Here is a 72,089-nt window from a genome sequence, read left to right as displayed (position 1 = left end):
GGGAGAGAGAGAGAGAGAGAGAGAGAGGGACAGAGAGAGAGAGAGAGAGAGAGAGAGAGAGAGAGAGAGAGAGGGGGAGAGAGAGAGAGAAAGAGAGAGGGAGAGAGAGACAACAAGAGAGGGAGAGAGAGAGAGAGAGAGAGAGGGGAGGAGAAAGAGAGAGGGAGAGAGAGACAACAAGAGAGGGAGAGAGAGAGGAGAGAGAGGGAGAGTGAGAGAGAGAAAAATATCCTCAGTGTACAACATAAAACACCCAATCATGCATGCACAGCAGAATTAGACCGATACCCTCTATTTATCAAAATCCAGAAAAGAGCTGTTAAATTCTACAACAACCTTAAAGTTAAAGCAAGTGATTAACAAATCTTCCATAAGAAAGCCATCACCTACAGAGAAATATGTACAGACTCAGTAAGCATAGCCTTGATATTGAGAAAGGCCACCAAAGGCAGGCTTGACTCTGAAGAGAAGACAGGCTATGTGCCCACTGCCCACTAAATGAGGTGAAAACTGAGCTGCCCTTCCTAACTTCCGACCAAATGTATGACCATATTAGAGCCACACAGATTACACAGAGCCACACAGATCACACAGAGCCACACAGATTACACAGAGCCACACAGATTACACAGAGCCACACAGATTACACAGAGCCACACAGATCACACAGAGCCACACAGATTACACAGAGCCACACAGATTACACAGAGCCACACAGATTACACAGAGCCACACAGATTGCACAGAGCCACACAGATTACACAGAGCCACACAGATTACACAGAGCCACACAGATTACACAGAGCCACACAGATTACACAGAGCCACACAGATTACACAGAGCCACACATATTGCACAGAGCCACACAGATTACACAGAGCCACACAGATTACACAGAGCCACACAGATTACACAGAGCCACACAGATCACACAGAGCCACACAGATTACACAGAGCCACACAGATTACACAGAGCCACACAGATTACACAGAGCCACACAGATTACACAGAGCCACACAGATTGCACAGAGCCACAAAGAATTTTAAAACAAATCCAAATTTGATAAACTCCCATATTTATTGGGTGAAATACCACAGTGTGCAATCACAGCAGCAAGATTTGTGACCTGTTGCCACAAGAAAAGGGCAACCAGTGAAGAACAAACACCATTGTAAATACAACCCATATGTATGTTTATTTATTTTCCCTTTTGTATTTTCACATCATTACAACACTGTATATAGACATAATATGACATTTGAAATGTCTTCCAATGCAAATAAAGCCCTTAAATTGAAATGTAATTGAGAGAGAGAGAGATTTATAAAAGGACTAATCACTCTCTAAATGGTAGGTCTGGAGTGTCAGTGTAACGTTTGGAGACTTGTTTGAAAGATGGTGCATGTTATCTGTGGAAGATAATGAGGACTGCTCTAGAAAGAGAGCTCTGAAAAAAGGGAACTCTCTCACCTCACTATATTGTAAAGGTTAGCTGTGTGTGTGTGTGGGTGGGTGTGTGTGTGTGTGTGTGTGTGTGTGTGTGTGTGTTGTGTGGAGGACAAAGAGCGAGAGTGTGAAATCTGTGGTACCTGAAGCAATGAAGTGTGTGTGTGTGTGCATACGTTCCTGTGTGTGTGTGTTTGAGTGAGTGAGTGGGAGTGTGTTTGTCTGACAGGCTGGCCAATACCTTGTCATCTAAAAGGCTTTAAAGAGAATAGAAATAGACATAAATAGTTATAAAAGTACTTCATTTATTTTTTAAACTAAAAAGTAAAAACACTTGGCTGGAGTCAAAAACGGCAGGGTAGTGGCAGGGGCGGCAGGGGTACCTAGTGGTTAGAGTGTTGGACTAGTAACCGAAAGGTTGCAAGTTCAAATCTCTGAGCTGACAAGGTAAAAATCTGTTGTTCTGCCCCTGAACAGGCAGTTAACCCACTGTTCTAAAGAATTTGTTCTTAACTGACTTGCCAAGTTAAATAAATAAAATTAAAAAAATTAAACAACTGGCTTTCCTTCACAATGTCCTCCCACTTCTTAAGTCTCACATGTCCTCTCCTTCTCCAGTCTCACAATGTCCTCTCCTTCTCCAGTCTCACAATGTCCTCTCCTTCTCCAGTCTCACAATGTCCTCTCCCTTCTCCAGTCTCACAAAGCTTGAGACAGTGAGACAAAGGAGGAGACACAACCAATCGCGTAGTTGCCATCAAGCTCACTTGAATTGCATTACTGTTCCACCTTCACCATGCCATAGTCCATACTGACCGAAAAGTCCCACATGACCACTTCCCCTCCAGATTCTGGAATACTGGCAGTGTGGTTAGTGGACTTCTACTGCTGGTCTGCATCCCCAGGAATGGATTAATCACTGGCTGTTGGTTCAGTCTATCCTGGAACCCCAGTCTTGACAAAGAATAGGGGTTAATTCCACTTTTGACACCAATTGTAACAGGCTGGCCGATGCCTTGTCATCTAAAAGGCTTACAAGAGGAACTGAGAAATAAATATCTAGAAAAGTACTTATAAAAAACACATGGCTGGAGAATGAAACAGATGTGTCTCCTTCACAGTGTATGTGGCATAGTAGCCTTCAAGTACTCAGCACTCAAACATAAAGTTGTTGGCATGAATTGACAAGAACAAGATGTGGGAATGTACAGGCTCACTAGTGCCCAACTCCCTCTACCAAGCCTCTTGTGGTATCTTCCAACTACATTATAGCTCCCAAGTCTGCCAGTCTGTCTGCATAGACACAGTTGATGTTCATTGAATCAAGGTGTCTGAAAACATATAGAATCTTAATGACATCTGGATCTGTCTGCCACTGGTGAGAACAAATAAAGGAGAAATCAATTTAGTCCAAGATTATTGACAAGCTGAGTATTACTGCACCGCTTGATGAAAATATATTTACGACAGTGACATGGAGGGCACCGAGGTGAGATTTTATATCACTCTGTGTCCAAATCAAAAAGTACAGACAGATCATCTTTCTATAATGTGGATGTAAATGAGATGGGCATGTGATCACATCTGCGTTATGAAACTAATATTGTGATTATCTGTACATGTCACTGTCAGGTTATTATTATAAAGGGAGAGAGAGGAGAGGAAGACAGCCTGCTTTAATAATAGATAAATATGTGAATCAAACTTTCACCAAATGCTCTCATGGAGGGATTTACAATAATGATAACATCAGACCAAAACCACACCTGTTACACGTCTACAGCAATTGTCTGTTTTTATACACTCTCCTTTTCCAATTGTATAATGATAGAATGCACACCCCATAGCAAACAAACAAACAAACTAACCACACCAATCAACCAACCAACCAACCACACAACTAACCACACTATCCATCCATCCATCCATCCATCCAACCAACCATCTACTAGAACCAACCAAACACACCAACCACACCAACCAACCAACCAACCAAACCAACCAACCAAACAACCACACTAATCACACCAACAACCAACCAACCACACCAACCAACCAACCAACCACACCATCAAACAACACCAACCAACCACAGAGAGAGACCAAATAACAAGAAGGGAATTTACACAATAGCTCTTAGAGACACAGTTCAGTCATTACCCAGAGAGACACAGTTCAGTCATTACCCAGAGACACAGTTAAGTCATTACCCAGAGAGACACAGTTCAGAGACACAGTTCAGTCATTACCCAGAGACACAGTTCAGTCATTACCCAGAGAGACACAGTTCAGTCATTACTCAGAGAGACAGTGTTCAGTCATTACCTAGAGAGACACAGTTCAGTCATTACCCAGAGAGACACAGTTCAGTCATTACCCAGATAGTTCAGTCATTACCCAGAGAGAGAGCAAGAGATTATTTTATTTGAACTCTCGGTGGCAAATTACTAATTTTGATACAGAGGAGGACTGCAGCGGGCTCCCGAGTGGCGCTGTGGTCTAAGGCTGTGCCACTAGAGATTCTGTTTTCGAGGCCAGGCTCTATTGCAGCCGGACGCGACCGGGAGACCCATGGGGCGGTGCACAATGGGCCCAGTGTCGTCTGGATTAGGGGGGGGTTTGGCTGCCAGGGATGTCCTTGTCCCATCGTGCACTAGCGACTCCTGTGGCGGGCCGGGCGCAGTGCATGCTGCCACGGTCGCCAGGTGTACAGTGTTTCCTCCGACACATTGGTGCGGCTGGCTTCCGGGTTAACTGGGCATTGTGTCAAGAAGCAGTGCGGCTTGGTTGGGTTGTGTTTCAGAGGACACATGGCTTTCGACCTTCGCCTCTCCCGACTCTGTACGGGAGTTGTAGCGATGAGACAAGACTGTAACTACCAATTGGATACTACAAATTTGGGTGAGAAAAAGGTGGAAAAAGGAAAAAAGAAAGAAAAGGACTGCAGCATGCCAAAAGCTACTGCTCCAAAAGCTACTGCTCCAAAAGCTACTGCTCCAAAAGCTACTGCTCCAAAAGCTACTGCTCCAAAAGCTCCCACTAACGCCAGACATTTTGCATCATTCTTTTTTTAAAGAAACAAAACATCATCCCTGAACAAGGGAAAGGGGAGATGAGTTGTGCTGTGAGGAAGGCAGATAGCTTGCTTTTTTAATAGGTAAACCCAGACATTTGGGGAAACAACGATATTAGCTATGGTAGCAACAATGCTTCTTTCTTCTCAACACTTTATGTACCAGGGACTGCCACCTAGGGGGATAACCTAACTTTTCCTATGAGGATAACCTAAGTCATGACTGGCTCTTGAAATTGTATTAAAGAGATGCCAGCTCACTAGCTGATAAACTGGCTGGCTAGCAGCAACCAACATACTGGTGGTTGAGAAACACTGGTGCACAAATTATTTGATTTATTGTGTCCCTTTTGGGTAATTGTTCTTGAATATTATCTCAAACACCACAGCATCACAAACAATATTACAACCACCAACATCACATGTTGATGAACTATAATTTCAGGGATAAAGTGGGTCAAAGTGGGTCATAGTTTAAGGAACCTAAGGAATCTCAGTTCATTAATAATCACAGATAGACATTAATATTTAGGTTTAACAGTAACGAGAAGCTATACGCATCAGGAGACAGGTGGAGAACCAATACACCAGCAGCTAATTGTGGTGGACAGCTTGATCTAATGACACTTTGGCCGGGATTCAATCCGAGGCGTTCTGTAAAGCACTGCCGACCATGTTTGCGGAGATCACATTCACGGTAAATGCTGAAATGACCTTTTAATGTCAAGTGCACTGCAAAGGTCCTCGGATTGATGAGCTTTGCCTTCCTCCTCCTGTGGCCGTTGGAGCATGCCGCCCTCCGCAGGAACATCCAACTATCCCTGCGGCCCCCTGCCAGTTGAGAACAAGTTCTCATTTACAACTACGACCTGGCCAAGATAAAGCAAAGCAGTGTGACAAAAAACAACACAGAGTTACACATAGGATAAACAAAAGTACAATCAAAAACACAATAGAAAAATCTATATACAGTGTGTGCAAATGGAGTAAGAAGGTAAGGGAATAAATAGGCCATAGTAGCGAAGTAATTACAATTTAGAAAATGAAAACTGAACTGATAGATGTGTAGATGAAGAAGTGCAAGTGGAAATACTGGTGTGCAAAATAGCAAAAAGTAAATAAAAACAATATGGGGATGAGGTAGGTTGATGGGTGGGCTATTTACAGATGGGCTATGTACAGCTGCAGCGATTGGTAAGCTGCTCAGATACGTAGCTGATGCTTAAAGTTAGTGAGGGATAAGAGTTAGTGCGGAATATATAAGAGATAAGTCGCAACTTCAGCGATTTTTGCAATTTGTTCCAGTCATTGGCAGCAGAGAACTGGAAGGAAAGGAGGCCAAAGTAGGTGTTGGCTTTGGAGAAGACCAGTGAGATATACCTACTGGAGAGCGTGCTACGGGTGGGTGTTGCTATGGTGACCAGTGAGCTGAGATAAGGCGGAGCTTTGCCTAGCAAAGACTTACAGATTACCTGGAGCCAGTGGGTCTGGCGATGATTATGTAGCGAGGGCCAGCCAACGAGAGCATACAGGTCGCATTGGTGGGTGGTATATGGGGCTTTGGTGACAAAACGGATGGCACTGTGATTGAATGCATCCTGTTCTTGAGTAGAGTGTTGGAGGCTATTTTGTAAATGACATCGCCAAAGTCGAGGATCGGTAGGATAGTCAGGTTTACAAGGGTATGTTTGGCAGCATGAGTGAAGGAGGCCTTGTTGCGAAATAGGAAGTCGATTCTAGATTTAATTTTGGATTGGAGATGCTTAATATAAGTCTGGAAAGAGAGTTTACAGTCTTGCCAGACATCTAGGTATTTGTAGTTGTCCACATATTCTAAGAACCATCCAGAGTAGTGATGCTAGTCGGGCAGGTCAGTGCGGGCAGCAATCGGTTGAAGAGCATGCACTTAGTTTCACTAGCGTTTAAGATCAGTTGGAGGCCACTGAAGGAGTGTTGTATGGCATTGAAGCTCGTTTGGAGGTTAGTTAACACAGTGTCCAAAGAAGGGCCAGATGTATACAGAATGGTGTCATCTGCATAGAGGCGGATCAAGGAATCACCCGTAGCAAGAGAGACATCATTGATATATACAGAGAAAAGATTTGACCCGAGAATTGAACCCTGTGGTACCCCATAGAGACTGCCAGAGGTCCGGACGACAGGCCCTCGAATTTGACACACTGAACTCTATCAGAGAAGTAGTTGGTGAACCAGGCAAGGCAGTCATTTGAGAAACCAAGGCTGTTGAGTCTGCCAATAAGAATACGGTGATTGACAGAGTCGAAAGACTTGCCAAGGTCGATGGACACGGCAGTACTGTCTTTTATCAATAGCGGTTATGATATCGTTTAGTACCTTGAGCGTGGCTAAGGTGCACACATGACCAACTCGGAAACCGGATTGCACAGCGGAGTAGGTACGGTGGGATTCGAAATGGTCAGTGATCTGTTTGTTAACTTGGCTTTTGAAGACTTTAGAAAGGCAGGCAGGATGGATATAGGTCTATAACAGTTTGGGTTTAGAGTGTCTCCCTCTTTGAAGAGGGGGATGACTGCGGCAGCTTTCCAATCTTTGGGAATCTCGGACGATATGAAAGAGAGGTTGAACAGACTAGTAATAGGGGTTGCAACAATGGTAGTGGATAATTTTAGGAAGAGAGAGTCCAAATTGTCTAACCCAGATGATTTTTACGGCCAGGTTTAGCAGATCTTTCAGAACATCTGCTATCTGGATTTGGGTGATGGAGAAGCTGAGGAGGCTTGGGCAAGTAGCTGTGGGGGATGCAGAGCTGTTGGCTGGGGTTGGGGTAGCCAGGAGGAAAGCATGGCCAGCCGTAGAGAAATGTTTATTGAAATTCTCAATTATCGTGGATTTATCGGTGGTGACAGTGTTTCCTAGCCTCAGTGCAGTGGGCAGCTGGGAGGAGGTGATCTTATTCTCCATGGACTTTACAGTGTCCCAGAACCTTTTCAAGTTAGAGCAACAGGATGCAAATTTCTGTTTGAAAAAGCTAGCCTTTGCTCTCCTAACTGACTGCGTGTATTGGTTCCTGACTTCCCTGTAAAGTTGTTTATCGCGGGGGCTATTCGATGCTAGTGCAGTACGCCACAGGATGTTTTTGTGCTGGTCGAGGGCAGTCAAGTCTGGAGTGAACCAAGGGCTGTATCTATTCTTAGTTCTACATTTTTTGATAGGGGCATGCTTAGTTAAGATGGTGAGGAAATTACTTTTAAAGAACATCCAGGCATCCTCAACTGACAGGATGAGGTCAATATCCTTCCAGGATACCTGGGCCAGGTTGATTAGAAAGGACTGCACACAGATGTGTTTTAGGGAGCGTTTGATAGTGATGAGGGGTGGTTGTTTGACCGCGGACTCATAATGGATGCAGGCAATGAGGCAGTGATCGCTGAGATCCTGGTTGAAAACCGCAGAGGTGTATTTGGAGGGCAAGTTGGTCAGGATAATATCTATGAGGGTGCCCATGTTTAAAGATTTAGGGTTGTACTTGGTGGGTTCCTTGATGATTTGTGTGAGATTGAGGGCATCTAGCTTGTCGGACAACAGTGGAGATTTGTATAAACCTTGCTATCTGTCTCTTCGACATTTGCAACATTGTTTCCAATATTCAAATTCAATCTCCAGCTGTCCTATAGTAATGGGATTCGGGATGAGACAGACAGGCAGGCAGCTTTTCTCAGCAAGTCGAAATCATGAATCAGATGGCATAATATATGTATATGGATATATTTAAAAAAAAAAAAGGTAAATTGAAAAAAGGTCAACCGAAACGAAGTGAGCTAGTTTTCAGTCTTTCCAGCTTCAGTTTGAAGTGATTGTGTTAGCTGTGTTGTTGGCTAGCTCCTCTGAACAACAGTGTCCTAACGAGAGAGCACATTTTCTATGTCGGGCGAAATCGTGCCTCATTAGCTCATTGTTATGGATGTGTCCAAATAAATATCACTAGAAAACATCTTAAACAAATGCAAATGCAGCTACTGTGGTTATTCTGGCTGCACTGATTGATGTGACTGCAAGTTAGCCGTAGTTGGCTAGCTAGTAAGCAAGGGATAAGAACATTGCCAGCCAGTATGGCAATGGAACATTTAGAACAAACGACTGGGTTGCGTCCATAGATACTGAACAAAAATACTGAACGACTGGGTTGCGTCCATAAATACAGAACAAAAATACTGAACGACTGGGTCGCGTCCATAAATACAGAACAAAGAGATTGAGGGACTGAGTCGCGTCCATAAATACAGAAGAAAAAGACTGAACAACTGGGTCGCGTCCATAAATACAAAACAAAAAGACTGAAGGACTGAGTCGCTTCTCTGGCAACCGAACCGAAAGAACTAACGACCAGCCAGTGTGGGTAGCAATCCTAGATTTGTGTCGAGACTATATCTTGTGGAAGGATGAAATAGTATGAATAAATTCATCAAAATAAAGTTAATTAAAATATGTCAATCATTATTTGAACATGTTGGTAACCTGTTGTATAAAAGTGATAATGCCCTTGACTGCGTCTCGGGGCTAACAACACCTGTGCCAATATATTCTCCCAACACCGGCTTCTAGGGCATTATCACTTAAAGAGAAGTGGTGAAATTATGTTCCAAGAACAGAACATATTGAGAAACAAATATATATACATATACAGTGCCTTGCGAAAGTATTCGGTCCCCTTGAACTTTGCGAACTTTTGCCACATTTCAGGCTTCAAACATAAAGATATAAAACTGCATTTTTTTGTGAAGAATCAACAACAAGTGGGACACAATCATGAAGTGGAACGACATTTATTGGATATTTCAAACTTTTTTAACAAATCAAAAACGGAAAAATTGGGCGTGCAAAATTATTCGGCCCCCTTAAGTTAATACTTTGTAGCGCCACCTTTTGCTGCGATTACAGCTGTAAGTTGCTTGGGGTATGTCTCTATCAGTTTTGCACATCGAGAGACTGACATTTTTTCCCATTCCTCCTTGCAAAACAGCACGAGTTCAGTGAGGTTGGATGGAGAGCATTTGTGAACAGCAGTTTTCAGTTCTTTCCACAGATTCTCGATGGGATTCAGGTCTGGACTTTGACTTGGCCATTCTAAGACCTGGATATGTTTATTTTTTAACCATTCCATTGTAGATTTTGCTTTATGTTTTGGATCATTGTCTTGTTGGAAGACAAATCTCCGTCCCAGTCTCAGGTCTTTTGCAGACTCCATCAGGTTTTCTTCCAGAATGGTCCTGTATTTGGCTCCATCCATCTTCCCATTAATTTTAACCATCTTCCCTGTCCCTGCTGAAGAAAAGCAGGCCCAAACCATGATGCTGCCACCACCATGTTTGACAGTGGGGGTGGTGTGGTCAGGGTGATGAGCTGTGTTGCTTTTATGCCAAACATAACGTTTTGCATTGTTGCCAAAAAGTTCAATTTTGGTTTCATCTGACCAGAGCACCTTCTTCCACATGTTTGGTGTGTCTCCCAGGTGGCGTGTGGCAAACTTTAAACAACACTTTTTATGGATATCTTTAAGAAATGGCTTTCTTCTTGCCACTCTTCCATAAAGGCCAGATTTGTGCAATATACGACTGATTGTTGTCCTATGGACAGAGTCTCCCACCTCAGCTGTAGATCTCTGCAGTTCATCCAGAGTGATCATGGGCCTCTTGGCTACATCTCTGATCAGTCTTCTCCTTGTATGAGCTGAAGGTTTAGAGGGACGGCCAGGTCTTGGTAGATTTGCAGTGGTCTGATACTCCTTCCATTTCAATATTATCGCTTGCACAGTGCTCCTTGGGATGTTTAAAGCTTGGGAAATCTTTTTGTATCCAAATCCGGCTTTAAACTTCTTCACAACAGTATCTCGGACCTGCCTGGTGTGTTCCTTGTTCTTCATGATGCTCTCTGCGCTTTTAACGGACCTCTGAGACTATCACAGTGCAGGTGCATTTATACGGAGACTTGATTACACACAGGTGGATGGTATTTATCATCATTAGTCATTTAAGTCAACATTGGATCATTCAGAGATCCTCACTGAACTTCTGGAGAGAGTTGCTGCACTGAAAGTAAAGGGGCTGAATAATTTTGCACGCCCAATTTTTCAGTTTTTGATTTGTTAAAAAAGTTTGATTCTTCACAATTTTCTTCACAAAAAAATACAGTTATATATCTTTATGTTTGAAGCCTGAAATGTGGCAAAAGGTCGCAAAGTTCAAGGGGGCCGAATACTTTCGCAAGGCACTGTATATTGTAGTTTAACTAGGCAAGTCAGTTAAGAACAAATTGTTGTTTACAATGGCGGCCTACACTGGCCAAACCCGGACAATGCTGGGCCAATAGTGTGCTGCCCTATGGGACTCCCAATCACAGCCGGTTGAGATACAGCCTGGATTCGAACCAGGGTGCTGTAAAGGAGTGCGTAACTGGCTGCAGAAATGGGGAGCAAATGGAGCCCTTTATTGAGGCGAACCAAACACGGTACTAAGAAAACTAAACACACACGGGTTACAATAACCCGGCGCAAACCAGCCTGGAGTACACATACATTTACATATAACAATTCCACACACAGACATGGGGGGAAACAGAGGGTTTTATGCAAGACGAGTAATGAGAGAATGCAAAACAGGTGTGCAGGAAAACAAGACAAAACAAATGGAAAGTTAAAGATGGATCGGCGATGGCTAGAAGACTGGTGACGTCGACTGCCCAAACGCCGCCCGAACAAGGAGAGAGACCGACGTCGGCGGAAGTTGTAACAGGTGCCCGTAGTGATGCCCATAGCACTGAGATGCAGAGCCTTAGACTGCTGCACCACTCAGGAGCCCAACACATTTTTGACAAACAATGAAAAGACAGATGCTCAGATAGATATTCACACTTGGACATCTGCAGTCCTTCCTGCTCTGATTTCTCTCTCCTTTGATGCTATACATACTCCTACGCAGGACTGGTTATCAAGCTGAAACATCTGTTTATGCTTCTCCTCTCGCAAAAAAAATATGTGATTCTCGACAACATGTGTGCTATAAACATGTACAGTATTTGCTATTTTGGATTTCATAAATACCTTTCACACACCCACATTGTCTATTGGCTGATGACTGAAATTCCTTCAGTCCTCTCCAGCCTTCCTCTCTGATCTCCGCTTGCTGACTGGAGACTCTGTCACTGCTCTGTCGTGTGTGTTTGGGTAGAAATTAATGAGCGAAGGTCCACTGTTGCCCAGAGCCCCATTCATCAAGGTGAAGTTCACTGGCCAACAAATCAGGTTCAGGCAGCGTATGTGAGCTCCTGTTGAAGATCTCCCCTCCATTTGTCAGTGCAGAGCAGATGGAGTGTAGTACAGACTGGTGAGTCCCACATGGCCCCCTATTCCCTATATATTGCAGGGCCTTCAGAAAGTATTCACAAATGTTGTTGTGTTACAAAGTTGTGTTAAAATGCATTTAATTGTAATTTTTTTGTCAACGATCTACACAAATTACTCTGTCATGTTTAAGTGGAAGATCGTTTTTTAAAAGAAATTAAAACTAATGAAAAAACACATTGTGATTAGATAAGTATTCACCCCCCTGAGCAACAACTTTGGCAGCGTTTAAAGCGATTACAGCTGTGGGTCTTTTTGGGTTAGCCTGCTAAGAGCTTTGTACACCTGCACTGTACAATATTTGCCCATTATTCTTTTTTAAATTCTTCAAGGTCTGTCATGTTGGTTGTTGATCATTGCTAGACAGTAATGTTAAAGTCTTGCCATAGATTTTCTTTCAGATTTAAGTCAAAACTGTAATTAGGCCACTTTGTGTTTTAGTTTATTTTCCTGCTGAAAGGTGAATTTATCTCCCAGTGTCTGTTGGAAGGCAGACTGAACCATGTTTTTCCTCTAGGATTTTGCCTGTGCTTAGCTACATTCCATTTATTTTTATCCTGAAAATGTCCCCAGTCCTTTCCAATGACAAGCATATCCATAACATGATGCAGACACATTGTATTAAGGACAAAAAGTGAATTCCTTTGCCAGTACTTTAGTGCCTTTTTGGAACATCCTTCTTTTCACTCATTTAAGTTAGTATTTTGGAGTAACTACAATGTCCATTTAATGCATTTTATATTCAGGCTGTCACACAACAAAATGTGGGAAAAAGTCAAGGGGTGTGAAAACTTTCTGAAAGTACTATAGTGCACTACTTTTGACCAGGGCACATAGAGCTCTCTGGTCAAGAGTAGTGCACCAGGGAAAAGGGTGTCATTTGTGACACTAACATGGTCTTCTCGGTGGCTGGATAAGGGCCTGGCTGGGAGTCACTGCCTTCTGCTCTCTCCCCTGAACATGACCTCATCAATACCATTGTGACATTGCTTTACTGGCTACCAGTAATCCTGCAAAGGGAGCACTGTCGCTACCTCACTCTCCAACCAAGGTGCATGAAATGAGGAGCAAACAAACTGAAGTAGAGATATTGAGCAATTCTAGGAGGTCAATGAAAGTAAATAAAAAAACTCCTTTACTATTACAAGTAAAATGTATTTTGGACTTTTTCAGGCCTTCCAGTAATCCTCCCACAGAGTAATACTCTGTACCTGACTAGGAAAAAGCACGGGAACATTAATAAGACAAGATAGCTTATCCTTTTCTGGTTCTTTGGGTTGGTGTCTTTGGAGGCAGTGAGTGGAGTGAGTTCTCTCTCTCTCTCTCTCTCTCTCTCTCTCTCTCTCTCTCTCTCTCTCTCTCTCTCTCTCTCTCTCTCTCTCTCTCCAGTTCAATTTAAGGGCTTTATTGGCATGGGAAACGTATGTTTACATTTCCAAAGCAAGTGAAATAGACAATAAACAAAAGTGAAATAAACAATAAAGAATGAACAGTAGTTGGTAGTGTGCACATAGCCTGTCTTCTCTTGAGAGCCAGGTCTGCCTTTGGCTGCCTTCCTCAATAGCAAGGCTATGCTCACTGAGTCTGTACATAGTCAAAGCTTTCCTTAACTTTGGGTCAGTCATAGTGGTCAGGTATTCTGCCACTGTGTCCTCTCTGTTTAGTGCCAAATAGCATACTAATATGCTGTTTTTTGGTAAATTCTTTCCAATGTGTCAAGTAATTATCTTTTTGATTTCTCATGATTTGGTTGGGTCTAATTGTGTTGCTGTCCTGGGGCTCTGTGGGGTCTGTTTGTGTTTGTGAACAAAGCCCCAGGACCAGCTTGCTTAGGGGACTCTTCTCCAGGTGTATTTCCCTGTAGGTGATGGCTTTGGTATGTTTGGGAATTGCTTCCTTTTAGGTGGTTGTAGAATATGTCTCTTTTCTGGATTTTGATAATTAGCGGGTTTTGGCCTAATTCTGCTCTGCATGCATTATTTGGTGTTTGACATTGTACACAGAGGATATTTTTGCAGAATTGTGCATGCAGAGTCTCAATTTGGTGTTTGTCTGTTTTGTGAATTCTTGGTTGGTGAGCGGACCCCAGACCTAACAACCGCAAAGGGCAATGGGTTCTATAACTGATTCAAGTATTTTTAGCCAGATCACAATTGGTATGTCAAATATTATGCTCCTTTTGATGTCTCTCTCCCTCTTTTTCTCTCTCTATTCTCACAGTAGATTTAATTGTGAAACGCTCATCTGAAGAAGAGGACCAAAGCGCAGCACGTGTTCATGATAATTTATTCAAACTGACACAAAATAACAAAGTGGAACAAAACGAACCAGGTCTGTTTGGTGCAGACACAAAACAGAAAACACCTACCCACAAAACACAGTTGGGAAAAAGCTGCCTAAGTATGATTCTCAATCAGAGACAATGATAGACAGCTGCCTCTGATTGAAAACCACACACGGCCAAACACAAAGAAATAGAAAACATAGAAATAAAGAAACTAGAATGCCCACCCTAGTCACATCCTGGCCTAACCAAAATAGAGAATAAAAGCCTCTCTATGGCCAGGGCGTGACAGATGGGTGTAAGTTATTGATGGTAGGTTGTTGTTTGCATTAGGTTTTATGGTCTGTGTCGGTGAATTGACTGACTGTCTGGATGACTGAATTGGATACTTGTCTCTGACATGTGTCATCTTTATTTCCTGAAACCTGGTTAGGGCCTAGATGGTATTAGCACTTAAAGTGAGTCATTATTTTAAGAGATATATTTATATTTATTGTCGGTTGTTGTGTTCTTATTCACCTAGAGCATGTCTTGAAATATTTGGCATAATGCCAATATGAATGTGAACGACTGTCTCTCTGATAGCATTGTTTGCACCCACTGCCCTTTCTGAAATGAGTCATATGTATCACATGTTGTAATTTGATCATTATAATAGGGTGATGAATCAATTCATATTGTATTGCACTCCATTGTATTGTTTTGCTGAGTAATCTATTGATGTTTTTGTGGAAATTACTGTAGTATTTACTGTTGTGTTTTTGTGGACATTACTGTAGTGTTTTAGTGTACATTACTGTAGTATTTACTGCAGTGTTTTTGTGGACATTACTGTAGTATTTACTGTAGTGTTTTTGTGGACATTACTGTAGTATTTACTGTAGTGTTTTTGTGGACATTACTGTAGTGTTTTTGTGGACATTACTGTAGTATTTACTGTAGTGTTTTTGTGGACATTACTGTAGTATTTACTGTAGTGTTTTTGTGGACATTACTGTAGTATTTACTGTAGTGTTTTTGTGGACATTACTGTAGTATTTACTGTAGTGTTTTTGGGGACATTACTGTAGTATTTACTATAGCGTTTTTGTTTTATCTTTGACATAGAAGTGGAGGATTTCTCCTTGATGTAATCTACTGGTTGGCTTTGTGTTTGTGCCTTTGTTTTGGGGGAAGGGATGGGGTCTGCGCTGGCAGTTGTGGTTGGTCTGTACAGCGTCCACGGTTGGTGATGGTGTTGGGAAAACCTTGGTTGGTGTTGGCGCCAGGTTGGAAATTGTGTCGGAAAACCAGGAGTTGGAGCTCGGTCTGGTGCTGGGACTGTGGGCCTGGGAAAAACATGAACCGGAAATCAGTGCTGGTGCTGGGTTGGGATCTGTAGAGTGGAGGAAGACACCTAAGGGAGCCCTAGACTTAGAGGTCAATGGTGGTACCTCCCTGTGGTCTGCTCGCTCTGGGTTAAGGTGTGATCTTTGGTTTCTCCACACCTCGTCTGGTGCTCTGGTGGTCTGGGACAGATAGTTCAGCACTCCTGCTCTTTTCTTTAACCTGTAGGGAACACATTATATGGCCTATACTTGGCATGTAGGTTTCTCACTTACGGGTGGCTCATTTGGGATATGGGGGAGGGGAATAGGCAGGGTACAGAGCCTTGCATAAGTATTCATCCGCCTATTTTTCCTATTTTGTTGCATTACAACCTGTCATTTAAATGGATATTTATTTGGAGTTTACGTAATGGACATAAAATAGTCCAATTTGGTGAAGTGAAATGAAAAAAAGAACTTGTTTAAAAAAATTCAAAATAACAAAGGTGGTGTGTGCAAATGTATTCATCCCCTTTGCTATGAAGCCCCTAAATACGATCTGGTGCAACCAATTACCTTCAGAAGTCACATAATTAGTTGCACACAGTTTCACATGAATTTGACACCACAACAAACATGCCAAGAGAGGGCCTCCCACAAAAACTCACGGACTAGACAAGGAGGGCACTAATCAGAGGGGAAACATGATCTGTCACATGATCTCAGTATATATACACCTGTTCTGAAAGGCCCCCAGAGTCTGCAACACCACCAAGCAAGCGGCACCATGAAGTCCAAGGAGCTCTCCAAACTGGTAAGGGACAAAGTTGTGGAGAAGTACAGATCAGGTTTGGGTAACGGACTAGACAAGGACTAGACAAGGAGGGCATTAATCAGAGAGGCAGCAAAGAAACAAAAGATAACCCTGAAGGAGCTGCAAAGCTCCACAGCGGAGATGGGAGTATCTGTCTATAGGGCCACTTTAAGCTGTACACTCCACAGAGCTGGGATTTACGGAAGAGTGGCCAGAAAAAAAGCCATTGCTTAAAGAAAAAAATAAGCAAACACGTTTGGTGTTTGCCAAAAGGCATGTGGGAGACTCCCCAAACATATGGAAGAAGGTACTCTGGTCAGATGAAACTAAAATTTAGATTTTTGGCCATCAAGGAAAACGCTATGTCTGGCGCAAACCCAAAACCTCTCATTACCCTGAGACATCATCCCCACAGTGAAGCATGGTGGTGGCAGCATCATGCTTTGGGGATGTTTTTCATTGGCAGGGACTGGGAAACTGGTCAGAATTGAAGGAATGATGGATGGCTCTAAATACAGGGAAATTCTTGAGGGAAACTTCCAGAGATTTGAGACTGGGACGGAGGTTCACTTTCCAACAGGACAATGACCCTAAGCATACTGCTAAAGCAACACTCGAGTGGTTTAAGGGGAAACATGTTAATGTCTTGGAATGGCCTCGTCAAAGTCCAGATGTCAATCCAATTGAGAATCTGTGGTATGGCTTAAAGATTGCTGTACACCAGCGGAACCCATCTAACTTGAAGGAGATGGAGCAGTTTTGCCTTGAAGAATGGGCAAAAATCCCAGTGGCTAGATGTGCCAAGCTTATCGCGAAATACCCCAAGAGACTTGCAGCTGTAATTGCTGCAAAAGGTGGCTCTACAATGTATTGACTTTGGGGGTGTGAATAGTTATGCATGCTCAAGTTTTTTTTTCACAATCTAAAAGAGTTTGCATCCTCAAAGTGGTAGGCATGTTGTGCAAATCAAATTATACAAACCCCCAAAAATCCATTTTAATTCCAGGTTATAAGACAACAAAATAGGAAAAATGCCAAAAGAGATTAATATATTCGCAAGTCACTGTATATACAAATTAAATACTGTATTATTCACTACAGTTAAAAAACTGTGGTGTTCTTCCAGACTGTGTCACGCCCTGACCGTAGAGAGCCTTTTTATGTCTCTATTTGGTTTGGTCAAGGTGTGATTTGGGTTGGGCATTCTATGTTTCACTTTCTATGATTTGGTGTTTCTATGTTTTGGCCGGGTATGGTTCTCAATCAGGGACAGCTGTCTATCGTTGTCTCTGATTGGGAACCATACTTAGGTAGACCTTTTTCCCTCCTTTCTTGGTGGGAAGTTGACTTTGTTTCGGGCACATAGCCTTTAGCTTCACGGTTTGTTTTGTAGTGTTTATTGTTTTGTTCTGCGTCTTTTTCTAAATAAAGGAATATGTATGCTCACCACGCTGCACCTTGGTCCTCCTCCTTCAACAGCCGTGACAGACTGTTGTGTTTTTGTGGACATTACTGCAGTATTTACTTCAGTGTTTTTTGCGGATAATACTGTAGTATTTACTACAGTATTCTACACATTTCTACATTAAATACTACACACATGATCGAGGAGTACTACAGTGTAGTATAGTATTCTACAGTAAATGACAGTTCACAAAATAATTCTATAGTATGTACTTTAGTATTACATGGTAAACTAGTATGTTTTCATAAGGGAATAAATGAATGAATTATATTGATTGATTCTTTTGATTCTCTTTGCTATTCCTTTTTCCAGCATTCTCTCACATGTGAAGGTGTGAGGAAATATAATCTTCATTCCTCTTTATTCCTTCCTCCTCATTTCTCTCTCACTCTGAACAAGCCTGTACAGTGTTTGCAGAAAGCCCCCTTCTAGATTGAATAGAGAGTACAGTGAGTGTTAACCTTAGGTAGATGTGAGGGGCTCTGCAGGGCACATGTCTATAGAGGCGCTCTCTCCTCAAAACAAACATAGATGCCTACAGCTCCTCCTCTATCTAAAGACAATCTTCTGTTTGGATATGAGGGCTGAGTCACATCTCGAAGTCCACTTTTTCCATTCATCATTGAAAGGAGAGTGGTTTATTCTTAAGCAACTGGTGATGGGGAATACAAATGGAAGAAGCTCTGTGAAATATTGAATGTGGACAGACGGTGCACTACTCTCTCCATTAAATTATAGATTGCAAGGACAATTTCTGGTCACAGCCGTCTTCATCAGACATCGTTGAGGAAGCCATCTCATTTGAATGGCTAAGCTTTTATATGTACCTCATTTCAACATGCAAATGATGTACAGAATTCAATATTGTCCAGGCTTCGCTTTGTGCCTATCTTTTCATGCAGGTTGACATTTAATGTTGTGAGTCTGGCCACGGGAACTGAGCACTTTCCACTAGATGGGCAACCTGCAAAATTATAATTGGCTATATATTGTTAAAATTCATGAAAACTACAAATATATTTTTGGTCTTAATTTAAGGTTAGTGTTAGGCAAAAGGTTAGCAGGGTTTAAAATCAGATTTTATGACCTTGTGGCTGTTCCAGCTAATGACTATTTTGCAGAGCTGCCTCCAGTACACGAGTCATCCCAATAAATGTCAACTAATGAAACCGGTTATACACTGCTGCTTCATCACAAGTCAATCAAGGCTGGTAAAGAGCCACACAATCACTCGAAGAACTCAGATCAAACAATGATTTAAATTATGTCAACCCGCCTGGTCTCTACAGCTTTAAAGGCCCAGTGCAGTCAAAAATGTGAATTCCTGTGTTTTATATACACTACATGACCAAAAGTATGTGTATACCTGCTCATCAAAAAACTCATTGCAAAATCATTGGCATTAATATGGAGTTGGTCCCCCCTTTGCTGCTATAACAGCCTCCATTCTTCGAGGAAGGCTTTCCACTAGATATTGGAACATAGCTGCGAGGACTTGCTTCCTTTCAGCCATTAGTGCATTAGTGAGGTCAGGTACTGATGTTTGGCGATTAGGCCTGGCTGTTCCAATTCATCCCAAAGGTGTTCGATGGGGTTGAGGTCAGGGCTTTGTGCAGGCCAGTCAATTTCTTCCACACCTCGCTTTGTGCATGGGGCATTGCCATGCTGAAACAGGAAAGGGCCATCCCCAAACTGTCGCCACAAAGCTGGCAGCACTGAATCGTCTAGAATCTCATTGTATGTTGTAGCATTAAGATTTCCCTTCAGTGGAACTTAGGGGCCTAGCCCGAACCATGAAAAACAGCCCCAGACCATAATTCCTCCTCTACCAAACTTTACAGTTGGCGCTATGCAATTGGGAAGGTATCGTTCTCCTGGCATCCACGAAACCCAGAGTTGTCCGTTGGACTGCCAGATGGTTACACGCTTCAGTACTCGGCTGTCCTGTTTTGTTGAGCTTGTGTGGCCTACCTCTGAGCAGTTGTTGCTCCTAGACGTTTCCACTTCACAGTAGCAGCACTTACAGTTGACCGGGGCAGGGCAGAAATTTGACGAATCGACTTGTTGGAAAAGTGGCATCCCATGATGTTGCCACGCAGAGTTCTACTGCCAATGTTTGTCTTTGGAGATTTGCAATGGCCGTGTGCTCGATTTTATACACCTTTAAGCAACGGTGTGGCTGAAATAGCCAAATCCACTAATTTGAAGGGGTGTCCACATAGCTTTGGTCATGTAGTGTATTTATTTCCACACTATGAGGTTGGATAATGCCTTTTTAGTGTAAGAGCTGTTTAAAAAGACCGCCTGACATTTCAGCCTGTTTTGGTGGGATGGAGTTTTGGCCTGCCTGGTGATATCACTAGGTGGTAAATGAGTTAATAGATCAATAATACCTTTCACACACACAGAACAATAGCAGCAATAGATCATTTTAAAAAGTGCTAATTCAGAAGCATCTGACAGCAGAATTCTGCTCTGGCATATAATGTTCTTATCGCGTTTCAGGTAAGACCCAAATACAGACTGTTGAAGTAACCATGTTTATTACAGCAACAGGGGCAGGCAAACGACAAGTCAAGGCAGGCAGGGGTCGATAATCCAGAGTAGTGGGGCAACGGTACTGGACGTCAAGCAGGCTCAGGGTTAGGGCGGGCAGAAAAGGTCAAAACCGGAAGAATCAATAGGCAGGAACAGAGGGAAAAAACACTGGTAGGCTTGACGAAACAAAACGAACTGGTAACAGACAGAGAAACCAGGTATAAGTACCCAGGGGATAATGGGGAAAATGGGCGACACCCGAGGGAAGTGACAGATCAGGGCGTGACAGTTCTATTGTTTCTCTGACAACTTTAAACGTTGCTGATTGATGTGCTGCTGTGTTGTTTTTTATGCTGTTTTTTATATTAGGGTAACTAGATTTGTTTTCTTTTCTACTAAATGTATTGGTAAGTCATTGTACAGTTGAAGTCGGAAGTTTACATACACTTAGGTTGGAGTCATTAAAAGTCATGGAGTCATTTTTCTAACACTCCCCAAATTTCTTGATAACAAATGATAGTCTTGTCAAGTCGGTTAAGACATCTACTTCGTGCACGACACAAGTCATTTTTCCAACAATTATTTACAGACAGATTATTTTTATGAGTTATAATTCACTGTATCACAATTCCAGTGGGTCAGAAGTTTACATACACTAAATTGACTGGCTTTAGAAGCTTCACTTGAGTCAATTGGAGGTGTACCTGTGGATGTATTTCAAGGCCTAGCTTCAAACTCAGTGCCTCTTTGCTTGACATCATGGGAAAATCAAAAGAAATCAGCCAAGACCTCAGAAATAAATTTGTAGACCTCCACAAGTCTGGTTCATCCTTGGGAGCAATGCCTGAAGGTATCACGTTCATCTGTACAAACAATAGTATGTAAGTATGAACACCATGGGACCACTCAGCCGTCATAGTAACCGGAAGGATGCAAGTTCAAACCCCCGAGCTGATAAGGTACAAATCTGTCGTTCTGCCCCTGAACAGGCAGTTAACCCACTGTTCCAAGGCCGTCATTGAAAATAAGAATTTGTTCTTAACTGACTTGCCTGGTTAAATAAAGGTAAAATAAAATAAAATAAAATACCGCTCAGGAAGGACTCATGTTCTGTCTCCTAGAGATGAACGTACTTTGGTGCAAAAAGTGCAAACCAATCCCAGAACAACAGCAAAGGACCCTGTGAAGACGCTGGAGGAAAAAGGTACAAACGTATCTATATCCACAGTAAAACGAGTCCTATATCGACATAACCTGAAAGGTCGATGAGCAAAGAAGAAGCCACTGCTCCAAAACCGCCATAAAAAAGCCAGACTATGGTTTGCAACTGCACTTGGGGACAAAGATTGTACTTTTTGGAGAAATGTCCTCTGGTCTGATGAAACAAAAATAGAACTGTTTGGCCATAATGACCATCGTTAAAAAGGGGGGGGGGGGCGGAGAACACCAGCTCCAGAGGAGGTTTTGTGTCGGCATTTAAAAAAATGTTTAAAAACCTTACAGACAAACAAACGTGTCGTAGCTTAGGTGCTTTCAAGACACCACATTCCGTAAATCTGAAAGGGGCATAAGAACAAGAGCTCCAAACCTCTCTGCCAATAAGAGCTCGTTTTCAATTTTCCCCTCCCATATGAATCGGACCCCTCCCAGACAGTCCTGGTAAAATGCTTTCTTGAGAAATTGCTCTTTGGTAAGAAGCTATTTTTGTTTCTTTTTGACCATTTTAATTGAAAACACTCACCGTAAGATACTTAATTGTTACCCAGAAATGAATGATATTGAGATTAAAACGTCTGCATTGTACCTTGAACACCAACCTTGTAGGCATGGCCCTAACTTGTGTGCTCTCTGTCACCTCTGGCCACATGGCAAATGGCCAGTTGAGAGGACAAAATGTCTCTCTCTTGCACACAGTATCCAGTAGACTGACTATTGCAATGTCTAATAGGATAATATTACTGCAGCCATGTTTGGTATCTATCTGCATCTCTGATGCTATCCATATGGATGGAAGATGTCTGTGGTTACCCTTAGTTACGCAGAGTGAACTTGACGACACTGTATGCAAGGATCTCTTTTGTCCCCTCAGGAATGCTGTCTCAATCTCTATTCTAGCCAGACCACTTTTCTTAGAGGATGTTGGCTGGTTTAATCTGATTGCATATCTTAATTTTTCTTATCTTTGGTTTGGTCTGTGATTGGTCAAAAACTGATTTTGAAAAACTGATTTTGAATATAAACAAGTCGGAAATGGAATCAAAATATTTTCTTCACTCTCTTGCACCAGTTATCCGCTCTGCAGAAAGGTTGTATGGACATGTCTCGACCTTCTTGACGTTTGTGCTGTTGTCTGTGCCCAATAATGTTTTACCATGTTTTGTGCTGCTACCATGTTGTTCTTCTGCCATGTTGTTCTGCTACCATGTTGACATGTTGTGTTGCTACCATGTTGTTGATATGTTGTGTTGCTACCATGCTGTGTTGTTCTCTTAGGTCTCTCTTTATGTGGTGTTGTAATGTCTTTCTTGCCATGATGTGTATTTTGTCCTATATTTCGATTTTATTTTTAATTCCTGCCCCTGTCCCTGCAGGAAGCCTTTTGTCTTTTGTTCTTAACTGACTTGCCTCGTTAAATAAAGGTTATATAAAATAAATAAAAACATCTCTCTTGTAGGCTGCTCGGCCATCGGCATGAGTCGGCCTGTTATGTTCATTCTTTGCTTTGTAACTGTGAGATCTTCATGCCTAGAATAATGCCGTGTAAAGCTTTTTAAAAAAAATTATTTCAACTTTATTTAACCAGGTAAGCTAGTTGAGAACAAGTTCTCATTTGCAACTGCGACCTGGCCAAGATAAAGCATAGCAGTTCGACACATACAACAATACAGAGTTACACATGGAATGAGTCAATAATACAGTAGGAAAAAAAGAAAACAAAGTCTATATACAGTGAGTGCAAATAAGGTCAAATAAGGGAGTTATGGTAATAAATAGGCCATGGTGGCGAAGTAATTACAATATGGCAATTAAACACTGGAATGGTAGATGTGCAAAAGATGGATGTGCAAGTAGAGATACTGTGGTGAAAAAGGAGCAAAATAAATAAATACAGTATGGGGATGAGGTAGATAGATGGGCTGTATACAGATGGGCTATGAACAGGTGCAGTGGTCTGTGAGCTGCTCTGACAGCTGGTTCTTAAAGCTAGTGAGGGAGATGGGAATCTCCAGCTTCAGTGATTTTTGCAGTTCGTTCCAGTCAGTGGCAGCAGAGAACTGGAAGGAAAGGCGACCAAACGAGGAATTGGCTTTGGGGGTGACCAGTGAGATTTTCCTGCTGGAGCATGTGCGACGAGTGGGTGCTGCTATGGTGACCAGCGAGCTGAGATAGGGCGGGGCTTTACCTAGCAGAGACTTGTAGATAACCTGTAGCCAGTGGGTTTGGCAACGAGTATTAAGTGAGGGCCAGCCAACGAGAGCGTACAGGTCGCAGTGGTGGGTAGTATATGGGGCTTTGGTGACAAAACGGATGGCACTGTGATAGACTACATCCAGTTTGCTGAGTAGAGTGTTGGAGGCTATTTTATAGATAACATAGACAAAGTCAAGGATTGGTGGGATGGTCAGTTTTACGAGGGTATGTTTGGCAGCATGAGTGAAGGAAGCTTTGTTGTGAAATAGGAAGCCGATTCTAGATTTAACTTTTGATTGGAGATGCTTAATGTGAGTCTGAAAGGAGAGTTTGCAGTCTAGCCAAACACCTAGGTATTTGTAGTTATCCACATATTCTAAGTCAGAGCCGTTCAGAGTAGTGATGCAGGATGGGCGGGCAGGTGCGGGCAATGATCAGTTGAATAGCATGCATTTAGTTTTATTTGCATTTAAGAGCAGTTAGAGGCCATGGAAGGAGAGTTGTATGGCATTGAAGCTCGTCTGGAGGTTAGTTAACACAGTGTCCAAAAAGGGCCAGAAGTATACAGAATAGTGTCGTCTGCGTAGAGGTGGATTAGAGAATCATCAGCAGCAGGAGCGACATCATTGATGTATACAGAGAAGAGAGTCGGCCCGAGAATTGAACCCTGTGGCACCCCCATAGAGACGGCCAGAGGTCCGGACAACAGGCCCTCCGATTTGACACACTGAGCTCTATCAGAAAAGTAGTTGGTGAACCAGGCGAGGCAATCATTTGAGAAACCAAGGCTGTTGAGTCTGCCAATAAGAATGTGGTGATTGACAGAGTCGAAAGCCTTGGCCAGGTCGATGAATACAGCTGCACAGTAATGTCTCTTATCAATGGCGGTTATGACATCGTTAAGGACCTTGAGCGTGGCTGAGGTGCACCCATGACCAGCTCGGAAACCAGATTGCATAGCGGAGAAGGTACGATGTGATTCAAAATGGTCAGTAATCTGTTTGTTAACTTGGCTTTCAAAGACCTTAGAGATGCAGGGTAGGATAGATATAGGTCTGTAGCAGTTTGGGTCTAGAGTGTCTCCCCCTTTGAAGAGGGGGATGACCGCGGCAGCTTTCCAATCTTTGGGAATCTCAGATGATGCGAAAGAGAGGTGAACAGGCTGGTAATAGAGGTTGCAACAATTTCGGCAGATAATTTAAGAAAGAGGGTCCAGAATGTCTAGCCCAGCTGATTTGTAGGGGTCCAGATTTTGCAGCTCTTTCAGAACATCAGCTATCTGGATATGGGTGAAGGAGAAATGGTGGGGGCTTGGGCGGGTTGATGTGGAGGGTGCCGGGCAGTTGACCGGGGTAGGGGTAGCCAGGTGGAAAGCATGGCCAGCTGTAGAGAAATGCTTATTGAAATTCAATTATAGTAGATTTGTCAGTTGTAACAGTGTTTCCTAGCCTCAGAGCAGTGGGTAGCTGGGAGTGAGGTGGACTTTACTTTCTCCATGGACTTTACAGTGTCCCAGAACTTTTTTGAGTTTGTACTGCAGGGTACAAATTTCTGTTTTAAAAAAGCTAGCCTTAGCTTTCCTAACTACCTGTGTATATTGGTTCCTAACTTCCCTGAAAAGTTGCGTATCACGGGAGCTATTCGATGCTAATGCAGAATGCCACAGGATGTTTTTGTGCTGGTCAAGGGCAGACATGTCTGGAGTGAACCAAGGGCTATATCTATTCCTGGTTTTACATTTTTTGAATGGGGCATGCCTATTTAAGATGGCGAGGAAGGCACTTTTAAAGAAAAACCAGGCATCCTCTACTGTCGGGATGAGGTCAATGTCGTTCCAGGACACCCCGGCCAGGTCGATTAGAAAGGCCTGCTGGCAGAAGTGTTTTAGGGAGCGTTTGACAGTGATGAGGGGTGGTTGTTTGCTCACAGACCCATTACGGATGCAGGCAATGAGGCAGTGACCGCTAAGATCTTGGTTGAATAGAGCAGTGTATTTGGAGGGGGAGTTAATTAGGATGATATCTATGAGGGTGCCCGTGTTTACGGATTTGGGGTTATATCTGGTAGGTTCATTGATAAATTGTGTGAGATTGAGGGCATCAAGCTTAGATTGTAGGATGGCCGGGGTGTTAAGCATGTCCCAGTTTAGGGACATGCTTAGGGAGGAGCCTCCTCCCACTTAGGGAGGAGGCTTCTAATGTTAACATGCATGAGACCAAGGCTTTTATGGTTGCAGAAGTCAACAAATGAGAGCGCCTGGGGGATGGGAGTGAAGGTAGACACTGCAGGGCCTGGATTAACCTCTACATCACCAGAGGAACAGAGGAAGAGTAGGATAAGGGTACGGCTAAAGGCTAACAGAACTGGACGCCTAGTACATTCAGAACAGGGAGTAAAAGGAGCAGATTTCTGGGGACGGTAGAATATATTCAAGGCATAATGTACAGACAAGGGTATAGTAGGATGTGAATACAGTGGGGGGTAAATCTGTGCATATAGTGATAATGAGAGAGATATTGTCTCTAGAAATAGCATTTAAACCAGGTGATGTCACTGCGTGTGTGTGGGGTGGAACTAAATTGTTAGTTGAGGTGTATTGAGCAGTGCTAGAGGCTCTACAGGGAAATAAAACAATAGTTACAAACCAGAACAGCAATCGACACGGCATGGTGACGTTAGGGAAAGGCATGCGTAGCCGGGTGGTCATAAAAGTCCAGTGTGTGGCTTCAGGCAGCTAGCGGCACGGGGCTAGCAGGCTAACAGAATGGCCTTAGAGGGATGATGTGATGGAGGGAAGTCTGTTGTGGCCCCCTCGTACAGTTACATCAGATCAGCAGGGCTCTGTGTGGTAAACCAGGCCAATTGGCTAAATATGTGTAGTGGCCGAAGAAATATGTCTGAAGGGCCTCTTAAGCCAGCAGTCCAATTTGTTTTAGATAGCTAGCAGGCCGCAGATTAGCGGCTGTGTGTTCAGGGATCGTTAGCTGCTATAATTCCAGGTGGAAAAAAAATATTACAAAATAATCATAATATCTTTAAAAAAATCAAAAAAATCAGTTCAGAGCTTGCGGTAGGAATCCGGAGATATCGAGAAGAATAAGTCCGACTAGGTCTGGTTTGAGTCGCGCTGTAAAGACTGGCGAGAGTTGTCCGGGATAAAGGTAGCTGATGACCACTAGCAAAGGATAGCTGACTGCTAGCTAGTAGCTTCAGAATGTAATTCGATGGGCCTCATAAGCCAAGCTTGTTAATGCGTTGTAACTGTGAGATCTTCATGTCTAGAAGAATTATTTGTAAAGCTTGTTAATGCTTTTTAACTGAAGCATTATGCTTTGTGCTTTAATTCATTTTACAACGTTTATTAAATATTTGTCTTTGACATAGACAATTCTTATTCCTTTCTTGGCTTTTCTATTACTGTAACTCAGCTATAGTATATGTGTATTTGAATCATCTTTATGGAGATATTCAGTTTAATAGATTTTGATCATATTAAATGCATGGTCTTATTATGGGTCACATGTGTGAGATACTGTATATAATAAATATTACCCACCACATCAAAATGACTTTCCCCTGTGGTTAAACCATGTAGTAATTATCTCTTCATGTTGGATTTATAAAATTAGGAAATGTAAGTACGTCAGCAGCCTTTCCTGTAATGGATGAGCAAGTGGCTAGTCTGGGGGCAAAATGGAAATTGAGTTTTTGTATCGTAGCCTCAAGACTCACTCTTGCTGTATTCTGAAAGGGAAGCTAAGCCACCAAAATAAAAACACTGCTCTTAATGAAACAGCCACTAATGCACATTGCCATTGCAAAAGGAAAGAGCAAATTGGCCATTTAATTGAATGAGGTAAATCACTTTCAACTCAAGAGCAGGAAATCCATTAAAGGTCCCTCTGAATACAGCTACAATCATTAGCCCAGGCTTATTTGTGCAGCTTCTCTTCTCTCACACATTAAGTACATTTCCAGTACGGCTTCTGGGTTGAGAAACTTCCTGACCTGAATTCTTGTTGATGTCAAATAAAGATGTTCTTTTTTTGCTGTACTTTTACCCCTTTTTTGTGATATCCAATTGGTAGTTACAGTCTTGTCCCATTGCTGCAACTCCCCTACAGACTCGGGAGAGGCGAAGGTCGAGAGCCATGCGTCCTCCGAAAAATTACCCTGCCAAGCCGCACTGCTTCTTGACACACTACTCGCTTAACCCGGAAGCCAGCCCCACCGACGTGTCAGAGGAAACACAGTCCAGCTGGCGAACAAAGTCATTTTGGAGGCCCCCGAAGTCAGCTTGCAGGCGCCCGGCCCGCCACAAGGAGTTTCTATAGTGCGATGGGACAAGGAAATCCCACCCCGCCAAACCCTCCCCTAATCCGGGCGACGCTGGGCCAATTGTGTGCCGCCTGGTGGGTCTCCCAGTCACGGCTAGGCTGTGGCACAGACTGGGATCCAACCCGGGTCTGTAGTGACACCTCAAGCACTGCAAATGGAGTGACCTTGGACCGCTGTGTCACTCAGGAGGCTAAAGAGGATGTTCTTGACAACAGAAATGTATTATGGTTGAAGGAGGGCAAAGGATTTAAACGTCTACTCTTCAAGTGGATATGGATACTGAAAAGCTATTAGGTTTGAAGAACCTGCTTACACATAAACTTTGCAGTACAGTCACAGGCTGTGTTCCCAATGGCACCCTATTCCCTCTATACGAGTACACTACTTTTGACCAGAGCCTTATGGGGCATGGTTAAAAGTAGTGCACTATATAGGGAATAGGGTGTCATTTAGGATGAAGACACAGTCACACTGTCCCCATGCTAGATCATATTCTCCCTAGGCAAATAAACACTGTCCATTATTTTTATTTTTTTTACTAGGCAAGTCAGTTAAGAACAAATTCTTATTTTCAATGACGGCCTAGGAACAGTGGGTTAACTGCTTGTTCAGGGGCAGAACGACAGATTTGTACCTTGTCAGCTCGGGCAACCTTTCGGTTACTAGTCCAACGCTCTAACCACTAGGCTACCCTGCCGCCCCAATCCAGGGGTGGCATAGCAAGGTAACTAATGGGCTGTTGTGTGTGTCATTAATATGGTATCTTGATTATTGTGACAATGTTAATGATTCAGATTATTAACTATGGATATGTGACTCTCAAATTATGTCATAGGTAAATAAATGCATACTGGTATTTGGGAGGATATATTCTGAAAAAATACAGAGTGTTCCCACTGGTTGTATAGGCTATTACATAAAGCTACTTAAATGTTGTGGCGTTTGATGTATATTGTTGTTATGTTCATTGACATTACATGATTAACATTAGCCAGGTCATGATTTCTCATGTTACCTAATATCATGACACAAAGCCTTTCCCTTTCTGGGTTGGATGCAGTCTACAACACATACCTGGCCATTCATGTGACCCAGGCACCAGTGGGAATATAATGGGCTAATAACTCATGCACTAGCAGTGCAGAGGTTCCTAGTATTTTCATTATGGGCACCCTGAATTATTTTTACAAAATAAATATGTGAAATTGATGAAATGTGAAATAGGGCTCCCTGGGAGGAAATGTTGGGAACCCCTGCCATAACCAATACCCTTCTAATTCACTACAGTCATTTTATAGAACCTAACCAGTTCCAAATGGCAAAAGTGAAATCAATACCGGTACCCTTATCTCTTCTCTCTCCTAACTGGATTTTGTCTTCCACTCTGCCAATTTCTTCTTTCTCTCTTCTTCCTCCCTCCTCATCGCTTCCTGTTTTGCTCTATCCATCACTTTCACTCCATTTCCCCTCAGGTTCCCTAAAGACATTCATAATGAGCTGTACAGTAAACAGCTGGGGTGCAGAATGGGTGGGAAATAGATGTGGGAGGAGGGGAAAGAGAGGTTGATTTCCCAGAATCATCATCCGTCAATAGGCTATCACAATTCATGGTCCCTGTCCAATGCCCAAACACTGATAATCACCCGTGCCTGGAAATCCTCGCCAGCCTACGCACAGGCATTGTGGTTTACGGAAAGCACAGGTATGCAGAACTGATGAATGGCCTGCTACCATATGAGCTGAGTGGTCATAAATATAATTGTGGGAGGACAGGTGGACGTATCAAACTTGGATGCTGAGAGCAATAAAGTAATCAGGGAAGTTGTGCTTATAACTTATTTGGTAATTTCCTGACAGGATTTTGTGCACCATCAAAATGTGAAAATAGCGTAGCCTACCGGATTATTGGATGTTATGGTGGGTGGGAATGTTAAAAAAGAAAAGAGTGTACGTTCGGCTATTGAATAATAGCCTATTCACATTGATGTTCTATTTACTGCAGTTTTGCTACTACGGTGTTGTAGGGGGGACATACATAACAGTGGAAGTACAGGTCATTGTATCAGACATGCAGAGGGCCTAGAAACCTATGCAACATTAGTGGATGATGATGAGGAACAGAGAAATCAGAGGTTATTAGACAGTTTCAAGGAAAACAAAATTACATTTCCAAATAAATTACAAAAGTTCACATTTTCATTTTTCTGTTCCTAAATAAATATAAATCCTTCCTGTTTTGAGTGCAGGAGTTTCTCATCTGCCTGAGCAACTCAGTGAGCCTGAAAAATAAAGACAAAAAGGGATGAAACAGTTCACAACATCATCTTTTTAATATTCTGTGTTGACAGTATGTGTTGCAACAATATTAGAGAACTGAAATACAGAATAACAGTACAACAGTGACTAGTAATGCTTACAGGCTCCTTCTCCTTTCCTCTGCCCCTCTCTCAGTGCTCTCCAGAGTCCATGGAAGCAGCCGGTTCCTCCAGTCTTCTTCCTCCCACCTGTAGCAGTGGAGCCTCAGGATATATGGATTCAATTTGCATAAAGTCCAGTGACGTTCCTTGAGGGCTGTTGTGGTATCGGCTTGAGGGGGGATATACACGGCTGTGACTATATTCAAAGAGAATTATCTTGGGAGATAATACGGTCGGCATTTGATTGTGAGGTATTCTAGGTCGGATGAACAAAAGGACTTGAGTTTGTGTATGTTATCACACCAGGAGTCATTAATCATGAAACATACACCGCCGCCCCTCTTTTTCCAGCTTAGGCATACTCATCACCATAGGGAAGCCCATGGGTTCCTTCTTGTCAAGGTCATTAAGGTAAAAAAAAAAAAAAAACTCTCAATTGAGATCCGGTCATTTAAATATAATTCAGACGGCCCTCTCTGTCATACAGAACTCAACTTTTATCCATACAGTTCGATCACGCAGTACTGCGACATTATACAAGCAAAATTGGAAAGAAAAAAACTAAGGGGCACTTCAGAAGAATGACATGCAAAGGTGTAGGATACTTTACAATAAAATGCAATAGGCCCACTGATTGATCATTTAATAGCCAAAATTGTGCAAAGTATTTTGATCATAAAATAAAATATGTTTTGCAAACAACATTTTTTTCTGCATTTCTATTGTTCTTCATTTAAAGCGCCAACCAATTGTGGTTGGGCTGGAACAAAAGCCTACACACTCTCTCCGGTGTTTAGCTCTACTGCCGTTTTGCAGAGGGATTGTCATCTCTCTTGGAGACATAGCATAGGCCTATTGTTTTTTTTATAAACACATTTTCTCTAGAACAAGGCAAAACAGATTTATGTTATAGAACACGACTGTAAAGAGAGAGATATGCAGATTAGAAATATGCTGAGCAAACGGATTAGGTGCGTTGATTGAAGGTTGGTGAAGGGGGAACGTCAAATTCAAATCGAGAAGATAATCTGTACTCCGGCTCACATTTAAACAAAGCATCGTCCAGAAACATAGCCATACATGTTTTGTTTTTTAAATCATGATTGGTATTTTTAAAACCAAACGAATGACCCACTATCTACCCGGTTTTAATCGGTGGGCCGAGGTATCTCCAAAATGAACGCTTCGCAAATACTGAAATACATGAAGTATGTTTCCACAATCGCAGCAATTGGTCAGTATGGCAAATGTATGGGCGGGGTCATTTACGTCAAATGGCATTACGAGTCTTTCATTGGTTAAATCCTTTAAAGGACCCTGCTGTTACTGGTCAAAATATGTTGCGCTGCCATTGGTTTATATTACAAACACCGACAGTTTTGAAAACTGCATTTTACTTCAGAAAGCACGCTAACAAAAACGCAAGGCATCAGTCGTTGCTCTTGCTACATTTTTCTTCAAAGAGGTAAATCAAGTTACTACATCGAATTCTGGAGCGACCCTGTGTGTTTGTTAATTTATTTTTCATGCATGGTACGTTTAAAGTATATTTCAATGTTTTGTTGCATGCATCTCTAGCCAAGGGATCCACTGTTTGCGTTCAATCGAAACCCAGATGGCTAGTAGGTAGCCAAATATTGATTTACTTGCAGACGTGTGTTGATTAAATAATTTACAAAACAGCCGTGGCATTTAGGGTCCAGTTGATTATGTTATCTAGCTGGTGTAAGATGTGCGATTCGTTTGATCAGTGTTCATTGTTTGTTTCATGTGACTTTTTTACCTCTTCTAACATTAGAGCCCGCACATTGTTACAATGATGCAAGGGGACGACGGTGCCCAGCTCCAGTGCAGTGTCGTGGTGGAGCGCCTGAACTCCTCTGGCCAGGCCACCAAACGCCAAGTCATCCGGAAGGCAGCTGTTCTTCTCGGTCGCAACGAGTTCCAGGAGATAATCCTGCGCGTGCACAACGGCAAAGTGCCCGAAAGTTACACGCTCAAAGAGTTCCAGCTTTTTACCCGGTTTGCTAAGGATGGCAAGTGCACCGTCAAACTGCTCCCCGAAAACGTCCAAGTGCTCATCTCTGACTGCCCGCCCCACCTACTAAACATTTTCCTGAAGACCTTGAGTATCAAACACCAGGCCTGGCAGACTAGCAAACCTATGACAGACCGAGAGAAGCTGAAAGCCTGTCTGCCCCGCAGCTTCGAGACCATCAGCCCATTACAGCAGAAGGATGTACAGAAGGCCAATGAGCTGAGGAGCAAAGTGAATGCACCAGTGCTCTCTAAAGGTCTGGTAGTGAGGACTGGTAATAAGATGACTGAAGGACCACAGGGACAGCAGGTTAAGAGACAAAGGACGGACTGTGACTCTAGCCCAGTGAGTTGAGTTCATATCCTCAGTGACTTTGTCATTGCTCCCCAAGCTGATATTCAACCTGGTTTGCACTTAACAACCCTGGTAGTGGGAATGCATTGCATGCCGTTCAGCCTAGTCTGTTTATCACTGATTTGGTTTCGTTAGACATAAGATTGGTTTGATGTCCAACATTTTGTTAGTTGTTAGGCTAGTCCTTGAAGTTGTTCTTATGCTCCGTCTTCAGTTGAAGGCACTCCACCCAAGCAAAAAGCCCACCCTGTCTCTACCGGCGGCACGGAAGTTGAACAAAGAACAAGCCGCTGTCCTCAGCGCTGTGTTGAGTGGGAAGAATGTTTTCTTCACTGGCAGTGCAGGTATCTACCTTCCATTCCAAGCTGAAGTCATTACTTTCATTGTATGAGTTTGATTCATACATTCAGGACCCCCACAGTGTTTTGGGCTATTCAAGACTGTTCTGTCTTTTTGTTCAGGCACAGGGAAGTCCTTCCTGTTGAAGAGGATTGTGGGCTCTCTGCCGCCCAAAAGCACTTACGCCACGGCCAGCACGGGCGTGGCGGCGTGTCACATCGGGGGGACCACGCTACACAACTTTGCTGGTTAGTCACCACACCACCGAATAGGAGCGAGCTGTCTGACTAGAAATGGCAGTCTCAACTCTAACAGTTGTTTAAATTTACACATTGTGATAGTCCCCGTAGTTAGCTTCACAAAATGGTTTACTGCCGGTTACCAGAACTGTACTGGGAGCCTTTAGTGGAGGGTTGGCTGAACACCCTCATCTCGCTATCTTTCACCTTCTCTATTTCCTTGTTTCATTCCCACCTTTTCCAAATTCTCTTGAACCTCGTCTTACCCCATTCTTGTCTCTGTCTCAGGTATCGGGTCAGGCTCAGCCCCTCTGGAGCAGTGTATAGAGCTGGCCCAGAGGCCCGGGGTCCTGCAGCACTGGACTAGCTGTCGCCACCTCATCATCGACGAGATCTCCATGGTTGAGGCCCAGTTTTTCGACAAGCTGGAGGCCATAGCCAGGTACTAGAATCACCACCCACTCGCACCCTATAGAATTTAGTGTTGTATTATATAATTAAGTTGCCAGTCCCATTTGTTTCAATACACAATTGTAAGAATTATGTACACGTTTCTATTCGAGTTCATTGTGTGTAATTCTGCTATGATTTCTTCCCTTGACATGTCGTTGCTCCAGGTGTCTGAGGAGGTCCACAGAGCCGTTTGGAGGAATCCATCTGATAGTGTGTGGAGACTTCCTCCAGCTGCCCCCGGTCTCCAAGGAAAAGGACAAGGCCACGTTCTGCTTCCAGGTCAGAAAGCCTGGTGATAATGGTGACATGTCATGATAATGCTCCACTGACTCCCACCTTGAGCTTTTCTCATTACAGCATGTCAGTCTCTAGCCATGTTGGGATTCTAACACAGAAGCTTGCGTACATGTGAATAATTAATGCATTACTAGTATCACTGGCAGATTTGGGGCAAACCTTTGAGTTATGTTTAACTTGTACAGTATTTTAAGTTGTTGTCTAAGATGATACCTGATATGATGAAGAGCGCACCGTACATTGAAAATGCTGACCTCTCATTGACCTCTAGTCTAGAAGCTGGCGGAAGTGCATCCATCTGAACATGGAGCTGACTGAGGTGCGCAGACAGACTGACCAGTCTTTCATCTCCCTCCTGCAGGCAGTGAGGGTGGGCAGGTACAGTACGCTGAGCAGTGGACAATAGGCGGCCATTTTGGATGTCTGTTCTGGGCTTTTTCAATGGGTGTATCTCAATAGTCTGATGCAGCTTCCTCTCCTTGTCACATGAAATGCAAGATTGGTAAAATTCATGCTTTCACAAAATGTGACTTGGAACGAGAGGACAGAGCCACTTTATAGACCATTGAGAAGCACCCAGTGTGCCACCAACCAACTGATATTCATGGTCTCGTGACAAAATGCCAGTTCTACAGTATACCATATAGAGTTTGAGCAATTTAGTAAAATGGAATCCTAATCATGCAATATTCTAAATCATTGTATTTTCAATGTCCATTAAATCCAAGAGTCACAGAGGAAGTCACTGCCAAGTTGATAAAGAGCGCCTATCACAAGATCGAGCGGGATGGTATCCTGGCAACCAGGCTTTGCACTCACAAGGACGATGTAGAGCTCACTAACGACAACAAGCTCCAGCAGCTGCCAGGTTTGGTGTTTTTTCTTTATTTTTGATCATTTTAATGATTTATCGCCTACAGTTCTGTTGTTGTGAAACAAACTGTTGCCTTGAGGCAAGTGACAATTGGCCATTATTGTATGTCTCAGGCTTGAGTCAGCTCCTGACAGGGCCGGTCCAAGCCTCTAAGTGACTGAAGCGACTGCTTGGGGCCCCATGAACACTAGGAGGCCCCAGACCAAAGCATTTTATAAATAAGCCCCTGACTTTAGTCACTCACTCAGATATATTAACATGGCGTATGTCATGTGAAAATGTTTAGAATTGCAGGAAATTATTTTGATTAACCTTTGCTGTCAAGAGCAGTGGAGACCACAAATGTTTTGCTCGCTAGGTGGGGGCGGGCAGCAATTTTGCTTAGGGCCCCAAAAATGGCTGCCTCATGACCGCACAGGACCTTGAGGGTCTCGCATCCAAAGGTGTTTTTGGGTGCTAACACAATTAGCAGGTCATTTCAGGAATTTGGGGTCGTAAAATAAATGACTGCAGTGATTTAAATTATTGTGATCACAACTTCCATTAACAGGTCCCGATCATCATAAAGGCAAAAATATCTGACATATCTAAAACCGTGACAGCCCAGATGGAGAAATTGTACAATGATTGCTCTGCGAGTACAAAGTACGAGCTCTCAAACACATGGCTTTAAGATTGTTGGCCGTCTATGAACACGCTGTCATGCATCACTGCAACGAGCCATCACATTGATTAGAAGTGGTACATGAAGTCCCACGTACTGAGAACTTGGAGGAGAGGCTCACAACCACCTGAAATTACATTAATACCTTTGTTGCTGAGTAGGTGAGAGACTGCAGTAAGGTGAGTGCCATCTAGTTGGTAGGTACCCAGAACTGCTGTATATTGAACTGCATTTCCCCCTAGAGGTCATACACGAGCATATTAGAATTTGAATTTGTGTCATTTTGAAAAATAAATAAAAAATCAGTTCATTTTTGGAGGAAAAAAAGGCAGTTTATAGTTAAGTGAAATTGTACATTTGGCACTTCTCAAGCGTAGACACACCACATGATTAAGTAAGCTAGAACCAATGAAAGACAGTCTTGTTTTTGATTTATGTGAACCCAGCCATGTGCTGCCCTTGTTACTGGGCAACCTGTGGTGAGTGTTTGCCTGCAGCTACCATGAGAACTGTGTCGTGCTGGTTTCAACGGTCATGGAGTCTTACTGAGATGAAAATCGAAAGTAGGGTGTGAAAACAATTTCTACCCCAATTGCTCGACACAATCAACATCCATGTGCTGCTTTTGTTAGGAGATCACATGTCCTCTGTCTGACTCGAAGTAACATACTATATTGTAGCTGTTTGCTGCCTACGGACAGGTTACAGATCTGGGACCTCCTGCGTGTCATTATGAAGAGGGTTGTGAAGGTGGACTCCAATAGTAAGCCCTCTGTTAGCATGTCTCTCAGTAAGCTATTAAACAGGAAGAGGGTAAACAATACTGAGTTAAATAGGCTGCAAAAAGTGATGTAATATCAGGCGAGCTAAACGGATGTGCATGGACAACATTTGAAGAACGTGGTTCCAATAATTTAGGCTCGGGATGGTATAAACTTGTGGGGTTGCAGGTCAAAAGTAAGGATTTTTTTTATTTATTTTGGCATTGGATGGGTTTTAAGACCTGTACCAATTGACTGTCAGAATTGAGTTGAGTCTCAGTTTTGATGTACACGGTTTTAGAATAAATTCTAAATTAAAAACCAGCCTCATGAACACAACCTTTGCTGAATGCAGCGTGGTTGGCACATTTAGACACTGCAAACCCAGAAAAAGCCCTGCACGTCACCTGACAACACGAAGTAAAAAAATAAATGAATGGATATTTTGGGCGGGGCTGTAAGCTGTCAGGAGCCTGTGACACACTGGCCTATCATCACCTGGTTTTCCCTCCTGCTGAGCAATTAGACCTTTATTTGTTTAAATTGCATATTAACAGTCTACTGGGATCCATGTTGCCAAGGACAACCACTCAAAGGTTTTTAATAACTACAGACCAGTCACCAAGGGGTAGACAATAGCCAATTACAATTTTGGCACCATGATTGACTAAATTCAGCTCAGTATAACACTGGCATGTTGTGTAAGAAGGACAAGCAACAGCTTTTTTTTTGTCACAGGAAACTGGGAAAGATCCAGGTTGACAGGACCTTGACTCTCTTAGAAATCGTGCAGGCTTATAACATGTTCTTTGATCTGTTCGTATGGCAACCTTAGTAACAAAGCTAAGAATCCACTAGCTAGAATGGTGAAAGAGGGGAGTAAGCTCACAGGAGTCCCGCAGTGTAGTCTGACCTGTACAACAGACAAGTGGTGAGGAAGGAAGAACTGTGCCCCACCCTCTACACTCTTCCCATCCTGTCTGACTGTGTGCCCACCCTCTACACTCTTCCCATCCTGTCTGACTGTGTGCCCACCCTCTACACTCTTCCCATCCTGTCTGACTGTGTGCCCACCCTCTACACTCTTCCCATCCTGTCTGACTGTGTGCCCACCCTCTACACTCTTCCCATCCTGTCTGACTGTGCCCACCCTCTACACTCTTCCCATCCTGTCTGACTGTGCCCCACCCTCTACACTCTTCCCTTCCTGTCTGACTGTGTGCCCACCCTCTACACTCTTCCCATCCTGTCTGACTGTGTGCCCACCCTCTACACTCTTCCCATCCTGTCTGACTGTGCCCCACCCTCTACACTCTTCCCTTCCTGTCTGACTGCGCCCACCCTCTACACTCTTCCCATCCTGTCTGACTGTGCCCACCCTCTACACTGAGTTGCAAGGCCTAACCTCTTGCTCCCGGTTTAGAGTCCCCACTGTCAAGACTAACTGGTACAAGCACTCCTCTATTGCTACGGTCATTGCCCTTTTCAATACAGGGAAGAGGTTGGCTACTCTGCCCAACTGGTTTCATTGTCCTTTGTTGTCATAACATGGGGATGATGGTGGTAATGACGTTGCTGCTGATTTATTTGTCAGCATATTCTTGATGTTGACGTGATAATTTGAGAATGTTGTTGGGTAATTTTACGACTGCTTTATGTGCTGCTGCTCATGTTGCACAGTCAGACACGATGGAACTCTGTGTAGAACACGTGTCAAACTCATTCCACGGAGTGCCGCTTTGTCTGCAGTTGTTTACTCACCTATGTACCTGTTTGACTAATTCGTAAAACTCCCCTCACCTGGTTGTCTCGGTCTCAATTGAAATGATCCTGTCAGCCCATGACTGTAGTAGCCCATTGGATCTATGTGGATTTAGTTTGTCTCCATATGCTCCCCCTGATGCAAAGCCCAATGCCTTCTGGGGCAAATTTAAGTGAACTTGATAACTTTTAGACTTGAACTGTGTGTAACATTTTAAAGGGGTCTTCTTGCTTCCAGGGTCAGTGCGGGTGTTTGAGGCTGTGGACAGTGACCCTGCACTGGTGAAGACCATAGACAGCCAGAGTCCCGTCAGCAGGCTGCTGGAGCTTAAAGTGGGCGCTCAGGTCAGTGCATGGAGACTACTCCCTCAGTGGTCACAGCTGAATAGAGACACAGGCATCTTTAACCTGTTGAACTAACTTGAATCATTGACGATCAGATGCATAGTGTTTTTAAAGTCATATGACCGCTCACTGACTAAACTGATTTGATCCCTATCCCCAGGTCATGCTAACAAAGAACCTCGATGTCCATCGTGGCCTGGTCAACGGGGCTCGAGGTGTCGTGGTGGACTTTCAGCCAGGGAAACTAGGTAGACTCAATATACCGTACACTTACACATCAATAAACAGTAGGATTGAGGTTTTAAAAGTATGTGGTTCAGGTCTTGGTTAACATACTCGGTAACATTTCAACTATCTACTAACCCTAGTTGTAATCTTAACCCTTATCCTAAATGTAACCCTTATTCTAACCCTAACCTTATCAAGCAGTTGCTTATCAACAGATGGTCATACTATCTGTACAGCATCTGCAGATGGAAAATCCAGACTATCCAAATAAAGTGACCCCCAAAGTATACTTTAATGCCTAATAACCCTCAAATTTCATTGCGGTTATGTTTTAGCTGTGCGTTTATGATCGACTCATTGACAGTGTTCCCTAACTCTGTATAGTAGCAGTCCATCAGTCCTTTCTGACTCCTCAGGGCTCCCACGCGTGCGTTTCCTGTGCGGCACCACTGAGGCGTTGAAGCCAGAGCGTTGGATGTTCAAGGCCGGAGGCGGGCTTTATCTGAGCCGCCAGCAGCTGCCACTCAAACTGGCCTGGGCCATCTCTATCCACAAGAGCCAGGTGAGGCGTGGCTATGACCATGTAAGACCCTACGGTGTGCTTGGCTAAACGCTCTAAAACGCAGTAGGGATTCCGCATATGAGCCATTCAGATACAAAGAAAATGCATCCTTCCATCTCTTCTTGGAGGTGACCTGATACAATTTATTTGGTTTAAGTTATGCAGTGCAACTGCTTCTTTCACCTGTCCAATAATCTTGATCATTGATAATGCCCTCTCTCTCCGACGACAAATGTGATGGACCTGCGTCCTATGTTTGATCACATTCCCAAAACGCAATCCTCTCCCTTTGGCTGCGACGACGCACCCCTACCAAACTGTTACTGCGCAGATAAATGTGATATCTGGTCAACTCCAACTAGCCATGCTTATCACCATAATGTTTTTATCTAGCCAATTAAAGTTCCACAAGGCAGAGACTTTAAGGGGAGAGGAAAGGTGGCATGCGCCTGGATGGATGACCGTTAGCAATTCTCACTCCCTACTATTTCTTGCCACTAAACTGCCAGACAGTGCTGGTCACAGATCAGCTGAGTTGGACCCTGGGTGTTATTACTCAGTCCACCCCCCCCCCCCTGCTAACCCAAGAACTGGATCTCATTACTCTGAAATGTGTCCGTGATGATTGGCTAGATGGCTAAGCAGTGCCCTCTGGTTAATTGAGTTCATTGGTCACTGTCGGTGTCATCAATGTTTGGTTTTCCCCTCACCTCGACGGAGAGGCAGCGGTGGAATCCGATGGATGGTGTGAACAGTGTGTCACAGGATCATAACCTTGTGACAATTGCAGCTTATATTGGCATCAAAGATGTGCAGCTCTAAGCAATATGTCTAGATTCTGTATTCATATGATTCATTCCCTATGAATCATTGTTTTTCTGCAGCTATCCAAACAAAGCTAGTTTTCACTACATATCAGGCTGACTGATTCCACATCACATGTATCAGGTCTTCCTGTCTGTATGATTGTCTACCGCATCCTGTCTATGTCCATGCGTCTGTATTTGGGGCATGTCTCTCACCTACTGTATTTGGGGCATGTCTCTTACCTACTGTATGTCAGGGCATGACGCTGGACTGTGTGGAGATCTCCCTGGCACGTGTGTTTGAGAGGGGCCAGGCCTATGTGGCGCTGTCTCGGGCCAAGAGCCTGGAGGGGCTAAGGGTCATGGACTTTGACCCCCATGTGGTCCGTGCCGACCCTGACGTGCTGCACTTCTACAGCAAGCTGAGGAAAGAGAGGCTACTGTTGCAGGTAAGTTTCTGGCTGTATGCTTCATTTGTATTGACCATAGGGCCTAATGTTCTTTGACCCAGTCTGGGTCCTCACAGGGGTTATCTAACAAGGTCCCAGAATAGGTCAAAGGGCTTATAGACCTACAGTGACTTGTTCCACATTTTGTAGGTACAGCCTGAATTCAAAATGGATTAAATAGATTTCTCATCCATCTACACACAAATACCCCATAATAAACAGTGAAAACACGTTTTAGACATTTTTAGATAAATTAGATTTCCGTATTTCATTTTAAATGTTTTATGTAAGTATTCACACCCCTGGGTCAATACTTTGTAGAAGCACCTTTGGCAGTGATTACATCTGTGAGTCTTTCTGGGTAAGTCTAAGCTTTGCACACCTGGATTGTACAATATTTGCCTTTAAAAAAAAATTGTTTCAAAAAATATATATTTTTTCAAGTTCTGTCATATTGGTTGTTAATTATTGCTGGACAACCATTTTCAGGTCTTGCCATAGATATTCACACAGATTTAAGTCAAGACTGACTCATTCACTGTGTTTTGGTAAGCAACTCCAGTGTAGATTTGGCCTTGTGTGTTTCGGTGATTGTCCTGCTAAAAGGTGAATTATTCTGTCTAGTCACTAGTGGAAAGCAGACTAAACCAGGATTTTACCTGCGTTTTTTTTTTATTTATTTTTTTTAAATCCTGAAACTCCCTAGTCCGTAACATTATACAACTACCACTATGCTTGACGATATGGAGTGGTAATCAGAAATGTGTTGTATTCCGGACAAAGTTAATTGCTTTGCCACATTTTTTTGCAGTATTACTTTAATGTCTTGTTGCAATAAATGTTTATGCTGTGCAGGCTTACTATAATTTCACTCTGGCAATTAGGTTCGTATAGTGGCGTAACTACAATGTTGTTGTTCCAGCCTCCGTTTTCTCCTGTCACAACCATTAAACTCTGTTTTAAAGTCACCATTGGTCTCAAGGTGAAATCCCTGAGTGGTTTCCTTCCTCTCCAGCAACTATGTTAGTAAGGAAGACTATCTTTGTAGTGACTGGTTATGTCTATATACCATCCAAAGTGTAATATCTTCAGCATGCTCAAAGGATGTGTGTGGCTACATACAAGCTACAACATCAAAGAAACATCAACTACATCACACCTGCCCAGACCCGCCTGCTCACATCTCCAGCGCCCGCATCACTCTCCGCCACATGGCCTCAAACTGCACCATTTATTTTCCGCTGCCGCCGCCCACACATTTTCAACTTTTAGATATTCATCTTAGGGATATTCAATGGGTGCCCTTCTTTGTAAAGCCTTGGGAAAACCTCCCTGGTCTTTGGCGGAGTATGTTTGAAATGCTTTGCTCGACTGAGGAACCGTAGTTATCTATGTGTGGGATACAGAGCTGAAGGAGTCATTCAAGTATAATTTTAAACACTTGTACACAGTGAGTCCATGTGACTTGTTAAGCACATTTTTACTCAAATTATTTAGGCTTGCCATAAAAGGGTTGAATGCTTATTGACTCAACATTTCTGCTTTTCTTAATTAATTTGTCAAAATGTCAACACAATTCCACTTTGACATTGTGTGTGTGTAGGCCAGTGACAAAATATATTTAATCAATTTTAAATTCGGACTGTGACAACATTGTGGAAAAAGTAGAGGGGTGAATATTTTCTGAAGGCATTGTGTAAAAATATTTATTATTTGAAGCAATGAGAATTGCCTTTTCTCCATTTTTTTGGGGGGGGGGACTGGTGACCTTAGCAGTTTAGTTGTGCTTTAATGGTATCCTGCTGTGTACTGCCACCCTGTGTCAAAAGGTGCAATGCTTTCCAGAGATTTGGCCTCTGAGGATGGGTTAGGTCTAATAATGATCTTTGTTGGGTTGGGTGTGACTGTGTCCAAAGCAAAGGGCTTGTATAACACTCTGTATCTCTGCAGGCTTCAATGAATGAGTTTGTGGGCAAAAGTAACCAGGCGAATCGTTGGTGAGAAGGAACCCCTCAACAACCCAAACCGTGCAAACTATTTTAATTTAACATTTGATTTGTGGTTTTATTTCCATCTTTAGAGTAATTGTCTCAGGCTGTCTACTTTTTTTTTTAAAGGGTATACACATCATGAACTTTTGTACTGCCAACAATTTTAGTTTTATCTTTATATACCTGTTATTTATTGTCATGATCTTGACCATGTGGGAATGTTTTTATGATTTTTAAGCAAATAAAGTTTTAGTAGAACTATGCTGAAAAGTTTAAAAGCATCATGTAAAGTTTTCACAAGCTAAAATAAAAGATTTCAAATGTTCCATATGCACAAAACTTATTTCTCTCAGATTTGGTGCACACATTTGTTTACATACCTGTTTAGTAAGCATTTCTTCTTTGCCAAGATAATCCAACCACCTGGCAGGTGTGGCATAACAAACTGATTTTAAACTGCATGATCATTACACCGGTGCACCTTGTGCTGGGAACAAGGTCACTCTAAAATTTGCAGTTTTGTCACAACACAATGCCACAGATGTCTCAGTTTGACTGAGCTTCACTCCTGTGGGTGGACCTATGCCCTCCCATGGGTGTGCCCCTGCCCAGTTGTGAAATCCATAAATTAGGGCCTAATATGAAATCATTGCATATTTATTTTTCTAGGCTTGGCCTAAACTGTAAAGTCATAAACCAAAAAGCCATTGGCTTGAGGTATTTAGAGCATCACTTTCTCAGGCTTACATACTCATAGTACCAAGAAATGTCTTGTTTGATTTCCAAGATGACTTGGGGCTCCTTGATTGCTTCAATGTGGTTTAATAGGTCAGGTCTGTACCCAAACAATTCAAGCTTCTACTTTTAAAAATCACCTGTCCAGAAACAAGTCTCTCACCTTTGCCACTTGCTATAGACCACCCTCTGCCCCCAGCTGTGTCCTGGACACCATGTGTGAATTGATTGCGGTCTAAACCGCCATCGATAAGAGACATTACTGTGCAGCCGTATTCATTGACCTGGCCATGGCTTTCAACTCTTGTCAATAACCACATTCTTATCGGCAGACTCAACAGCCTTGGTTTCTCAAATGATTGCCCCGCCTGGTTCACCAACTATTTCTCTGATAGAGGTCAGTGTGTCAAATCAGAGGGCCTGTTGTCCAGATCTCTGGCAGTCTCTATGGGGGTGCCACAGGGTTCAATTCTCGGGCCGACTCTTCTCTGTATACATCAATGTCGCTCTTGCTGCTGGTGATTCTCTGATCCACCACCTACGTAAATGCCACCATTCTGTATACTTCTGGCCCTTCTTTGGACACTGTTAACTAACTTTCAGACGAGCTTCAATGCCATACAACTCTCCTTCCGGGGCCTCCAACTGCTCTTAAATGCTAGTAAAACCAAATGCATGCTCTTCAACCGATCACTGCCCGCCCGTCCAGCATCACTACTCTGGACGGTTGTGACTTAGAATATGTGGACAACTACAAATACCTAGGTGTCTGGTTAGGCTGTAATCTCTCCTTCCAGACTCACATTAAGCATCTCCAATGTAAAATTAAATCTAGAATCGGCTTCCTATTTTCGCAACAAAGCATCCTTCACTCATGCTGCCAAACACAACTGACCATCCTACCGATCCTCGACTTCGATGTCATTTACAAAATAGCCTCCAAACACTCTACTCAACAAATTGGATGCAGTCTCTCACAGTGCCATTCGTTTTGTCACCAAAGCCCCATATACGACCCATCATTGTGACCTGTACGCTCTCGTTGGCTGGCCCTCGCTTCATACTCGTCGCCAAACCCACTGGCTCCAGGTCATCTACAAGTCTCTGCTAGGTAAAGCCCCGCCTTTTCTCAGCTCTCTGGTCACCATAGCAGCACCCACTCGTAATGCTCCAGCAGGTATATCTCACTGGTCATCCCCAAAGCCAATTCCTCCGAGTTCTCTGCTGCCAATGACTGGAACGAACTGCAAAAATCAATGAAGCCTCATATCTCCCTCACTAGCTTTAAGCACCAGCTGTCAGAGCACCTCACAGATCACTGCACCTGTACACAGCCCATCTGTAAATAGCCCATCCAACTTCCTCATCCCCAGACTGGATTTATCTTGCTCCTTTGCACCTCAGTATCTCTACTTGCACATTCATCTTCTGCACATCTACCATTCAGTGTTTAATTGCTATATTGTAATTACTTTGCCACCATGGCCTATTTATTGCCTTACCTCCCTTATCTTACCTCATTTGCACACGGTATATAGACATTTTCTGTATTATTGACTTTGTTTATTCCATGTGTAACTGTGTCGAACTGCTGTGCTTTATCTTGGCCAGGTCGCAGTTGTAAATGAGAACTTGTTCTCAACTAGCCTACCTGGTTAAATAAAGGTGAAATAAAAGTAAATAAAGTGTAGTCAAACCAAGCACTGACTGAATCATGAGCCAGGTTTCCAGTGTCATGCAACCTCTGCAAGCCAGAGGTGACTGGAATCAGAGGTGTTTGAAACCAACGGACTGAAATGTGAAAACTTCAGTCTTCACAGGAAGTAATTGCTTGTAGAGTTTTCCCAACTAATTCTGACACTCGTCGTCACCCTGGGCCAGAGATGGTGACGTAGGGACACCACACTAATCTTCTCTGGAGCAACACATTCATGTATAAACGTACGGTTTGAAGAAGTAAAGGGGACACAGGGTCTGCAGTGCTTGGAATTTTAATGCAGTAAAACTCCTGAGTGGTTAGTCACCTGGCCAGTCTTCATTTACTGGCCACAAAGATCTGAGAAGTTTGCATCTATCACCAATACAAGCAGCAGGTTGGCCATATACAGTCTAAAATGTACATATGTGTAATGGCTCAGGTTGCTGGTGTATACAGAACTGTATTTTGTCCAGAAAAAAACTAACAAGATCTAATTTATTAACATTCATGGGTAAAACACAGGCTCTGGTCTCAAGCCTTCTCTGACACTACACATCTGTAGTATTTATAACAGATTCCACAGCTGCAATAAACTACTGGAATTGACGGAGAATGGAGAAGTTCATTTGACGTTGTGGAAGAGCTTGTGCGCAACCTGTGAGAAAAAAGGAGAAATAACTAGTTCAATATGATAATGTATTGTAATTTACAGATTATTACCCCCAAAAATAAATTGATCACATGTAAGCTTGACATTTTCCTGCATGCAGTAAGTAGTGTGTGCGCTCACAGGGTTCCTAAAAAAAAAACACTTACACAGTGGTCCCGTGCATGTAGGAAGTCGAAGAGTTCCTCTGTGCATTCCTCCTGTGTGTGTGATCTTGAGCCCACTCGGGCCGTGCAGGCCTCCAGCCTCTCCCTTGTGTGGGTGCAGTGCTCTGACGCCTCACACTTTGCCCGTATTGTTTCTAAGGGATCCTGGGAGAGACCAACACAGCTGCAGATGACTCATTAAAAAAAACAGTACCTCTAAATGTACAGAAAAAAAGTCAGGGAATCTTAATGTGTGTGTTCATATTCAAATATTAGTCAAAGGACAGTGTGGTAAATGTAAATTCAACTGTCTTACCACCATGTCTTCTTCCTCCTCTTCCTCCTCTCCTTCCTCCTCTGCCGGTGCCTCTTCCTCCTGGTCAGTGACAACATTAGTGGGGTGCAACATACACCTTGCATATAAACATTTAACAATTATCAATTATTAATTCTACAAAAGCCATTTCTGTTCTACACAATAAGATTCCATCTGACAGGACTAACTTTCTGAATGAGATCTATAGGAAGTGAATGAGTTGATCTATTGTAAAAACAAAGAACAATATCAGGTTATGGGTTGAATAGCTTTCCATATAAATATATAACTCATCAACTTGATTTATTCAAATGATCTAAAACTAGGTTTTCAAACCTAGGTTGAAATTTTAACTAAAACTAATTTGTTTCTAAATATAAAATCCAGGTGTAAATAACAAGTGGTAACGACGTTACAGCAATCTCAATCATCCATGTTAATTAAACGAGGGGTGTCCAGAGCTAGCTGCCAAGGACGCACGCCTGGCTAGCAATGCATTTAGCAAGTTACTGTGTGCAGCTACCGTTAGCTAGCGAACTGATAGCATTAGGGTTGCATAACTTGTTATATTGGTAGGATTCGCAGAGAAAACTACATTGCAATAGGAAGATTTTGATATTGTGCAATACCTCATCATCAGGCTCCCCATTCATTATCATTTTGTTTTCGAAAACCATGATTTTAGTCCTAAAATTGGCAAGGACAACACCGGCAGAAGACACACGACCTAACTTTAGATCACCAGCTTTGATTTGGAGGACGTGTTACGTCACACGCAGGAAATAGCCTGCGAGAAAGTTCGCCGGAAGAATGTTTCTTTTCGTTCACTAGATGGCAGCCCTCCAACCATCTCCATGCGCTGGGGGAACCAATGTTCTGATATATTCTGCCCGATGGCAAGACGGGTTGGAAACAGTGTCGTACACCAACATGGCAGCGTCCATGGACACGAGAATATGGTTTAGAAAAATTGAAGATCTACCGTGTCTAACGGAATCGCGTGAAAGCAAAATTGTACGTATAACGTGTAGACTGGTTTAAGCAACAACAAAAAATTCCACAAAACAAGTTCGCGAAAAAAAAATCTAGCACCCGTTCACTTTGTGTGAGGAGGGTAATTTTTCGCGCACAATTGTATACCTTCATATTTTAATCATCACCGGTGATGGAGTCAACAGAGTGAGAACTGCTTATTTACTGGCAACAAGGATGTTACCAAGTTAGTCTCTAAATTAGCCTAGGGTATGGGTCCTGGATCTGCACTATCGTCTAGGATTTATGTGCATTCTCTGTAATACACTAGGGACCGGCTTGGACATAAACCATACATTTTTTGACCTTTATTTAACTAGACAAGTCAGTTAAGATAATTCTTATTTACAATGATGGCCAAACCCGGAAGACGCTGGGCCAATTATGCGCCGCCCTAAACCATCCTCCATTCAGGTTGAAAAGGCATAATTCCCTTCCTTAACTATATTTTAATGGCGAGCCACCGAAAACACACAAAAAAGTGAATATCTGTACTGTCTTAATAAAAATAAAAAAATCCCCCACCATTTTCTGTTTATGGACAGTTTGGGATGTTGCACACGCGGTGCAGATCTAGTGCTCACTATCTAAAAGGCACTACATGGTCAAGCCGCCGTCTGCTTTGGCTGTGCAGCCTCTGCAAAATCATGGCATTCATGCTTCGCGGAGCAGTGCAGAGCTGTTGTCAAGGAAGTGAGTTTGTTAATACTTGGGACCTCCCATCGCCGCCTTCTCTCAGCCAATCATGTCAATGCGGAGCTATATAGAGCTACAGTTTATGGATCCCTCCGCATTGCTACAGAATTTCAGAGGCGCACAGCGATGTGGAATGGAGCTCCATTTGACCTCTGCATGCCTCCAGAGACTCCGCATTTGTGTCACACAACTCGTAGATCAAGCATAAATTGGCTTTAAACTTAACATTAAAAGATCTGCATTATTTGGCTGCATTGCCATTCCGACATCTGCATTGTCCATGTGGCATTTAAGTTGATACTGCTTCTGCAGAAGTCCGGGCAGAGCAGTCCAGATTAGTTGTAGAGGAAACAGCGGTGTGTGGGTAAAATCATTGAGGAAGCCATATTGCAACCTATGTGTCTAGACATCAGGACTGCGATTACTCACCACAGACTAGCAGAATCCTCTTTTTCTTTTCATGACTCTGACGAGCCTGACAAGAAAGATACGCTGCTTCCTCGGGAACAGGCCCCGATCCCCGTGATCTGCGTGAAGAGGAGGCGAAGAAAGGGGCCGAAGGTCCGGCTGCCTTCTGAGAATCCGCAGGCGATCGAATAAACCCCCACTTCCCTCCATTCTGCTTGCAAATGTGCAATCTTTGGACAATAAAATTGACGAGTTACGCAAAAGATTAAACTACCAACTAGACATTAAAAACTGTAACATCTTATGCTTCACGGAGTCGTGGCTGAACGACGACAACATCATCATACAGCTGTCTGGTTATACGATGTACCGGCAGGATAGAACAGAGGCGTCTGGTAAGACGAGGGGCGGCGGTCTATGTATTTTTGTGAACAACAGCTGGTGCACGATATCTAAGGAAGTCTCGAGCTATTGCTCACCTGAGGTAGAGTATCTTGTGATAAGCTGTAGACCACACTACCTACCGAGAGAGTTTTCATCTGCATTCTTTGTAGCTGTTTACATACCACCACAGTCAGAAGCTGGCACTAAGATGGCATTGAATGAGCTTTATTCAGCCATAAGCAAACAAGAAAATGCTCACCCAGAGGCGGCGCTCCTAGTCGAGGACTTTAATGCAGGGAAACTTAAATCCGTTTCTACCAAATTTCTATCTGCGTATTAAATGTGCAACCAGAGGGAAAAGGACTGGACCACCTATATTCCACACACAGAGACGCATACAAAGCTCTCCCTCACCCTCCATTTGGCAAATCTGACCATAATTCTATCCTGATTCCTGCTTACAAGTAAGAATTAAAGCAGGAAGCACCAGTGACTATGTCAATAAAAAAGTGGTCAGATTAAGCAGATGTTAAGCTACAGGACTGCTTTGCACAGACTGGAATATGTTCTGGGATTCCTCCGATGGCATTGAGGAGGATACCACATCAGTCATTGGCTTCATCAATAAGTACATAGATGACATCGTCCCCACAGTGACCATACGTACATACCCCAACCAGAAGCCATGGATTACAGGCAGGATCCCCACTGAGCTAAAGGCTAGAGCTGCCGTTTTCAAGGAGCGGGACTCTAACCCGGATCTTATAAGAAATCCCACTATTGTTACAAAATTTGAAAGGTGCACATTGATGTGGTACTTAGCTCAATTAGGCCTCACAATTGCGTCACCATCCATACGGCGGCGCCTCCGATCACATTTTCGGTTCGAGCATAAATTGGCTCTTGCTAGCTAGTTACAAGAGGATGCCATGGTTATCTTCCTCATTGTATTCTGTTAACAAACCTTGTATATGTAGAGTTATTCCTGTAAATATTTAGTCAAATTCTGTGGAAATTGTTAAAGGTCATCTTTGTGCATTGGGTATACATTTTAAAGTGAAAAATCTGAGTCAGCATAATTCCGTTACCATGGAAATGGCCCTACACTGAACTCGTGTCAAAGGCGGAAAATTGTTTGCCACGGTAATCACTTTTTTTGCACATAAAAGAGTAATAAAAAGACAAACATTACAAAGGAAGGGTGAACTTGCCAAAGCACAAAGTTTGATCTTTGTGGAAAAAATTTGACTCCCCAGTTATGGTTGATTTGTCACACCTGGGCAGAAGGTGCACTCAGGGCTTGTGTTGCATTGTGGATCATTCAGAAATATATTTCTCGAATTACAATAGTTACAAATTGGTTCCTAGTCTCTCCCCCCAGCACCCATACAGGATCTAAAATAGATACAGTGCCTTGCGAAAGTATTCAGCCCCCTTGAACTTTGTGACCTTTTGCCACATTTCAGGCTTCAAACATAAAGATATAAAACTGTATTTTTTTGTGAAGAATCAACAACAAGTGGGACACAATCATGAAGTGGAACGACATTTATTGGATATTTCAAACTTTTTTAACAAATCAAAAACTGAAAAATTGGGTATGCAAAATTATTCAGCCCCTTTACTTTCAGTGCAGCAAACTCTCTCCAGAAGTTCAGTGAGGATCTGAATGATCCAATGTTGACCTAAATGACTAATGATGATAAATACAATCAACCTGTGTGTAATCAAGTCTCTGTATAAATGCACCTGCACTGTGATAGTCTCAGAGGTCCGTTAAAAGCACAGAGAGCATCATGAAGAACAAGGAACACACCAGGCAGGTCCGAGATACTGTTGTGAAGAAGTTTAAAGCCGGATTTGGATACCAAAAGATTTCCCAAGCTTTAAACATCCCAAGGAGCACTGTGCAAGCGATAATATTGAAATGGAAGGAGTATCAGACCACTGCAAATCTACCTAGACCTGGCCGTCCCTCTAAACTTTCAGCTCATACAAGGAGAAGACTGATCAGAGATGCAGCCAAGAGGCCCATGATCACTCTGGATGAACTGCAGAGATCTACAGCTGAGGTGGGAGACTGTCCATAGGACAACAATCAGTCGTATATTGCACAAATCTGGCCTTTATGGAAGAGTGGCAAGAAGAAAGCCATTCCTTAAAGATATCCATAAAAAGTGTTGTTTAAAGTTTGCCACAAGCCACATGGGAGACACACCAAACGTGGAAGAAGGTGCTCTGGTCAGATGAAACCAAAATTGAACTTTTTGGCAACAATGCATAAAATTATGTTTGGCTTAAAAGCAACACAGCTCATCACACTGAACACACCATCCCCACTGTCAAACATGGTGGTGGCAGCATCATGGTTTGGGCCTGCTTTTCTTCAGCAGGGACAGGGAAGATGGTTAAAATTGATGGGAAGATGGATGGAGCCAAATACAGGACCATTCTGGAAGAAAACCTGATGGAGTCTGCAAAAGACCTGAGACTGGGACAGAGATTTGTCTTCCAACAAGACAATGATCCAAAACATAAAGCAAAATCTACAATGGAATGGTTAAAAAATAAACATATCCAGGTGTTAGAATGGCCAAGTCAAAGTCCAGACCTGAATCCAATCGAGAATCTGTGGAAAGAACTGAAAACTGCTGTTCACAAATGCTCTCCATCAAACCTGACTGAGCTCGAGCTGTTTTGCAAGGAGGAATGGGAAAAAATGTCAGTCCTTAGATGTGCAAAACTGATAGAGACATACCCCAAGCGACTTACAGCTGTAATCGCAGCAAAAGGTGGCGCTACAAAGTATTAACTTAAGGGGGCTGAATAATTTTGCATGCCCAATTTTTCAGTTTTTGATTTGTTAAAAAAGTTTGAAATATCCAATAAATGTTGTTCCACTTCATGATTGTGTCCCACTTGTTGTTGATTCTTCACAAAAAATACAGTTTTATATCTTTATGTTTGAAGCCTGAAATGTGGCAAAAGGTCGCAAAGTTCAAGGGGGCCGAATACTTTCGCAAGGCACTGTACATACTGCATAGGCTACGTTTACACATACGGGCCAATTCTGATCTTTTTTTCACACTAATTGTTCTTTTCACCAATCACATCAGATCTTTTCACATTACAGCTTTTTCAGAGCTGATCTGATTGGAACAAAAAGGTGAATAAAAGATCAGGAAGGGCTGCCTTTTTAAACACAGCCCATAGAACCTTAGCATTGATTGGTACATCATGTACCTTTCCTAAGATGTAGAGACTTTGTCAGACAGCCAGTTGGAGAAGAAGATCTGGAGAGATGGCAGGCAGCTGGTTTTCCTTCCCACGATAACCCTTCATCACTCAAGTCTGTTGGTGCCAGTCAAGATATGGCTCCTCCTCACCCCAGCACCAATATCAAGTGCCCCCCCCCAGTGAAGACATCTCCAGATTCCGGCCTTCCAGGTGAGATTTGCAACACTTCTGTTACAGACACGAGAGAAGAAAATGCTGAAATCTGGGCTTCAGTCTGTTTCATCACCACAATTTACTGTAGCTACATATCTCTGTATTGTGATATTATTTGATGCCAATTTGAATGGTTCTAAGTGCCCTCCAAGCTCATCACTAAGCTCAAGGCCCTGGGTCTGAACCCCTCCCTGTGCAACTGGGTCCTGGCAGGCAGACCCTAGGTCATGAAGGTAGGCAACAACGCCTCCGCCACGCTGATCCTCAACATGGGGGCCCCACAAGGGTGCGTGAACAGCCCCCTCCTGTACTCCCTGTTCACCCACGACTTGCCACGCCCGTGTCCAACTCAATCATCAAGTTTGCTGACTACACAAAAGTGGTAGGCCTGATTACCAACAATGACGAGACAGTCTACAGGGAGGAGGTGAGGGCCCAGGCGGCTTTGGTACATTTTTTTCAAAATTAAATGATTAACCTGTCATCATTAATATATTTTATTTACGCCGTATGACAACATCATAGTGAGTGGGAGGGGAACGTTAGGACTATTCTAAGGGCCTGTGACTGACAGGGGCCCTAAAAAATTATGTACATTTTTTTTCAAAATTAAATGATTAACCTGTCATCATTAATATATTTTAGTGACTTGGTGTTTTACAGTGTTTTTTAGTGACAAATCAAAACTAATGGTACATTTTGGACAGAATCATTTTCTATGTTCCAGAACACAGTATTTTTTTTGGACAGAATCAAAGTGACTTGGAACTGGGTTCCAGAACACAGAGAGACAGAATCTGATTGGACACTATGTTCCAGAACACAGTGTTTTTACTGCTATGGACAACATCATAAGTGACTTGGACACTATGTTCCAGAACACAGTATTTTTACTGCTATGGACAGAATCATAAGTGAGTGTTCCAGAACACAGTGTGTTTACTGTATGGACAGAATTGTGACTTGGACACTATGTTCCAGAACACAGTATTTTTACTGCTATGGACAACATCATAAGTGACTTGGACACTATGTTCCAGAACACAGTGTTTTTACTGACTATGGACAGAAACATCATAAGTGACTTGGACACTATGTTCCAGAACACAGTGTTTTTACTGCTATGGACAACATCATAAGTGACTTGGACACTATGTTCCAGAACACAGTATTTTTACTGCTATGGACAACATCATAAGTGACTTGGACACTATGTTCCAGAACACAGTGTTTTTACTGCTATGGACAACATCATAAGTGACTTGGACACTATGTTCCAGAACACAGTATTTTTACTGCTATGGACAGAATCATAAGTGACTTGGACACTATGTTCCAGAACACAGTGTTTTTACTGCTATGGACAGAATCATAAGTGACTTGGACACTGGGTTCCAGAACACAGTGTTTTTTTTACTGCTATGAACACACTGCTATGGACAACATCATAGTGACTTGGTGACTTGGACAGAATCATAAGTGACTTGGGTTCCAGAACACAGTGTTTTTACTGCTATGGACAGAATCATAAGTGACTTGGACACTATGTTCCAGAACACAGTATTTTTACTGCTATGGACAGAATCATAAGTGACTTGGACGCTGGGTTCCAGAACACAGTGTTTTTACTGCTATGGACAGAATCATAAGTGACTTGGACACTATGTTCCAGAACACAGTGTTTTTACTGCTATGGACAGAATCATAAGTGACTTGGACACTGGGTTCCAGAACACAGTGTTTTTACTGCTATGGACAGAATCATAAGTGACTTGGACACTGGGTTCCAGAACACAGTGTTTTTACTGCTATGGACAGAATCATAAGTGACTTGGACACTATGTTCCAGAACACAGTGTTTTTACTGCTATGGACAGAATCATAAGTGACTTGGACTCTAGGTTCCAGAACACTGTGTTTTTACTGCTATGGACAGAATCATAAGTGACTTGGACACTGGGTTCCAGAACACAGTGTTTTTACTGCTATGGACAGAATCATAAGTGACTTGGACACTGGGTTCCAGAACACAGTGTTTTTACTGCTATGGACAGAATCATAAGTGACTTGGACACTGGGTTCCAGAACACAGTGTTTTTACTGCTATGGACAGAATCATAAGTGACTTGGACACTAGGTTCCAGAACACAGTGTTTTTACTGCTATGGACAGAATCATAAGTGACTTGGACAAATCATAAGTGACTTGACACTGGGTTCCAGAACACAGTGTTTTTACTGCTATGGACAGAATCATAAGTGACTTGGACACTGGGTTCCAGAACACAGTGTTTTTACTGCTATGGACAGAATCATAAGTGACTTGGACACTATGGACAGAATCATAAGTGACTTGGACACTGGGTTCCAGAACACAGTGTTTTTACTGCTATGGACAGAATCATAAGTGACTTGGACACTGGGTTCCAGAACACAGTGTTTTTACTGCTATGGACAGAATCATAAGTGACTTGGACACTGGGTTCCAGAACACAGTGTTTTTTCTATGGACAGAACACAGTTGTGCTATTTTGCTGTTTTTACTGCTATGGACAGAATCATAAGTGACTTGGACACTATGTTCCAGAACACAGTGTTTTTACTGCTATGGACAGAATCATAAGTGACTTGGACACTATGTTCCAGAACACAGTGTTTTTACTGCTATGGACAGAATCATAAGTGACTTGGACACTATGTTCCAGAACACAGTGTTTTTACTGCTATGGACAGAATCATAAGTGACTTGGACACTATGTTCCAGAACACAGTGTTTTTACTGCTATGGACAGAATCATAAGTGACTTGGACACTATGTTCCAGAACACAGTGTTTTTACTGCTATGGACAGAATCATGTTCCAGAACACAGTGTTTTTACTGCTATGGACAGAATCATAAGTGACTTGGACACTATGTTCCAGAACACAGTGTTTTTACTGCTATGGACAGAATCATAAGTGACTTGGACACTATGTTCCAGAACACAGTGTTTTTACTGCTATGGACAGAATCATAAGTGACTTGGACACTAGGTTCCAGAACACAGTGTTTTTACTGCTATGGACAGAATCATAAGTGACTTGGACACTATGTTCCAGAACACAGTATTTTTACTGCTATGGACAGAATCATAAGTGACTTGGACACTATGTTCCAGAACACAGTATTTTTACTGCTATGGACAGAATCATAAGTGACTTGGACACTGGGTTCCACACCACTGCAGAAATTGTAGAATGATTTTGTGCTGTACTGAAAGTCGGGCAGATTAGTGAGGATAAAGTCCCTTCTGTGTGCCAACCACTGATCATGAAGTATTCCAGAGATCTGACACCTGAGTTTCAAAATGAAGACACCTGAACACTATATATGCTGCCACTTTCCCCCCTAACTTGTCCCCTCTTGGTCTCCTGAATGCAATTTGTAAGATGCAGCTGCAAAGCATTTTTGGAGAAGTGTGCATTGCTTTACATATATTTTGCACACTGCCTGTGACTGTTGCTGGTGGCGAGAGCTTTCAGTAAGATAAAACTACTAAACTATTTGAGGTCCACTATGTCCCAGGACAGGCTTTGCAGTCTTGCCATGCTGTCCATTGAAAGTCAGTTAGCTAGAAAGCTGGACTTCAAAGACTTGATCAGTGACTTTGCTAGCAAGAAGGCTCAGCGCTGGGCTCTTGGTGAGTAAGGCTGAGCAAGGACCAGTGATAACTGTTTAATGGTATGGCTATGGATATTGGATCACTATACACATGATGCCCACAGGCTGAGAACAGACTGAGAACAAGATAAATCTCAAAGCAATGGCTGGATTGCTGTAAAATTTGTTGTGCACAATCAAGACCCCAAGTGGAAGAAACCTATTGATTTGGTGACCTCTTGACCTTTCCTCTAGCGCCACCATCAGGCCTTTCCATTTCCATTTTTACAGCTGCTTATTTTCTAGTTTGTATGTGTACTTAGTTAAAAAATCTGCTGCTGATTTTATTATTTTGTTTGTTATTTAATTCTATAGATGATCATGTACATTTATTTTAATTGAAGAGGTTAATGTATATTTAAGTTAAATTTATTTTAAGTTATTCAATAATGTTAAGAGAATTTTCCATTCAAGAATTATTCCATTAAAATGACATTTTACTGTAAGAGATGGTCTTTAGCACATTTCTAATAGAGGGCATCAGTCCTGCATCAAATAGTGAATTCCACTGTATGCAGAATGTTGCATGCATGTCTGCACAGTGTTATATTATCACAGCTCACTGTCAGTAAATGTTGTACAGTAAATATTGGACTACAAGAGAGTTGCAAGCCTGCAAAGGTAGAGTTATTTAAAGCTTTGAATGGGTTGATTGGGTTCTGGAGGTGTGTGGTTACAGCAATTGCGCTGGGTTGATGTGGCCTGTGGTGGTGGGGCACAATGTGATATCTTTTCATATGGGGCCCAAAATCCCTGGCAGGGCCCCTGCCTGGCGAAGTGGTGCCAGGAAAACAGCCTCTCCCTCAACGTCAACAAAACGAAGGAGCTGATCGTGGACAACAGGAGACGGCAGAGAGAGCACGCCCCCATTTACATCAAGGGGGGTCAACAGCTTCAAGTTCCTCGGCGTGCACATCATTGATGAACTGAAATGGTCCCTTCAAACAGTGTGGAGAAGCCGCAACAGTGCCTCTACAACCTCAGGCTGCAACCACAGGGCTCTCCAGAGCGTGGTACATTCAGCACAACACCTTATTAAGGACACACTGCATGCCCTCCAGGACATATGCAACACACAGTGTTGCAGGAAAGACAAGAAGATCATCAAGGACCTAAAGCCAACATAGACATGGCCTGTTCACCCTTCTACCGTCTAGAACTGGGATGGGCAAATGGCAAAATGTTATTTTGCGTGGAACTCAGTTGGCATCTCAACTTACTGTTAGAATAATATAATATAAAAAAAATGTCTAATTGACTGCTGAAGCACAACCACATTTATAAATTGCACCTTTTGTAGATTGGTAAATTAGTATAGCAGTCAGCTGTCTAAACTTGTAGTAAGCATGGTCAAATTTCCACAGTGGCTTGTGGATAGGCAGAACCACAAAGCACTGCGGTCCATCATGATGACATCCGTTTTTTTGTGGTCCCCACCCCCATCAATGTTGCCCATTCTTGATCTAGAAGTAGGAGACAGTAGAAGTGCATCAAAGCTCGGACAGACTAAGAAACAGCTTCTATCTCCAAGCCATCAGACTGTTACCACTAGCCGGCCTCCGTCCAGTACCCTGCCCTGAACCTAAGTCACTAGCCGGTTACCACCCGGTACTCTACCCTGCACTTTAGGCTGCTTTGCACTATATACATAGTCATTGAACACTGGTCACAATGTTTACATAATGTTTAACCCACTTTTTTTCAAGGCACACTTAACCATCATGGCTACCACAGCATTCTGCAGCGATAAGCCATCCCATCTGCTTTGCGCTTAGTGGGACTATGTCACAAGAATTTTCAATCCTAATAATAATAATTAACAATCAATAACCTTTGACCAATCCCTGAGGTTTGTAATACCCTGGGTTTAATAATAATTAGGCAAAGACTCAGCTTATGCAAAAGGTTTGTGCAGTTTATTCATGAGAGCGCTCTGTAGTCCATAATACAAAGACATTCATTTTATAAATCACTCCCTATTTACGCACATACCTTCACACAAACAGTAGATATCCTACGCACATACATACACACAAACAGTAGATGAGTTGTATCTTTCCCCATAGTTCTCACCACTGTTTATCACTACCAAGCCGACAGTTCCATTCCCCCGAGATTAGAGAAACCTTGAAAGGACTCCCTGTCCTATCATAAGTTTCTCAGAGTTCTAGCCAGGTCGGGTCAAACACAGTTGAATTGTTCTCTGCATGTTCTCAGACACACACACACACACACACACACATTTCTCTCCCTCACATGTCTCTACCAAACCTTATTGGACTTACGTTTAGGACTTTAATAATTCATTATACATGCTACATAAACTAATAATCACTAATAGTTATGTTTCAGGGTGGAATTATTTAATCATTACCTTTAAGCATATAATTCCTATCATTTTTTTTTCAACAGGACAATGACCCAACACACCTCCAGGCTGTGTAAGCTGCTATTTAAACAAGAAGGAAAGTGATGGAGTGCTGAATCGGATGACCTGGCCTCCACAATCACCCGTACTCAACCCAGTTGAGATGGTTTGGGATGAGTTGGACCACAGAGTGAATGAAAAGCAGCCAACAAGTGCTCAGTATATGTGGGAACTCCTTCAAGGCTGTAGGAAAAGCATTCCAGGTGAAGCTGGTGGAGAACAACATCTTCAAGAGGGCCAGGACGAAGGGGAGGCTGCCTCTGCTGCAGATAGAACACATCCTGTAAGTGTTAGGAGTTATTATTATTCATGTTATCTTTAAAAGAAATTAAATTTACAATATCTTCTGTGTTTTTTTTTCCTCATTTCTAAATATGTTTATGATTGTATTTATGTACAGTGCCTTCAGAAAGTAATCACACTCCTTGACATTTCCACATTTCGTTGTGTTACAGCCTGAATTTCGACTTAAATCGTCTTGAAAATCTATGGCAAGACATGAAAATGGCTGTCTAGCAATGATCAACAATCAACTTGACAGAGCTTGAAGAGTTTAAAAAAGGGTAATGGGCAAATATTGTACAACCCAGAAATGCAATTCTCTTAGAGACTTACCCAGAAAGACAAACAGCTGTAATCGCTGCCAAAGGTGATTCTAACATGTATTGTCTGGGGGTTAAATACTTATCCAATTAAGATATATTTGTGTTTTATTTTTCAGAAATCTTTAAAAAATGTTTGAATTTTTCTTTCTCTTTGACATTAGTATTTTAATTTTATGTAAAAATGCTTTTTGACAAATCAATTTGTAACAACAATATGAGAATACTTTCTGAAGGGACTGTATCTTTTAATGTTTTCTACAGTATGCATGGTCTAACTGTAAGTCACTCTGGGTAAGAGTGTCTGCTAAAATGTATGGCAGTATTGTATCTCAGCGGTCCTATTTTGATCATATGATATCTGATAATACTTGATCACATATCTCTCTTCCTGATCCTCTTCCACCTGGTATCGAGGCAGTTAGTCTGCGGGAAGAGGTCGTCTACTCCACCTGCTACCTGTCCCAGCTGCAGAACTAGTGTGTAGTGGAGCACGCCATGCACCTGGCCCGGGAGGAACATGGCATCAGCCTGCAGGTAGCTGACCTTCGACCCCTCACACACCTCTTTAAGGACACCTTCCACTTGGCTCCAGACCTCCACCTGGGACAGCTGGTCCTGCCCACCTCACCACTAACTTCGGGCCCATCTACATGTACAAGCTGCAGAGGTTAAACTAGAACTGATGGACATGGATTCACTTCAGTACCTTATCTTATTGATCCCTTTGGTTCGACCTGATTTCACCAGTTTTAAGTCATTTTTCAATGGACTTATGTATTTGTATGCAGTGCTACCTTTGACCTCTAGGTGTCAGTATTAGACAATTATACAAGTCCTAGCTCTCTGTATTGAAAACAGGGCTTGAAGTTACAAGACCCATAGATTAGCTTTAAATTATTTTGAGGATAAACTCAACCTACACTCGAAACATTGCCCTGTCAAATAAACAGAATGTTTATTTGTTTATAGATCATTATGCCCAGTCACTGAGGTTGAAATAAACCAATTCAAATCTGGTTGATGTGGTCCCATAGTGACCGTCATTATTTTATACTTTTCTGATGTCATTGGAACTCTTTCTTTTAAATGTAATACCATCATGACATTTTCATTCAGATTCTAAACATTTTCATAATGAACACTCAAATAATCATTGTCACATTTGAGAATCTCTCTGAGAATCTCTAGGCCTGTCGTTACAACGGTTGCATTTTCTCAATGTACTATTTAATGTCACTTAAAGGCAACCTACAACGTGTTTGTTTCTCAGATCTAACGTGAGTATAGTATAGTATAGTACCTCTCCTCCCATCACACCGCTGATGACCCTCTCTGTTGTTGCACCAACTGGGCAATGTAGCATGAAAACGGTGTGGACACGGCTAACGAATGGTGGCGCCGAGTGTCATCGACTTCCCGCTGCCATTAAGCGGGCGCCCCTGTCGCCACCAAGGGAGAAGAGAGGCTGTTTGCTCGGCGTCTTCCAGATGAACATTAAGGATGAAAGAGAGATGCTAAAATGGTATTGTCTTTTTATTCCACAGATGAGTGCAGATATTTTCACTGTGTGATTGTGAGTGATTACTGTATCACCACAGTAACAGAGGATGTATCGGCGGGCGAATGCAAAGGGAATTAATGACACTAACTAAAACTATTTCTGTATTGACTGCTTCAGTCGGCGGGGGCGCCGCGGCCGCATCTTCTGATTACCTAAAGGTATTGTAAATATGTTTCCCATGGGTTTTACATACATTTACATGTTTTAACGCTCAGGAGACGAGAGACTATTAGGAATGACTTACTCCTCTCTTCTCTTTGTATTAGGTTGTTCCTTATTGAATTAGCCAATGGTATTCCTTTGCCGTAGGCCTAGGTATGGGAGAGGGGAATTATATCAATAGGATGTGTGTGTCTGGTCTGTTTAGGAGGGAAGGAGAAAGGGATGGAGGGAGCGAGCAGAAGAGGAAGATTGAGAGTAAGCCAAGATAAGTGAATGAGTGTAGTGGGACTTTTGTGTGTCCCTATGAGATGGTACATTTATGTTGTGGTGTGATATCAGCATTCGACGTAATAACAGTCTGGGCTGAACGAGCAGAAACCTTTGAGACATAGGCCTACTGTGTTGGTGACTGCATACACAGCTATGTTTACTCCCTTTTAGTTTACACAACCATCAGAAGGGATGTCAGGACAAAAGGCAACCCCCTTTAAAGGTTATGACAGATATGTGATCCTGCCCCCAAGGCCTATGTGTTCATATAGGAACTTCTGCTGGGTGTTAAGGCCCACAGGCGAGGATCAGACGGCTGGCCCAGTCCGCTGTGAGTGAGAGGATCTCACCAGCGGGGGTCTTTGTCCCAGACACACTGTGAAGAGTGGGCCCAGCAGGCAACCAACCCGCCACAGGGCTCAAACACGACACAGCATGGCCTCCCGATCAGCGCTACACTATTTCAGTGGCTTTGAAAACTTTATTAGGTATCAACTGACTTGACATAGGCTACAGTAAACGGTCTTACTTTGACAAAACTTGGGATGGGCTGGTGAGGCTTCCTAACACTGGTCTGTACTTGTTGGTCTTCAACTGACTTTACATAAACAAATAGTGAACACACTTGGGATGGAAAATCATCTCAACATAGTATGGAATAGTGTGATGTGTAACTATTCGTGCCTTGCACAGTGTCTCAACCAGGCCAGGGACTGGCAATGCACTGCTCCCAACTCACATTGCTGTTTTCTTTTCTTCCTCTAAGAGGATTATCCTTGAGGAGATGGCAGGCTGAGTATTTAAAATGGCCAACAATAGAATGGGAGATGAAGTGGAACTAAAGAAGAGTGTCAACCACCTGTTGTCCTCTTGTGCCATCACTCCTCCCCTTTGTCCTCTTGTGGCCATCACTCCTCCCCTTTGTCCTCTTGTGGCCATCACTCCTCCCCTTTGTCCACTTGTGGCCATCACTCCTCCCCTTTGTCCTCTTGTGGCCATCACTCCTCCCCTTTTCCTCTTGTGGCCATCACTCCTCCCCCTTTTCCTCTTGTGGCCATCAGTCCTCCCCCTTTTCCTCTTGTGGCCATCACTCCTCCCCTTTTTCCTCTTCTGGCCATCACTCCTCCCCTTTGTCCTCTTGTGGCCATCACTCCTCCCCTTTGTCCTCTTGTGGCCATCACTCCTCCCCCTTTTCCTCTTGTGGCCATCACTCCTCCCCCCTCTTGTCCTCTTGTGGCCATCACTCCTCCCCTTTTCCTCTTGTGGCCATCACTCCTCCCCTTTTGTCCTCTTGTGGCCATCACTCCTCCCCTTTGTCCTCTTGTGGCCATCACTCCTCCCCTTTGTCCTCTTGTGGCCATCACTCCTCCCCTTTGTCCTCTTGTGGCCATCACTCCTCCCCTTTGTCCTCTTGTGGCCATCACTCCTCCCCTTTTCCTCTTGTGGCCATCACTCCTCCCCCTTTTCCTCTTGTGGCCATCACTCCTCCCCTTTGTCCTCTTGTGGCCATCACTCCTCCCCTTTGTCCTCTTGTGGCCATCACTCCTCCCCTTTGTCCTCTTGTGGCCATCACTCCTCCCCTTTGTCCTCTTGTGGCCATCACTCCTCCCCTTTTGTCCTCTTGTGGCCATCACTCCTCCCATTTTGTCCTCTTGTGGCCATCACTCCTCCCATTTTGTCCTCTTGTGGCCATCACTCCTCCCCTTTGTCCTCTTGTGCCATCACTCCTCCCCTTTTGTCCTCTTGTGGCCATCACTCCTCCCATTTTGTCCTCTTGTGGCCATCACTCCTCCCATTTTGTTCTCTTGTGGCCATCACTCCTCCCATTTTGTCCTCTTGTTGCCATCACTCCTCCCATTTTGTCCTCTTGTGGCCATCACTCCTCCCCTTTTGTCCTCTGTCTCCTTTTCCTTTCTTTTTATCCAGAACTGTTTATTTTTTTCAACAAAAATGTAGAACGACAATACATTTATTCGGAGCATGGTCTTGCATACAATTTGAAATAGTACAAGTGGCGGCAGGGTAGCCTAGTGATTAGAGCATTGGACTAGTAACCGAAAGGTTGCAAGTTCAAATCCCTGAGCTGACAAGGTACAAATCTGTCGTTCTGCCCCTGAACAGGCAGTTAACCGTCATGGAAAATAAGAATTTGTCCTTAACTGACTTGCCTAATTAAATAAAGGTAAAATAAATGTTAAAAAGGATTGGTAGTCTTCAAACTTTCAATACTTCAATGTTTAAAAGCCTGTTGAACATCAGAAGTGTGTGTGTGTGTCACTAAGCTCCCGGTGGTTTCCAGGAGCATTTTAATGTGTGTCTGGGCAATGTGCTATTAGAGGGATTTCCCTGGGTTGACAGCTCGGAGAATATGTGGCGAAATTGCGATGCCAGTGGGCTAAAAGAATGTTGGAAACAGGATTCGAATCATATTCTGGCAGAGCCGGTCACACCTCAATGGGCCGGGTTTCTTACGGTGGTGCTTTTCATTCTTGGCTGGGTCAAAACCTTTTACCATGGAGGCGGGAGAGAAAAAAACCTTGATTGAATGGTACACTGTGATATTTGTGCAGGAGGGCTCCGGAATAATTAAAAGACCAGGGTGCATCTTTCCGCACAATGTTTTGGACATCTCTTGTCCTGAGAGTTCAGCAATCTGCAAGTTCAGCTGCATCTACACTACAGTATGCCCACATCGTCAGGTTTATCTTTTGGGGTTTGACCCTCCTTTAGGGTTCCAGATTCACATCTTTACCTAGTGAAGCAGTATTTGGCTAGATAAGGGTCATGTTCTTACTGATTTATCTCAACTAAATGATCTGGTGAGGTATACAGGAATAGAGGCTTATTCCAACTCGATGGATGTCGGGGGATTTTTGGGGATTGGGAGGTAGGATATTAGAGAAGAGCACCTTATCCTGCATCAAGGCTCAACACGCTTGACCCGGCGGCATTACAATCTACGCTACATCAGTCCCCGTTGGGCCCCCAGGCACTGGTGTGTGTATCTGTGTCCCTACATTGATGTGTTTGGGGGTTGGATAAAGACCACTTGGTAGTGTTGTCATAGTTTGGCTGGTTCAAAATCATCCCAGGGGAAAATTAATACCCGGAATAACAAGGAAATTCAGCTTTACATATCGAGAGGCATATATGTGTTATAGCAAGGATGCCCTTTTAAATAGGACACCTACAATGTAATAACACACAGCAAGGTTGAGGAAAGTTGTTACATTCACATTAACACTATGCTAAACTGGTTTGTTGTCCCACGTATCTGCTTTTGAGGAAGTGTTTATCCATAACAGATTGCATTTTTTTGCATTTACACCGTTAGGGAGGAGATATCTAACGAGGATAAATCAATTAGCAGTTGAACAATGTCACAGCCAGGCAATCAACATGCAGTTTAGTAGGCAGTTAACATGGTGTTGGTGGGGATTGCAGCGATCCTAACCTAGAACGCTATCAGAGGGGGGAAGGTGTGTGTGTGTGTGTGTGTGTGTGAGAGAGGAGGGGGGGGGGGGTCTTGTGCATTTTGACAAACCACGCTGTTTAAGATATAATAGCAGCATAATCACTGCCCCAGGTCACCATTCTTCAGGATAATAGGCTGCTTATTCATCAGTGATGGCTTATGTCCCCTGTGCTGTTTATTTATCCTGATTACCTTCTTCTCTCTCGCTCTCTTTCTCTCTCTGGTCTTTTCCTGTTTTATGTATATATATATTTTCCTTGACAACCAGCGTCCTAACACATTATGACACAGTCATAACCGTGTCATAATATGTCATAACAGCTGACCTAACTTGTCGAAACCTGTTAATATATGGCCATAACATTCTCCTGACACATGTATTTAGACCTGTTGTGACATATATTGTGTTATTTTATGACTGGTTATGACACCTACATAAGAGTGCAAAACCCATTAAAACCTAGCACACAAGGCAAAACATTCCATGACACCATAGCCTGTGTGTCAACAGTATTTTTATGTTAAATATTTACATTTTATTTACCTTATTCAATTATTATTGTAATTGCACACACATTGAGGTCAGACATGCACCGAGCCCAATGCTCTGCTGCTACTGACATAAGGGCATGTACACGATAGGCCTATTTGGCTTATATGATTATGATGGTCATAACAGTGTCATGAAGTCTATTTTCCACAAGAATTCATTACAACTGATTTTTTTTTAAACAACTTTCAAACGGAAGGAAACTTCTTGGCAGGGAAAGAAACTCATTTGAATAAATGTGGGTTTTGACACACTTATGTAGGTGTCATAACCAGCCGTAAAATAAGGCAATTTTGTCCCAACAAGTGTAAATGTATGGGTCATGACAGTGTTATGAACATAATAACAGGTTATGACCGTGTCCTAACGTGTTATGACATTGGGTGTCAAGTAAAGTGTTACCATACTGTATCACATTCTCTTCCTCTAAAAGTGAATTCCCTTTCTCCACACTGCACTCCTTCCTCCTCTGGAAGAAGACTGACAGTAAAATCCTTAGCTGTGGCTAGCTTTGTCATGTGAGAACAAGAACCGAGAGAAGGAAGCTACACTATGTAAAGACCAAGCATGGCTTTATTTAGGATTTATTTTACAACATCACTTTTCAAACTTACATTGTTAAAGAGAGAAAATGATAATGCCTATGGTTTCCAGATTAGTCTCGGCAACATTTTAAATCTACCACGGGACCAGTTAGTATGACAGGCTGGAGAGAAACAGTAGAACTTTTACAATCACAGCCACAATGGAACTCATATGTAGACTACCAGACAGTATAGCTTCAGTAGTCCATGGAATAGAAGGTAATGGAATGGCGTGAGCCGTTTAAATACTATTGTACAACTCTGACAACTATAGGAATCGCCAACTTGGACAGTTTATGATCAATTAACAACATATGAACACCTTTACATTTGCCTTATCAGTAAACATTAATAGACTTATTTTTCTTCTTAATTTACATATTACAATTATTTACATTATCGGAGTGGATGGACTTGATGGGATCCCAGCACAGAGAGAGAATCACAGAGAATCACAGGTGCATAATTGACTACAATTTAAAGATTGGCCACTCCTTAAAGTGCTTAAAGAGTACAACAGAAAGTACTGGAGACTACCCCCGCCCCCCAGGCCTAAAGGCCCCATATTCCGTTTGTGGAGGGAGGCTGTTACCAAGTTACGTATAAGGGAATCATAAATATGCATATTCATATGCTCCCTCTCCCCTCTGCCCAAGGCAAAATGTAATTAAAAGCTTTGCACATTTAGTCACTAAAATTATTTTCTCATTACCAAGCCAGTCTCTGTACAACATGATTTAATACTGGGCATTAAACTGGTAAATTAGTAACTTCTAATTAGGATATTGAGGAGAACATGGCTTGAGTTTATATTTATGTATGTGCTTGCGTTTTTAGAATGTGCTATGTACCTACATGACCTAATTGAAATGGTAATGGCCCCACGGTACAAATAGTCTCAATGTCACCAATGCCGGCACAAATGTATTTTCCCCCTAGAAGACCCAAATTCCCTTAACTGCCTAAATTCATCTTTTATCTGTAAACATTACATTGCAAAGTCTTTATCACCAAGTGCAACACTAGACAGGTAAATCCGTATGAAGTGTATTTGCTCTGCTTTAGAGATCCTGTGTATAGCCTGTGCAATCCCAGACGTTAGGCAACTGATAAAGCAAGAAGCAGGAGAGAACTCGGTCCAGGGTGATTTGCCATTTTGGTTTTTCAAAACTCTGGCTACTAATGCCCCGAAACCATCTGCTGGAGAATATGGTTCCTGTAAGGGCTATGGAGGTTACAGACAAGGGATGGGTGGGATGTAGTACCGTTCTCCCAGCTAGGTCGCACTAAGATCCTGGGCTTAGTTAGGCAGCGTGTCCAGCCCCAGGGAGGCCGCGTGCTGCTTGGCCCGCATCCGGAGGTTCTCGATGCTGGTGGTCTTGTTGTTGTGGCTGGGGAGCCCTCCGGAGGACTGGAGCAGGGGACTGTTCCACACCTGCTGCGCTGCGTGGTGGGACAGGGACTGGTAGTAGGATTGGCAGGGCAGGGAGCCCAGCGGCGCCGGAGACATGTTGACATTCATGCCCAGGTAGGGCAGAGTTGGGGTGGTGCCCATGTCGAAGGAAGGGTAGAGTGCCATGTTGTTGGTGGCAGCCATGTGCTGGCGGAACTGCTCCTGCAGGCAGAAGAGGCTGAGCGGGGAGGAGGAGTAGGAGTGGCTCTGGGAGATCCCACCGCTGACACCACTGGAAGAGGGCGTCACAGACCGGGAGACCATAGGGGATTCTGGGTAAGGGGAAAAAGCATGAGTCAATAACATTAAACTAAGTTTTACTGGTGGGCAGGGAGGCAGACATATGTAGAACTAACAAAGAACCAGCAAAGCTATTGTGCCACTTCTCCATTTGCCAGTATGACAAATGAACTGATGTTGGGCAACAATGTGAGCATTTCATATGTTTACTCTTTATTGACCATCCTAAAGGAATTCTCTGATTGACTCTCTGTTTTCTAATGCCCTCCCAGCTACAGTATATTAGAGCTGTACAAGTGCCAGTCACAAGAACGTGTCCTTTACCAGGTTTGGGGGTAAGTCGTTTGCAGGGTGGAGAGACGTTGCCGGGCGTCATCACCCTTTCACTCTTTAACTCCTCCCTCTGTGGGTTAGACTCCTCCTCCTTATCGGTGGCATTGTCCTCTGTGGCCGACTCGCTGCCTGACTGCTCCGCCGAGGTCACGTTCAACTCCACGCTAATTTCCGGCACCAACAGAAGGGGCGGACCCTCAACCTCCAAGGAGGAAGAGGATGGGGGGAGCTGGTTCTCTGGGGTGATGGTGATGGGAGCCTCCTCCTCGTCACCTCCCTCTAGGTTGGCCTCCTTCTGTTTCTGGAGCTGTTCCTTCTGCAGGCTACGCTGCTTCTTGCGGAATTTGGCCCGGCGGTTCTTGAACCACACCTGTTGGAAAGGTTGCCATATTGGGAGACAGTCAGAAGCATTCTCAGTGTGCAAGAGATTAAGCCAAATGGTTGTAGATGTACATGTGTGTTACATTGGTGTAGGTCTGCTTACTGTTTATCTTTAAAACAAGCCAAGAAGTCATTTTTTCCTGCAATGTTTACCCAGTGGTAAATATATTTCATGAATTATAATTCAGGTACAATAACCAATATTGTTTGTGTTTCAATCTACAGGTACCATGCACTCGGAATGTTAATGAATTAGTTACCTGCACGCGGGCCTCGGGGAGGTTCGTGCACATGGCCAGGCGCTCGCGCATCACAACATCGGGGTAGTGGGTCTTCTGGAAGGTCTTCTCCAGTGCCTCGAGCTGCTGTGCGGTGAACGCGGTGCGACTCCGGCGCTGTTTGCGGTGCTGGGACCCGTAGCGAGCCTCCAGAATGATGTCTTGAAATGTGCAGCCGTTGGAAGAGAAGAAACACGGCAAGTTTAATTAATTGGATGGTACCCTATCCTATTGTGGGATATGTCAGAAAGTGATCATCAAAGGTGATGCCTAGTGTGTGTAAAAGTTTGTTTGTTGGACTAAATTACCAGCCAGTCTCTCCGCGAGGGTGAGCGCGTGTACAGAAGGTCGGTAGTCTGGCGCGTGTTGCGCCTGTTGCGCGGCCTGCTGGTGCAGGTTGTACATTGCGCTCAGGGAGTTCATCGCGTGGAGAGAGTAGCCGTTCACTCCATAGTGCTGCATGACGGCCACTACCTGTTGGAAAACAAGCATAGATCATGTTAGCATTTGCTTTAATGTTTCCATTTGGCTATCTGTCCGGAGAGTTTGATAGGCTATTGTTGCATGCGTAAATGTTCCCATTTTAGATACGCGCGTAATGAACGGTCTAAATTCACTGTTAGTTTAATGATCTGACAGTTTAGGATATTTTGTATGTTGTGTGTAGACAGTGGTGCACTTGCAGTTTATGAATATTGCAGTTCATAATTTGATCACCTCATATAAAGTTGCAGTTTTGCAGACATTTGTGTTTATCTTTGCAACCAAGGTTGGTTAATCCTTGACAAACTATGACTTAATTTGTTCATGTTAAAGTTATCAGAGTCGTGTGGTGCTTGTAATAGCCAACGACGTGGTCATTTAAATCGCATACAGACGCATTTAATTTAGTTAAGGTAGACGTATGGCTCAGGGGCAATACAATTTAATATCTGGACAAAAACGTTAACCATTCATATCCAATTATCGCTTGGTTCAAGCCATTAATTATACACAATTATTAGATGATGTAACAATATTTGTTCCACGCCGGGATGGCAACCTGAAATCACAGAGGTCTCGTGTGGCTCCGTTGGTAGAGCATGGCACATGCAATGCCAGGGTTGTGGGTTTTATTCCCACGGGGGACCAGTACATGCAAGTAAGAAAATGACGACTGTAAATCGCTCTGATTAATTAAGAGCGTCTGCTAAATGACGAAAATGTTTTATATTGAACGGTAATGATAGGCTATTCTGTCAATACCAATGCTTTGACTAGGCCTACTGAATTATCTCATTCGGTTAGCCTATGAATTTTACTAGCCACTTTAGTTCTTTTTAACTAGGCCTACTATTTGTTGGACCATGTTGGTTTATATTTAGGCTACGAAATTCGCTAATCCAACACTTTTCTCGTGGCAGGTAGCCTAGAGTGTGGAGCCAATAACCGAAAGGTTGCTTGTTCGAATCCCGAGCTGACAAGGTACAAATCTGTCGTTCTGCCACTGAACAAGGCAGTTAACCCACTGTTCCAAGGCCGTCATTGAAAATAAGAATGTGTTCTTAACTGACTTGCCTAGTTAAATAAAGTTTAGAAAATGTGTTTTATAATAAGTCTAGTTAAAAGTATATCCTTCATTTTATTGGACAGAACAACTTTACAGCAAAGGAATCAAAGCCTTCCCACTGGGCTCGCTGGTTTAATCAACGCTGTTTCCACGTCATTTCAATGAAATTATGTTGAACCAACGTGGAATATACGTTGAATTGACGTCTGTGGCCAGTGGGTTATATGTAGGTCTCCGAGGCAAAGTATCTCATCCTGCATTTTTGTAGGTTATTATTTGTCCCTTTAAGATTTTCATATATAAAATTAAATGCTTCAGGATACGATTAGATACATGTTAGTGTCGAGGTCTTTAACAAGAAGAGACATCTTCGAGGCTCGAGCGGTTATGATTATAACAGATAGAACATATATAAATATTCCCATGCATGGCAGGTATCAGGAGATTTGGAAGCGGGAGAGGGTTCCTAAAGTCTTAAATTGCCTCACTATAGCATTTTGACATGCTAGGCCTGAGATGTAGCCTCTAATGTTTTCATCTCCACTGGTGTCTGTGCTCCTTTAGGTCTATTTTCATTGGCCAGTTCAGGATGGGCGATACAGAATCCTCAGATCCTCAAAAAGTTCTACAGCTGCACCATCGAGAGCATCCTGACTGGTTGCATCACCACCTGGCATTGCAACAGCTCGGCATCCGACCACAAGGCGCTACAGAGGGTAGTGCGTATGGCCCAGTACATCACTGAGCCAAGCTTCCTGCCATTCAGGACCTCTATAACAGGCGTCAGAGGAAGGCCCTAAAAATAGCTCAAGACTACAGCCATTAGCCTCGTATTGTTATTTTATTGTGTTACTATTTTTTAACTTTAGTTCATTTAGTAAATATTTTCATAACTCTTATTCTTCTTAACTGCATTGTTGGTTAAGAGCTCGAAACTAGGCATTTCACGGTAAGGTATACTGTTGTATTTGGCGCATGTGACAAATACGATTTGATTTGGGGAAGTTCACTATGGGTTACTTGGGGCAAAGAATATGTATAATATGAATATTTTGATTTAAATTAAACCAAAAAGGGTATATGTCCATGCGTTATTCGGCTGATTGAAAATGTAGGTCAGCCTATTCAAGTCATTCAAATAGTTAGTCGTTTTCGAAATATCATGGTGCTCATTGACTGTATCTTGATTCTATCACCACAACCTAGAAGATAAGCGTGATATAAGAGCGCATTGAGACTCATATTTATTCTAGTCAATTTATACATATTAAATTGTACATAAGAATATTATACAACAGAATGAACTGCCTCAAGTCTTGCCCAAGGCTAAGGAGGCTGTGATAATTCAAATTCAGTCAATAATTGAATTTATCCACACGCAATTCAATTTTTTTTAGTGACGCTGCACTTAATGCAGTCTGTGATAAGGATCAAATTGATGTATTTAATTGAATATTAACTGTAATTGCTAACATGCTTGAGAAGTAAGCCTTTGCTTGAAGTTCATTGACTTCATTACCCTTGACAATACTTAATTCAATGTCACTTAATCCCTTAATGATGTTAATTTATGATATAGTAAGACCTTAAATGAGATAGTTGTAACCTACACAACAATATAATAGGCCTGGTAAACTGTTATTTTCTATTATTGTTATTTTATAATGTTAGGCCTATCGATATTATATTATGAATGATTTTGACAGTTGTATTATTACAACGTTTATTTCAATATTTGATTGCGTTCAAATAGAGATCTCTATTAGGCCAACGCACCATCACTACAGAATGTATTTGTTTTTTATCATGGCGTTTTGCTTTTCATGTATTGTTCTTTATAATAACGTGTATTTGAATGTGGATGTGTAGTTTAATGTGTATATTGTTTGTTTTTTGATGTGCATTGTTGTGCTAAACAGGGCTCATCTGGACGAAAGGAGACGTTGGTCTCAGCATTGACTCCGTAAACATAAAATAAATACACATGTGTTTGAGTAACAATTAAATCAAATGAATGAATCAAACACTCCATCCAAATAAATACAAATTTAACTTTTTCCCCTTTTTGCATTATGAAACTTTTTGTAACAACTCCTAATCTGAGCAATAAAATCAGACCTATAACACCGTGAAGCTGCTGTCCATGTTCTGTGTGTGAATGAGGGAGCTGTGTGTGCACGAGGGAGCTGTGTGTATGAATGACGCCCGCAGTGCCTATTCCCAACCTATTACACTGCAGTGCCTGATGAATGTGATCACGGGGCAAGAGGGAATAGGTTAATTCGCCTGGACAGAAGGACGGTGCTTCGCTAAACATTTACTTTGGTCCCCCAAGTATTTGAGTTGAATGGG

At 42.8% G+C, this 72,089-nt stretch overlaps 3 protein-coding genes and 1 long non-coding RNA gene across 5 annotated transcripts in view; 2 read left to right on the top strand and 2 right to left on the bottom strand.

Moving 5' to 3' along the window:
* Positions 1-31,852: 31,852 nt before the first annotated feature.
* Positions 31,853-42,960, top strand: pif1 (PIF1 5'-to-3' DNA helicase homolog (S. cerevisiae)). 2 transcript variants are annotated; one of them, XM_064992345.1, is made up of 13 exons: positions 31,853-31,939; positions 32,273-32,857; positions 33,081-33,210; positions 33,328-33,453; positions 33,733-33,886; positions 34,062-34,176; positions 34,466-34,572; positions 34,923-35,062; positions 38,493-38,599; positions 38,760-38,847; positions 39,244-39,389; positions 40,453-40,644; positions 42,595-42,960. In XM_064992345.1, the coding sequence occupies exons 2-13, from the start codon at positions 32,291-32,293 to the stop codon at positions 42,643-42,645; spliced, it is 1,923 nt and encodes a 640-aa protein (XP_064848417.1). In that variant the 5' UTR covers positions 31,853-31,939; positions 32,273-32,290; the 3' UTR covers positions 42,646-42,960. The 2 variants fall into 2 exon arrangements, with proteins under 2 accessions (XP_064848417.1, XP_064848416.1); XM_064992344.1 differs by having other exon boundaries at positions 31,853-32,007.
* A 2,385-nt stretch (positions 42,961-45,345) lies between these two features.
* LOC135558158 (cytochrome b-c1 complex subunit 6, mitochondrial-like) lies at positions 45,346-46,976 on the bottom strand. The gene is made up of 4 exons (XM_064991891.1): positions 46,828-46,976; positions 46,199-46,258; positions 45,886-46,047; positions 45,346-45,724 (listed from the first exon to the last, which is right to left on the bottom strand). Exons 1-4 carry the CDS (start codon positions 46,873-46,875, stop codon positions 45,692-45,694), a joined length of 303 nt encoding a protein of 100 aa, XP_064847963.1. The 5' UTR covers positions 46,876-46,976; the 3' UTR covers positions 45,346-45,691.
* A 163-nt stretch (positions 46,977-47,139) lies between these two features.
* On the top strand, positions 47,140-59,907 carry LOC135558157 (uncharacterized). The gene is made up of 3 exons (XR_010458317.1): positions 47,140-47,212; positions 58,281-58,579; positions 59,320-59,907. It is a non-coding gene; the product is annotated as an uncharacterized LOC135558157 (long non-coding RNA).
* Positions 59,908-65,474: 5,567 nt separating this feature from the next.
* Positions 65,475-72,089, bottom strand: part of LOC135558156 (diencephalon/mesencephalon homeobox protein 1-A-like) — an 8,457-nt gene continuing 1,842 nt past the window's right edge. Inside the window, exons 2-5 of the mRNA XM_064991890.1 lie at positions 68,497-68,662; positions 68,171-68,349; positions 67,521-67,899; positions 65,475-67,228 (exon numbers count right to left, since the gene is read on the bottom strand). Of these exons, the coding sequence (XP_064847962.1) occupies positions 66,804-67,228; positions 67,521-67,899; positions 68,171-68,349; positions 68,497-68,650 (1,137 nt within the window). The 5' untranslated portion in view covers positions 68,651-68,662 and the 3' untranslated portion in view covers positions 65,475-66,803. The remainder of the gene's footprint in view (positions 67,229-67,520; positions 67,900-68,170; positions 68,350-68,496; positions 68,663-72,089) is intronic.

Source organism: Oncorhynchus masou, chromosome 17 (genome assembly GCF_036934945.1).
Source record: "Oncorhynchus masou masou isolate Uvic2021 chromosome 17, UVic_Omas_1.1, whole genome shotgun sequence".
Lineage (NCBI taxonomy): Eukaryota > Metazoa > Chordata > Actinopteri > Salmoniformes > Salmonidae > Oncorhynchus > Oncorhynchus masou.
This window is presented reverse-complemented; position numbering and strand designations above follow the sequence as displayed.

What these genes read in the sequence shown, in the direction of transcription:
- pif1 (XM_064992344.1), top strand. An exon ending in AGCTTAAAGTGGGCGCTCAG is followed by an intron (nt 38,600 to 38,759) that starts GTCAGTGCATGG and finishes CCCTATCCCCAG; the next exon opens with GTCATGCTAACAAAGAACCT. An exon ending in AAGAGAGGCTACTGTTGCAG is followed by an intron (nt 40,645 to 42,594) that starts GTAAGTTTCTGG and finishes GTATCTCTGCAG; the next exon opens with GCTTCAATGAATGAGTTTGT.
- LOC135558158 (XM_064991891.1), bottom strand. Translation starts at nt 46,875, where the DNA reads ATGGTTTTCGAAAACAAAATGATAATGAATGGGGAGCCTGATGATGAG. An exon ending in ATGGGGAGCCTGATGATGAG is followed by an intron (nt 46,259 to 46,827) that starts GTATTGCACAAT and finishes GTCACTGACCAG; the next exon opens with GAGGAAGAGGCACCGGCAGA. An exon ending in TACATGCACGGGACCACTGT is followed by an intron (nt 45,725 to 45,885) that starts GTAAGTGTTTTT and finishes TTTTTCTCACAG; the next exon opens with GTTGCGCACAAGCTCTTCCA.